The sequence below is a fragment of the Ylistrum balloti genome, unplaced genomic scaffold, assembly GCF_031769215.1.
Source record: "Ylistrum balloti isolate Yb309-2 unplaced genomic scaffold, AGI_CSIRO_Ybal_v1 Utg370580, whole genome shotgun sequence".
Taxonomy (NCBI): Eukaryota; Metazoa; Mollusca; class Bivalvia; order Pectinida; family Pectinidae; genus Ylistrum; species Ylistrum balloti.
In genome coordinates this window covers 301,586-373,674 of record NW_026782361.1, presented here as the reverse complement: position 1 = coordinate 373,674, position 72,089 = coordinate 301,586, and the positions used below count along the sequence as shown (strand labels likewise).

The 72,089-nt window shown below is 35.4% G+C and overlaps 3 protein-coding genes across 5 annotated transcripts in view; 2 read left to right on the top strand and 1 right to left on the bottom strand.

Annotated features, from left to right (window-relative positions):
• Nucleotides 1-15,158: 15,158 nt before the first annotated feature.
• On the top strand, nt 15,159-43,762 carry LOC132556640 (sodium-dependent proline transporter-like). Its single transcript, XM_060221076.1, has 17 exons — nt 15,159-15,170; nt 21,777-21,970; nt 24,870-25,068; nt 26,595-26,724; nt 29,392-29,523; nt 30,269-30,490; nt 31,489-31,648; nt 32,105-32,243; nt 33,249-33,383; nt 34,482-34,585; nt 34,849-34,973; nt 35,305-35,417; nt 35,674-35,805; nt 36,282-36,381; nt 39,504-39,613; nt 40,107-40,262; nt 43,112-43,762. Exons 1-17 carry the CDS (start codon nt 15,159-15,161, stop codon nt 43,304-43,306), a joined length of 2,358 nt encoding a protein of 785 aa, XP_060077059.1. The 3' UTR covers nt 43,307-43,762.
• A 1,500-nt stretch (nt 43,763-45,262) lies between these two features.
• LOC132556613 (uncharacterized) lies at nt 45,263-66,401 on the bottom strand. Of its 2 annotated transcripts, XM_060221044.1 has the most exons (12): nt 66,102-66,401; nt 61,741-62,040; nt 60,705-60,959; nt 59,588-59,830; nt 57,547-57,834; nt 55,448-55,780; nt 54,216-54,326; nt 49,568-49,610; nt 49,171-49,205; nt 48,191-48,227; nt 46,962-47,311; nt 45,263-46,834 (listed from the first exon to the last, which is right to left on the bottom strand). In XM_060221044.1, exons 1-12 carry the CDS (start codon nt 66,154-66,156, stop codon nt 46,794-46,796), a joined length of 2,091 nt encoding a protein of 696 aa, XP_060077027.1. In that variant the 5' UTR covers nt 66,157-66,401; the 3' UTR covers nt 45,263-46,793. The 2 variants fall into 2 exon arrangements, with proteins under 2 accessions (XP_060077027.1, XP_060077028.1); XM_060221045.1 differs by lacking the exon at nt 60,705-60,959.
• A 3,547-nt stretch (nt 66,402-69,948) lies between these two features.
• The window catches only part of LOC132556591 (protein mono-ADP-ribosyltransferase PARP3-like), an 18,065-nt gene continuing 15,924 nt past the window's right edge, over nt 69,949-72,089 (top strand). For both annotated transcript variants that reach the window (XR_009554476.1, XM_060221013.1), the window contains exons 1-2: nt 69,949-70,022; nt 71,252-71,428. Coding sequence is in view for 1 of the 2 variants with exons in the window: in XM_060221013.1 (XP_060076996.1) it covers nt 71,252-71,428 (177 nt within the window). In the remaining variant the exon portion in view is untranslated. The remainder of the gene's footprint in view (nt 70,023-71,251; nt 71,429-72,089) is intronic.

Below are 72,089 nucleotides of genomic sequence, written 5' to 3'. Positions count from 1 at the left end.
ACATGTCTACAAACAGTAAAACACAAAACATGTCTACAAACATTAAAACACAAAACATGTCTACAAACAGTAAACACAAAACATGTCTACAAACAGTAAAACACAAAACATGTCTACAAACAGTAAAACACAAAACATGTCTACAAACATTAAAACACAAAACATGTCTACAAACAGTAAAACATGTCTACAAACATTAAAACATGTCTACAAACAGTAAAACATGTCTACAAACAGTAAAACACAAAACATGTCTACAAACAGTAAAACACAAAACATGTCTACAAACAGTAAAACACAAAACATGTCTACAAACAGTAAAACACAAAACATGTCTACAAACAGTAAAACATGTCTACAAACAGTAAAACACAAAACATGTCTACAAACAGTAAAACACAAAACATGTCTACAAACAGTAAAACATGTCTACAAACATTAAAACATGTCTACAAACAGTAAAACATGTCTACAAACAGTAAAACACAAAACATGTCTACAAACAGTAAAACACAAAACATGTCTACAAACAGTAAAACACAAAACATGTCTACAAACAGTAAAACATGTCTACAAACAGTAAAACACAAAACATGTCTACTAACAGTAAAACACAAAACATGTCTACAAACAGTAAAACACAAATATGTCTACAAACATTAAAACACAAAACATGTCTACAAACAGTAAAACACAAAACATGTCTACAAACAGTAAAACACAAAACATGTCTACAAACAGTAAAACATGTCTACAAACAGTAAAACACAAAACATGTCTACAAACAGTAAACACAAAACATGTCTACAAACAGTAAAACACAAATATGTCTACAAACAGTAAAACATGTCTACAAACAGTAAAACACAAAACATGTCTACAAACAGTAAAACACAAAACATGTCTACAAACAGTAAAACATGTCTACAAACAGTAAAACACAAAACATGTCTACAAACAGTAAACACAAAACATGTCTACAAACAGTAAAACACAAAACATGTCTACAAACAGTAAAACACAAAACATGTCTACAAACAGTAAAACATGTCTACAAACAGTAAAACATGTCTACAAACAGTAAAACACAAAACATGTCTACAAACAGTAAAACATGTCTACAAACAGTAAAACACAAAACATGTCTACAAACAGTAAACACAAAACATGTCTACAAACAGTAAAACACAAATATGTCTACAAACATTAAAACACAAAACATGTCTACAAACAGTAAAACACAAAACATGTCTACAAACAGTAAAACACAAAACATGTCTACAAACAGTAAAACACAAAACATGTCTACAAACAGTAAAACACAAAACATGTCTACAAACAGTAAAACATGTCTACAAACAGTAAAACACAAAACATGTCTACAAACAGTAAAACACAAAACATGTCTACAAACAGTAAAACACAAAACATGTCTACAAACAGTAAAACACAAAACATGTCTACAGACAGTAAAACACAACACATGTCTACAAACAGTAAAACACAAAACATGTCTACAAACAGTAAAACACAATACATGTCTACAAACAGTAAAACACAAAACATGTCTACAAACAGTAAAACACAATACATGTCTACAAACAGTAAAACACAAAACATGTCTACAAACGGTAAAACACAATACATGTCTACAAACAGTAAAACACAAAACATGTCTACAAACAGTAAAACACAAAACATGTCTACAAACAGTAAAACACAAAACATGTCTACAAACAGTAAAACACAAAACATGTCTACAAACAGTAAAACACAAAACAAGTCTACAAACAGTAAAACACAAAACATGTCTACAAACAGTAAAACACAATACATGTCTACAAACAGTAAAACACAAAACATGTCTACAAACGGTAAAACACAATACATGTCTACAAACAGTAAAACACAAAACATGTCTACAAACAGTAAAACACAAAACATGTCTACAAACAGTAAAACACAAAACAAGTCTACAAACAGTAAAACACAAAACATGTCTACAAACAGTAAAACACAATACATGTCTACAAACAGTAAAACACAAAACATGTCTACAAACGGTAAAACACAATACATGTCTACAAACAGTAAAACACAAAACATGTCTACAAACAGTAAAACACAAAACATGTCTACAAACAGTAAAACACAAAACATGTCTACAAACAGTAAAACACAAAACATGTCTACAAACAGTAAAACACAAAACATGTCTACAAACAGTAAAACACAAAACATGTCTACAAACAGTAAAACATGTCTACAAACAGTAAAACACAAAACATGTCTACAAACAGTAAAACAAGTCTACAAACAGTAAAACATGTCTACAAACAGTAAAACACAAAACATGTCTACAAACAGTAAAACACAAAACATGTCTACAAACATTAAAACACAAAACATGTCTACAAACAGTAAAACACAAAACATGTCTACAAACAGTAAAACACAAAACATGTCTACAAACAGTAAAACACAAAACATGTCTACAAACAGTAAAACACAAAACATGTCTACAAACATTAAAACACAAAACATGTCTACAAACAGTAAAACACAAAACATGTCTACAAACATTAAAACACAAAACATGTCTACAAACAGTAAAACACAAAACATGTCTACAAACAGTAAAACACAAAACATGTCTACAAACAGTAAAACACAAAACATGTCTACAAACAGTAAAACACAAAACATGTCTACAAACATTAAAACACAAAACATGTCTACAAACAGTAAAACACAAAACATGTCTACAAACAGTAAAACACAAAACATGTCTACAAACAGTAAAACACAAAACATGTCTACAAACAGTAAAACACAAAACATGTCTACAAACAGTAAAACACAAAACATGTCTACAAACAGTAAAACACAAAACATGTCTACAAACAGTAAAACAAGTCTACAAACAGTAAAACACAAAACATGTCTACAAACAGTAAAACACAAAACATGTCTACAAACAGTACAACATGTCTACAAACAGTAAAACACAAAACATGTCTACAAACAGTAAAACACAAAACATGTCTACAAACAGTAAAACACAAAACATGTCTACAAACAGTAAAACAAGTCTACAAACGGTAAAACATGTCTACAAACAGTAAAACACAAAACATGTCTACAAACAGTAAAACACAAAACATGTCTACAAACAGTAAAACACAAAACATGTCTACAAACAGTAAAACACAAAACATGTCTACAAACAGTAAAACACAAAACATGTCTACAAACAGTAAAACACAAAACATGTCTACAAACAGTAAAACAAGTCTACAAACAGTAAAACACAAAACATGTCTACAAACAGTAATACATGTCTACAAACAGTAAAACACAAAACATGTCTACAAACAGTAAAACAAGTCTACAAACAGTAAAACACAAAACATGTCTACAAACAGTAAAACACAAAACATGTCTACAAACAGTAAAACACAAAACAAGTCTACAAACAGTAAAACACAAAATATGTCTACAAACAGTAAAACACAAAACATGTCTACAAACAGTAAAACACAAAACATGTCTACAAACAGTAAAACACAAAATATGTCTACAAACGGTAAAACACAAAATATGTCTACAAACAGTAAAACACAAAACATGTCTACAAACAGTAATACACAAAACATGTCTACAAACAGTAAAACACAAAACATGTCTACAAACAGTAAAACAAGTCTACAAACAGTAAAACACAAAACATGTCTACAAACAGTAAAACATGTCTACAAACAGTAAAACACAAAACATGTCTACAAACAGTAAAACAAGTCTACAAACAGTAAAACACAAAACATGTCTACAAACAGTAAAACACAAAACATGTCTACAAACATTAAAACACAAAACATGTCTACAAACAGTAAAACACAAAACAAGTCTACAAACAGTAAAACATGTCTACAAACAGTAAAACACAAAACATGTCTACAAACAGTAAAACATGTCTACAAACAGTAAAACACAAAACATGTCTACAAACAGTAAAACACAAAACAAGTCTACAAACAGTAAAACACAAAATATGTCTACAAACAGTAAAACACAAAACATGTCTACAAACAGTAAAACACAAAACATGTCTACAAACAGTAAAACACAAAACATGTCTACAAACAGTAAAACACAAAACATGTCTACAAACAGTAAAACAAGTCTACAAACAGTAAAACACAAAACATGTCTACAAACAGTAAAACACAAAACATGTCTACAAACAGTAAAACAAGTCTACAAACAGTAAAACACAAAACATGTCTACAAACAGTAAAACACAAAACATGTCTACAAACAGTAAAACACAAAACAAGTCTACAAACAGTAAAACACAAAACATGTCTACAAACAGTAAAACACAAAACATGTCTACAAACAGTAAAACACAAAACATGTCTACAAACAGTAAAACAAGTCTACAAACAGTAAAACACAAAACATGTCTACAAACAGTAAAACACAAAACATGTCTACAAACAGTAAAACAAGTCTACAAACAGTAAAACACAAAACATGTCTACAAACAGTAAAACACAAAACATGTCTACAAACAGTAAAACACAAAACATGTCTACAAACAGTAAAACAAGTCTACAAACAGTAAAACACAAAACATGTCTACAAACAGTAAAACACAAAACATGTCTACAAACAGTAAAACACAAAACATGTCTACAAACAGTAAAACACAAAACATGTCTACAAACAGTAAAACACAAAACAAGTCTACAAACAGTAAAACACAAAATATGTCTACAAACAGTAAAACACAAAACATGTCTACAAACAGTAAAACACATATATGTCTACAAACATTAAAACACAAAACATGTCTACAAACAGTAAAACAAGTCTACAAACAGTAAAACACAAAACATGTCTACAAACAGTAAAACACAAAACATGTCTACAAACAGTAAAACACAAAACATGTCTACAAACAGTAAAACACAAAACATGTCTACAAACAGTAAAACACAAAACATGTCTACAAACAGTAAAACACAAAACATGTCTACAAACATTAAAACACAAAACATGTCTACAAACAGTAAAACAAGTCTACAAACAGTAAAACACAAAACATGTCTACAAACAGTAAAACACAAAACATGTCTACAAACAGTAAAACACAAAACATGTCTACAAACATTAAAACACAAAACATGTCTACAAACAGTAAAACAAGTCTACAAACAGTAAAACACAAAACATGTCTACAAACAGTAAAACACAAAACATGTCTACAAACAGTAAAACACAAAACATGTCTACAAACAGTAAAACACAAAACATGTCTACAAACAGTAAAACACAAAACATGTCTACAAACAGTAAAACACAAAACATGTCTACAAACAGTAAAACACATATATGTCTACAAACATTAAAACACAAAACATGTCTACAAACAGTAAAACAAGTCTACAAACAGTAAAACACAAAACATGTCTACAAACAGTAAAACACAAAACATGTCTACAAACAGTAAAACACAAAACATGTCTACAAACAGTAAAACACAAAACATGTCTACAAACAGTAAAACACAAAACATGTCTACAAACAGTAAAACATGTCTACAAACAGTAAAACACAAAACATGTCTACAAACAGTAAAACACAAAACATGTCTACAAACAGTAAAACACAAAACATGTCTACAAACAGTAAAACACAAAACATGTCTACAAACAGTAAAACACAAAACATTTCTACAAACAGTAAAACACAAAACATGTCTACAAACAGTAAAACATGTCTACAAACAGTAAAACATGTCTACAAACAGTAAAACACAAAACATGTCTACAAACAGTAAAACACAAAACATGTCTACAAACAGTAAAACACAAAACATGTCTACAAACAGTAAAACACAAAACATGTCTACAAACAGTAAAACACAAAACATTTCTACAAACAGTAAAACACAAAACATGTCTACAAACAGTAAAACATGTCTACAAACAGTAAAACATGTCTACAAACAGTAAAACACAAAACATGTCTACAAACAGTAAAACACAAAACATGTCTACAAACAGTAAAACACAAAACATGTCTACAAACAGTAAAATACAAAACATGTCTACAAACGGTAAAATAAAAAATATGTCTACAAACGGTAAAACACAAAACATGTCTACAAACGGTAAAATACAAAACATGTCTACAAACAGTAAAACACAAAACATGTCTACAAACGGTAAAATACAAAACATGTCTACAAACAGTAAAATACAAAACATGTCTACAAACAGTAATACACAAAACATGTCTACAAACAGTAATACACAAAACATGTCTACAAACAGTAATACACAAAACATGTCTACAAACAGTAAAACATGTCTACAAACAGTAATACACAAAACATGTCTACAAACAGTAATACACAAAACTTGTCTACAAACGGTAAAATACAAAACATGTCTACAAACGGTAAAACACAAAACATGTCTACAAACAGTAAAACACAAAACATGTCTACAAACAGTAATACACAAAACATGTCTACAAACAGTAAAACACAAAACATGTCTACAAACAGTAAAACACAAAACATGTCTACAAACGGTAAAATACAAAACATGTCTACAAACAGTAAAACACAAAACATGTCTACAAACAGTAAAACATGTCTACAAACAGTAAAACACAAAACATGTCTACAAACAGTAAAACACAAAACATGTCTACAAACAGTAAAACACAAAACATGTCTACAAACAGTAATACACAAAACATGTCTACAAACAGTAAAACACAAAACATGTCTACAAACAGTAAAACACAAAACATATCTACAAACGGTAAAACACAAAACATGTCTACAAACGGTAAAATACAAAACATGTCTACAAACAGTAATACACAATACATGTCTACAAACGGTAAAACACAAAACATGTCTACAAACGGTAAAATACAAAACATGTCTACAAACAGTAAAACACAAAACATGTCTACAAACAGTAATACACAAAACATGTCTACAAACGGTAAAATACAAAACATGTCTACAAACGGTAAAACACAAAACATGTCTACAAACAGTAAAACACAAAATATGTCTACAAACGGTAAAACACAAAACATGTCTACAAACAGTAAAACACAATACATGTCTACAAACAGTAATACACAAAACATGTCTACAAACAGTAATACACAAAACATGTCTACAAACAGTAAAACACAAAACATGTCTACAAACAGTAAAACACAAAACATGTCTACAAACAGTAAAACACAAAACATGTCTACAAACAGTAAAACACAAAACATGTCTACAAACAGTAAAACACAAAACATGTCTACAAACAGTAAACACAAAACATGTCTACAAACAGTAAAACACAAAACATGTCTACAAACAGTAAAACACAAAACATGTCTACAAACAGTAAAACACAAAACATGTCTACAAACAGTAAAACACAAAACATGTCTACAAACAGTAATACACAAAACATGTCTACAAACAGTAAAACATGTCTACAAACAGTAAAACACAAAACATGTCTACAAACAGTAAAACATGTCTACAAACAGTAAAACACAAAACATGTCTACAAACAGTAAAACATGTCTACAAACAGTAAAACACAAAACATGTCTACAAACAGTAAAACACAAAACATGTCTACAAACAGTAAACACAAAACATGTCTACAAACAGTAAAACATGTCTACAAACAGTAAAACACAAAACATGTCTACAAACAGTAAAACATGTCTACAAACAGTAAAACACAAAACATGTCTACAAACAGTAAAACACAAAACATGTCTACAAACAGTAAACACAAAACATGTCTACAAACAGTAAAACACAAAACATGTCTACAAACAGTAAAACACAAAACATGTCTACAAACAGTAAAACACAAAACATGTCTACAAACAGTAAAACACAAAACATGTCTACAAACAGTAATACACAAAACATGTCTACAAACAGTAAAACATGTCTACAAACAGTAAAACACAAAACATGTCTACAAACAGTAAAACACAAAACATGTCTACAAACAGTAAAACACAAAACATGTCTACAAACAGTAAAACACAAAACATGTCTACAAACAGTAAAACACAAAATATGTCTACAAACAGTAAAACATGTCTACAAACAGTAAAACACAAAACATGTCTACAAACAGTAAAACACAAAATATGTCTACAAACAGTAAAACATGTCTACAAACGGTAAAACACAAAACATGTCTACAAACAGTAAAACACAATACATGTCTACAAACAGTAAAACATGTCTACAAACAGTAAAACACAAAACATGTCTACAAACAGTAAAACATGTCTACAAACAGTAAAACACAAAACATGTCTACAAACAGTAAAACACAAAATATGTCTACAAACAGTAAAACATGTCTACAAACGGTAAAACACAAAACATGTCTACAAACAGTAAAACACAATACATGTCTACAAACAGTAAAACATGTCTACAAACAGTAAAACACAAAACATGTCTACAAACAGTAAAACACAAAATATGTCTACAAACAGTAAAACATGTCTACAAACGGTAAAACACAAAACATGTCTACAAACAGTAAAACACAAAACATGTCTACAAACAGTAAAACACAAAACATGTCTACAAACAGTAAAACATGTCTACAAACAGTAAAACACAAAACATGTCTACAAACAGTAAAACACAAAACATGTCTACAAACAGTAAAACACAAAACATGTCTACAAACAGTAAAACACAAAATATGTCTACAAATAGTAAAACATGTCTACAAACGGTAAAACACAAAACATGTCTACAAACAGTAAAACACAAAACATGTCTACAAACAGTAAAACACAAAACATGTCTACAAACAGTAAAACACAATACATGTCTACAAACAGTAAAACACAAAACATGTCTACAAACAGTAAACACAATACATGTCTACAAACAGTAAAACACAAAATATGTCTACAAACAGTAAAACACAATACATGTCTACAAACAGTAAAACACAAAATATGTCTACAAACAGTAAAACATGTCTACAAACAGTAAACACAATACATGTCTACAAACAGTAAAACACAAAATATGTCTACAAACAGTTACATGAAAGGGTTGAAATCGTGCCGAAGATCGATGTATTGTGATAAAACGCGTCTTTACAAAATATTTAAATACACTTCACTTTAAAAAAAAAGGGATGAAGAAGAGCAATTTTTGAGTCCTCTGAATAGATTTAAACACAACTGTTTTCACCAAATGTCAAATAAAACATGTAATACACCACGCCCGATTAAATTCTATCGTTATAATGTTAACTCGTGATATGAATATTTCTGCATGACATACAGGTATATGCGTTAATGCTGCATGATACAAATATATAAGTTTAAAAAAAAGCAATAAAAGTATTTTTACCAAAACTTATAGAGCAGACAGATTCATAATGATAGTAAGCCTCTTCAGAACTGCAGTTCTAATGTCTATTAGTGAGTGTGTTTATAGACAAGTGTATCTATTTGTGTAACATATATCCTGACGCCAGTAGTGTCCACCTGGGCATACGGTCTCATATAACACTGCCTTAGTGTCTCCCTTACACATACGTTCTCATATCACCCTGGCTCTTCATGTCCCCCAGACGTCCGTCATCATCTCACCCTGGATGTCAGTGTCCCACAAACACCCGACATCATATCACCCTGGATGTTAGTGTCCCACAAACACCCTTCATCACATCACCCTGACTGTTAGTGTCCCCCAGACGTCCGTCATCACATCACCCTGACTGTTAGTGTCCCCAGACGTCCGTCATCACATCACCCTGACTGTTAGTGTCCCCCAGACGTCCGTCATCACCTCACCCTGGTTGTTAGTGTCCTTCAGACGTCCGTCATCACATCACCCTGACTGTTAGTGTCCCCCAGACGACCGTCATCACATCACCCTGACTGTTAGTGTCCCCAGACGTCCGTCATCACATCACCCTGACTGTTAGTGTCCCCCAGACGTCCGCCATCACCTCACCCTGGTTGTTAGTGTCCCCCAGACGTCCGTCATCACATCACCCTGACTGTTAGTGTCCCCCAGAGGACCGTCATCTCATCACCCTGACTGTTAGTGTCCCCAGACGTCCGTCATCACATCACCCTGACTGTTAGTGTCCCCCAGACGTCCGTCATCACATCCCCCTGACTGTTAGTGTCCCCCAGACGTCCGTCATCACCTCACCCTGGTTGTTAGTGTCCTCCAGACGTCCGTCATCACATCACTCTGACTGTTAGTGTCCCCCAGACGACCGTCATCACATCACCCTGACTGTTAGTGTCCCCAGACGTCAGTCATCACATCACCCTGACTGTTAGTGTCCCCCAGACGTCCGTCATCACATCACCCTGACTGTAAGTGTCCCCCAGACGTCCGTCATCACCTCACCCTGGTTGTTAGTGTCCTCCAGACGTCCGTCATCACATCACTCTGACTGTTAGTGTCCCCCAGACGACCGTCATCACATCACCCTGACTGTTAGTGTCCCCAGACGTCAGTCATCACATCACCCTGACTGTTAGTGTCCCCCAGACGTCCGTCATCACATCACCCTGACTGTTAGTGTCCCCCAGACGTCCGTCATCACCTCACCCTGGTTGTTAGTGTCCCCCAGACGTCCGTCATCACCTCACCCTGGTTGTTAGTGTCCTCCAGACGTCCGTCATCACATCACCCTGACTGTTAGTGTCCCCCAGACGACCGTCATCACATCCCCCTGACTGTTAGTGTCCCCAGACGTCCGTCATCACATCACCCTGACTGTTAGTGTCCCCCAGACGTCCGTCATCACATCACCCTGACTGTTAGTGTCCCCCAGACGTCCGTCATCACATCACCCTGACTGTTAGTGTCCCCCAGACGTCCGTCATCACATCACCCTGACTGTTACTTAAATTGAAAGCATCCATGCAAAACTGAGCATGTGTATACTATTTATGAAGAACTTTTACAAGTAAGATCACCTCCTATGTAACTTTAGGACGGGTCCCCGCCGTGTATATCTCTTTGAAATCAAACCCTTATGCTCCATGACGATCAGTTAGCCGTGTATTATGTATATTTTAATTGATTTTTTTCTTCTTCAGTGTATGGGAATGTTATTTCATTAACTGAAGTTCGGTGTGTTCAGAGCAGTGGCACCACAGGTAATAATTGATAGTGGTCTAGCTTTGATATATTTTAGGTTGCTTTTCTGACACATAGAGGATACATTTATAGTTTTTTTTTTCCTCAAAAATTTAAGGTAGGTGTATACTTATGACGTAATATATGTGAAGATGTTGGAATAGCCATAAAAGAAATTTAAATAAATTCCACTGTGATTTAGGTAGGGATCTTTCTAGGGAAGGTTTCGGCGTGAAAATCTTTCTAGGGAACGTTTCGGCGTGTAAATCTTTCTAGAGAACGTTTTGGCGTGTAATTTTTATTTTTTTAAATTTTGCCTGGGTTTGCAGTTGATGATTCTGTACACATGTTGGTATTTTCATGTTGCTTTAAAACCGGTGCTGACCAATTTACCATCAATTTTTATTTACCAATCACATTTGTGACCCAAGGGATATAGCGAAAACCCGTGTAAGGGTTATTTTTAGGCAGTCTATTTGGTAGCTGGTGAGTACCTTATTGAACAAGATACGGAAGATCCGTCGCATGTCATGTAAAGAAATTAGGGTCAAGTGTTTTACCAATGAACAGACCACACAAACGCAGACAAATCCGGATTTTTAAGGTTTATTGAGAGTCGAAAAACATACTTCGGATCTTCATAATGTAGGCTAATAATATACTACGACATAGCAAATCTAACTTAAATATTACACGTGTAACTCCGCTAATTAAACGACTGAGCTACCGTGGTCACAGTGAAACTCGACTTTGGACGGGTGAGAGCTTATTCATTATATACTTACAATAACGTAGTCACAAACAGGTGTGTTATTTAGTTTTCTATTACAGAAAATATTTTTTATTTGAAGAAAACATTCATTATTCCAACACATGCAACAAAACTGTTGTGCGTGACTTACAGCGACATATAACATAAGCATAGATAAGTAGAATCTTTTGAATTTATATTACAAATACAGGTAAACAGTAGGAGATAGTCAAATCAAATTAAACCGCTGTTCCACGTGGTTATGTGTCTATCCTCTATAATCTACGTGAAACGTCCTGAAAGCACAACACAATACTTAAATCCCTTACATAGAGCCAGGGTAAAACATTACGGCTGTTCATTTGACTTTATGGTTGTTTTATTTCTTTTTAATTTTGTTTGTAGTTTAAGAAAAGAAATTTGTGATCTAACACACTAACCGAATCGCTGTTCAGAGATTCTCGTCCTTCAGACAATGCTTATGACAACGTTTATACAGATGGCTACGTCAGCACTTCATGCTTGACCTTGGTGTTTCTGTAGCTAACTAATAAACTGACTCATACGGGTCATCGTTTTCTGGTTATATATATACCCGAACATTTAAGACGCGGATTATATCCTTTTCATCGCAAGTAACACTGATTAATCATAGGTAGAAGGAATCACTAGTACTTTGTATTAATTATGCTTATAGTAAATACCCACCTTAATAAGAAAACAAGGACGGAGCCTGAGGTTGGATCCCGGTTTCGTTTTTCTTAAACGTAACTAGAAACAAGGAAACAAATTCACGTCCCCCAGCAAGGACGTGGCATACACATCTGCGCCAGCCGTTAACCTCGATTTTTTTCTTACAACGAAATAATAGGGTCATATTTCCAACAAGCTGTATGATAAGCGAGAGTATTGAAATATCTCTATTGTAATTTTCCCATTTCTGGAGAGCAACACCCTGTACACCAAACCTATGGTGTTTACATATCAGTTGATTCGATACTTAACGGCTAGCTCTTAATATCACCATTTTCGTACAAGATGTCGGCAAATGACGAAGTCATAACACAGGGATTCGAGATAAGCGGTTGATGAAAATGATGGGGAAGTTTACGGTAGTCATAGTGATCTCGATAAGAATTATTTAATTTCTTTATTTGATATAAAGTTGGACGTTTTAAATGCTCTTCAGTATACTTGGTGGGTTCTTAGTAACTATTTCTTTTGTTCATATTTTGCCCTGTTGTTATTTTTTTTTCAACTTCTGTTTATGATTTTGTTAACATGTTGGTATTTTCTGTGTTTTTACATCGTCCAGCTTGAATCCTGGACGAGTCTAATTCTCGTATTTCTTTCCACGATTTAAAAAAAAATGAAGTCGAGTAGAGAGGTGACACATCCTGGTACAGGACTATCGTTACTCGTTATACTGTGAGTCGGTAAGATATTACTGCCCATTTTCCGTGACAGATAAGCTGTATAGACGATCAATTATGACTTTCACACAAAGTGTAGGTGGTACGAGCGAGAGAGGTTTTTTAAACCTGTAAGATGTGCTTTGCATATCTAGTACATCTGAAATCAAATTGCTGTTCTATGACGTCAAAATCGTTTCTGTTAAAAATCGGAAATACCTAAGTACATACAGTGTAATATCTAGAAAAAAAACATTTTTCTGAAACTCAAATTCTAGCTTGTCCTGTAGCTGATGTGACTGTTCTTATTCTGTAGTTTTGACATCAGCAGCTTAAATTGATCTTTAAGCAGAACGAAACCTACAGTGTACCTTTCTCCAAAAAGTGATAATATCGATTTCCCAGTAGTGAATTTTCCATTTCTTTATTACATCATATCTGCATTTCCGTGCATATATTAAGGAATGGCAGTTAAACTCACCACACAGCCTGACGAAGAAGGGTCTCCTTGTGTGATATGAAGATGGTATGCCTGATGGTTTCGTTGATTTGAGAACGCAACATTAACTTAAAATGACCTAGTTTTATATAGCTTTTGACCCATATATCCTATTTTTTGTTGTTTCTCGACATATCTTATATTACACCATCGTAATATAATATAAATTTTATTTATTTTACAACAATTGCGAAACAAGTCATGTTTACTTATACTAATCACTCTTGTTGGCCTGGATGTAAGCGTACGAGGGGTCTTATTGTTGAAGGAAACCGGAGTACCCGAGGAAAACCCACGTGGTCGGGCAGGTGACCCCTTACCTTTTCACGTCCGTGACGGGAATCGAACCCCGGTCGGCTAATAAGCATTCTATGCGCGAGAAAACGGATCAAGAACGATTATAGGGTTAGAGAAACAGCCAATTAATAAAAAGAAACTTTATACCGAAATGGGAAAACTTATTTTAATATTGATGTAATCCGCATACAGTACAGTGGATTTCGGTATACTGCATTAAGGTCGTGTTGGTATTTGTGGCATATAGACCTCTAAAATCCCAACATCCGGTGAAATACAGGATTTTTTTCCTTAAACCTCGCAAAATTCATCACTGCAGTTTGTATGAATGTCGGCCCGTGAGAGTGACAATTGGGATAGGTTTCAATGTTTATGACATGTGGAATTGATAAAAAAAAAAGGGGGGGGGGGGGGTTAACAAGAATGACTAAGGTTTAATTTGATCAATTTCGTTTGTGACGTTTCATCAATTAATACAAATACATTGTGACCACAAAACAAGGATATACCGTCCGAAATGTTATTGTTTACCTGTGATATCCGGATGACAAATGTTTGTGACGTCAATGAAACTTGCTGTACACGTCATGACGTCATGAAATGGACTCTCATCTATTTTAATGCATTTCTTTCACGGGGTCATAAGAAATTCTAATTTATGATTTCTGGTGATCGAGATATTTCACACACCATGAACTCACAACGATAAAGTACAGAATGTATGCACGCAGTGTAGGCATGATCCGAACGTCGTATAACCAAATGAAAGTTGTATTCACTGTATATAGAACCTCGAGCGTAATCATACCCGTTTAAAAGGCTTCTATTTTCGTTCGGTCTACCTTGGATGTGATCATGGTTACCTGTATTTTATGTGAGTGTCTCTCCACGCATTCAGAGCGAGTATATATACCCGGGATGAATAACAAAGTTCGTCTGTAACGTCAAGGAGGCCGCGGACAATTACTGTTTACAGGGATTTAAAACTCATATTCTACAAAAATGGCTCCCAAGGTAAGAATATTCTCAAATTTCATAAAATTCATCTTATAGTTCATAAGTTCTTGCATATGTACTTGTTTTATACACAAGCGGTACGTAGAAGAATAGTTTTAAAAAATAAATATTTTTATTTTTGGTAGGTATTTCAGATGTATAACATAGACCTGTAAATTTCTTCTACAGCGTCAAATCTTTGTTAAAAAATGTTCAGTTGATGTAAATAATTGTAAACTTTTAACCTAAACATTTAAGATAAAATCCGCGTTTCCTTTTATAAAATACAGACAGATTAATTGTATCATTATATTGCCCGCGGCAAGCGATTTGCTATAACAGTGATGCAATGTCTTTGTTTCTTTAACTGTAATTTCCATAACTGTCAATCTTAATGATGTATCAGACTAAAAAACGACTCATAGACAACTTATTGTCTAGTCAGAAACATGCATTAGATTTTTTGATAGTTAAGACATTATAGACGATGAAATAAAACTTAGGTGAAAACTCTCCACACAATCCTAACAGGCTAAATATTCTATTTACATTACTCGTTGTTTTTATTACACCATCCCAACAAAAATACCCCGAAACGAAAATGTTGATGAGGAAAATTCAGTGTCCAACAAAACCGGACGAGTAAAATATTTGACAAAAGAGTTTTCGCATTTATTGTTCGTTTATTTACGGACGAGCGGCTTTTATATCAATTTAATTCTCGAAGTTTATTTTCCTTTATAGATTAGGGCGTCTGTAAAAACATTAAGATGGGGTTTCAAAAACAAAATATAGCGTCTTGCTTGACTTACGCCTGTCCTCTTAGGAATGGCAGGTTGCTGGTTATATGGGATTGTACTGGTGGCGAGGATGACGGCCGGGCGAGGTCTACCTTACTCCCTAAATAAAATCGCTGTTATGCATGATTAACGCGCAACTTGTTCTTTCACTAAGTCGTAAATCTCTCTAGATGACGTCATGTTAGCACATTCCATTCAACACTTATCAGAGGCAACCGCAAATATCCCTTCCAATTAAAAAACTTAAGGGATTATTTTATATAGATAATGGAATCTGCCAAAAGGCATGATGTCTCCACTCAGTAATATATGTGTATATATTGTTTCTTTAATAGTTACATCCTTCCCTGCTCTTTATAGTTTAATAAGCTTCAAATGTTCGTGTTGTTTTTTCTATCACTTTTATCTAATCACTGCCTTTAATTTTATTCCTATTTTCTCCGTGTTACAAAACTTATGGGACTCTGGAACAGTCCTTAAAGAGTGAACACGTCGTTGGTAGATAATATTTCAGTTTTTTATTTTTTTTTTATTTCGCCTCCTAGGTTTCAACCCTTAAGATCCTATGTATCACAACGAAAACAGAAAATATAGATTAATTAACTGTATTATATAATAACTCTTGTTTATATCTAAAAAGAAATACGTACTGAATGAAATATGTTATTCACATATGTGTCTTTTATTTAATTCTGTCGATCTAAACACTCAACCTTTCACCTTTGACCTCGGCGATGCTGCTTCAGACAGATCATGTTTCGTATGATCTCCGGACGTTGATATATATTTTGTGTGTCCCCTATGATCTCTGGACGTTACTATAGATATTTTGTCTGTCCCCTGTGATCTCCGGACGTTGGTATATATATTTGGTCTGTCCCTAATGACCTCCGGACGTTAATATATATATTTTGTCTGTTCCCTATGATCTCCGGACGTAAGTATATATAGTTTGTCTGTCCCCTATGATGTCCGGACGTTGGTATATATAGTTTGTCTGTTCTCTATGATCTCTGGACATTGGTATAGACATTTTGTCTGTCTTCTTTGACTTCATATACATTGACACAGATATTTTCTGTCTCCAATGACAACGTGAACATGGACAGATATTTTCTGTCATCAATGAACTCGTCATCTTTCTTTTGATATTCTCTGTTTTCTACCTGACAATTCATCCGCGACCAAATACTATACTCCTTTCACACAGTACTGCCTATCATAGGGTGAAAATCGGACATAAACTATGTCAGATACACTATTGAAAGGAGCGGAGCCAAGGCCGGGTCATTCAACCTGTATGTTACCAGTAAGGTTCGTTTATCGATGGAAATGTCAACACCACATCACAATAGTCGATCGTGTGTGAATGTATCGCTCCTTTTCCACCCAGAGTCACCTGTCGTTAAACCATTAAATCTAATGTCCTTTGTTAACCAAGGGACATAGGTATATGTATATTTACTAAGTATATTTTGTCATGGTAACATCGAATTGTGGTGTATTTGTCCTGGTAACATGAATTGTGGTGTATTTTGTCCTGGTAACATGAACTGTGGTGTATTTTGTCCTGGTAACATGAACTGTGGTGTATTTTGTCCTGGTAACATGAACTGTGGTGTATTTTGACTAAGTGAAAATTGAGATTACAGATATTTTGTCATGGTGTAGAGAAATTGTCGCGAATGTTGGTAAACTAGAGATATTGAGATATTTTGTCCTGGTAACATGAACTGTGGTATATTTTGTCAGGGTAACATGGAACTGTGGTGTATTTTGTCCTGGTAACATGAACTGTGGTATATTTGTCCTGGTAACATGAACTGTGGTGTATTTTGTCCTGGTAACATGAACTGTGGTATATTTTGTCCTGGTAACATGAACTGTGGTGTATTTTGTCCTGGTAACATGAACTGTGGTATATTTTGTCCTGGTAACATGAACTGTGGTGTATTTTGTCCTGGTAACATGAACTGTGGTGTATTTTGTCCTGGTAACATGAACTGTGGTGTATTTTGTGCTGGTAACATGAACTGTGGTATATTTTGTCCTGGTAACATGAACTGTGGTATATTTTGTCCTGGTAACATGAACTGTGGTGTATTTTGTCCTGGTAACATGAACTGTGGTATATTTTGTCCTGGTAACATGACCTGTGGTGTATTTGTCCTAATAACATGAACTGTGGTGTATTTGTCCTAATAACATGAACTGTGGTGTATTTTGTCCTGGTAACATGAACTGTGGTGTATTTTGTCCTGGTAACATGAACTGTGGTATATTTGTCCTAATAACATGAACTGTGGTATATTTTGTCCTGGTAACATGAACTGTGGTGTATTTTGTCCTGGTAACATGAACTGTGGTGTATTTTGTCCTGGTAACATGAACTGTGGTGTATTTTGTCCTGGTAACATGAACTGTGGTGTATTTTGTCCTGGTAACATGAACTGTGGTGTATTTTGTCCTGGTAACATGAACTGTGGTGTATTTTGTCCTGGTAACATGAAACTGTGGTGTATTTTGTCCTGGTAACATGAACTGTGGTGTATTTTGTCCTGGTAACATGAACTGTGGTGTATTTTGTCCTGGTAACATGAACTGTGGTGTATTTTGTCCTGGTAACATGAACTGTTTTGTATTTTGTCCTGGTAACATGAACTGTGGTGTATTTTGTCCTGGTAACATGAACTGTGGTATATTTTGTCCTGGTAACATGAACTGTGGTATATTTTGTCCTAATAACATGAACTGTGGTATATTTTGTCCTGGTAACATGAACTGTGGTGTATTTTGTCCTGGTAACATGAACTGTGGTGTATTTTGTCCTGGTAACATGAACTGTGGTGTATTTTGTCCTGGTAGCATGAACTGTGGTGTATTTTGTCCTGGTAACATGAACTGTGGTATATTTTGTCCTGGTAACATGAACTGTGGTGTATTTTGTCCTGGTAACATGAACTGTGGTGTATTTTGTCCTGGTAACATGAACTGTGGTGTATTTTGTCCTGGTAACATGAACTGTGGTGTATTTTGTCCTGGTAACATGAACTGTGGCAATTTTGTCCTGGTAACATGAACTGTGGTATATTTTGTCCTGGTAACATGAACTGTGGTGTATTTTGTCCTGGTAACATGAACTGTGGTGTATTTTGTCCTGGTAACATGAACTGTGGTGTATTTTGTCCTGGTAACATGAACTGTGGTGTATTTTGTCCTGGTAACATGAACTGTGGTATATTTTGTCCTGGTAACATGAACTGTGGTGTATTTTGTCCTGGTAACATGAACTGTGGTGTATTTTGTCCTGGTAACATGAACTGTGGTGTATTTTGTGCTGGTAACATGAACTGTGGTGTATTTTGTCCTGGTAACATGAACTGTGGTATATTTTGTCCTGGTAACATGAACTGTGGTATATTTTGTCCTGGTAACATGAACTGTGGTGTATTTTGTCCTGGTAACATGAACTGTGGTATATTTTGTCCTGGTAACATGAACTGTGGTATATTTTGTCCTGGTAACATGAACTGTGGTATATTTTGTCCTGGTGATAGGGAGCTGTTGTGTATATTCATCATGGATTTATGACGCTTTATTTATTTATTTATTTATTTATTTATTTATTTATTTATTTATTTATTTGTTATTGTTTACTTATAGTTGCGCTTTTGAATATATTTTAATTGTGTCTTAACACGACGATATTTTAATATTTCAGTCTAATTATATCATTCGTTCGTGGGTCTTGACGATCAAACTTGTATAACCCCCTTGTATTTTCATGCTATGATTTTTTCAATGATAACGCTGTGATACTTGTTTACAGGATCACAATGCTGTTATATACATTTTCCATGTGTTGACGATTCAATTCACATTTAAAATGTGTTTTGTACGCGGCGATAGATTAATTCACTGTTTGATATGAGTTGTAATTTTAAGTATTATCACTTTTAAGATATGTTTTCTTCCTGAATAGGAACATCGACAAGTGTAAGTGAGCCTTGCCTTTTGATAAAAAATATTTCCAAAGCGACAACATTTCTCGTACAATAAACACGAATATATTACATATAAACGATAATAATGTCTCCCTGACTCTTGTATCATGTTTACTGCTGTCTCCCTGACTCTTGTATCATGTTTACTGCTGTCTCCCTGACTCTTGTATCATGTTTACTGCTGTCTCCCTGACTCTTGTATCATGTTTACTGCTGTCTCCCTGACTCTTGTATCATGTTTACTGCTGTCTCCCTGACTCTTGTATTATGTTTACTGCTGTCTCCCTGACCCTTGTATCATGTTTACTACTGTCTCCCTGACTCTTGTATCATGTTAACTAATGTCTCCCTGACTCTTGTATCATGTTTACTACTGTCTCCCTGACCCTTGTATCATGTTTACTGCTGTCTCCCTGACCCTTGTATCATGTTTACTGCTGTCTCCCTGACCCTTGTATCATGTTTACTGCTGTCTCCCTGACCCTTGTATCATGTTTACTGCTGTCTCCCTGACCCTTATATCATGTTTACTGCTGTCTCCCTGACCCTAATATAATGTTTACTACTGTCTCCCTGACCCTTATATTATGTTTACTGCTGTCTCCCTGACCCTTATATTATGTTTACTGCTGTCTCCCTGACTCTTGTATCATGTTTACTACTGTCTCCCTGACTCTTGTATCATGTTTACTACTGTCTCCCTGACCCTTGTATCATGTTAACTGCTGTCTCCCTGACCCTTATATTATGTTTACTGCTGTCTCCCTGACTCTTGTATCATGTTTACTACTGTCTCCCTGACTCTTGTATCATGTTAACTAATGTCTCCCTGACTCTTGTATCATGTTCACTAATGTTTCCCTGACTCTTGTATCATGTTAACTGCTGTCTCCCTGACTCTTGTATCATGTTTACTACTGTCTCCCTGACTCTTGTATCATGTTTACTGCTGTCTCCCTGATTCTTGTATCATGTTTACTACTATCTCCCAGACTCTTGTATCATGTTTACTGCTGTCTCCCTGATTCTTGTATTATGTGCATCATAATCCTGATCCAAGACAAAACAAACGAAAAATAACCTTACCCAGATATTACTGAAAATGAGAAAGGAGAACCCTGCAAATATTCTATGAGGTGATTTTGAAAGAGTAAAACAGGAATTTAATATTTATTATGTAACTACAAAAGTTTCTTTACCATACAAATTTTAAACGTTTTTTAATGTTCGTCGCGACTTTGAAAGTATTGACAATAAGGAACATACACCAAACCGGGAAAAAACTTTCAGTTTCGTACATATGGGCGATCCAGTGCTGTTTTCTGTAAAATCATTGTATCAGCAAACATTGTGCGAGGGGTTGTTCTTAAACTGGTATTGATAGAATTTAACTTCAGATAATAAAGAAATTCCTTGTCTATGTAAATATCTCTCCGATTCATTGAGAACCGGTTATTCAGCGAAGCAATGACCTAACAAAGCACACAGTGTTGATATTAAAAATGGTTACTGGATACTTTATTTTTTAAATATGGAATGTTTTAAAATTTGTCACATTCTTCGTGAATTGCAGCAGTGATCGTTTAATGTTGTCTACACTTGTAAAACTTTTTCACAATACCAGTGGAAATGAAGCTCAGACACAGCGTGAGGAGGTAGAGCTTAAAGGAGGAGTCTTGTCAGGCTGATTGGGGGGGGGGGGGTGGTATAGAGCGAGAATAGTGCAAAAGTGGAAACAGAAAAGGAGGAATCCAAAGGAGGAGGTCGGCGGCGATGGCGGCGACGAGAAAGATGACGACGAGAAGGATATGAACGAGTAGAAAGACGACGAGGAAAAGGAGGGGGATGTGGACTCGGAGGAGGACAACGAGGAGGAGGATGTGGACAAGGATAAGAAGGACAACAAGGAGGAGGATGTGGACAAGGATGAAGACGACGGCGGGGTTGAAGAAGACGAAATGACGACGTCGACGTTAACGTTGATGAAGAAGAGAAGACGACGAGGCAGAAATGAGCAATAATCGAAACTGTAGCAACCGATAAGGAGGAACCGGAAGTAAGGGGAGGCCATCCAAATATCTAACATTATTGTCTACACTCAAAGGCAACGTAAACATGACCCATGATTATGCTTCACGTGATTGTCACAAGAACCCCTTGTTTTTAATGACGCATACGTTGGCAAAACAAGCTCGTCTGGACGGAAATGTCTATACACATTAAAAACATCTCTTGGCCCAATACCTCTTCTGGTAAACATCCTAATTGCTACTCTATTATGATCTTACCTGTAACTCTACAGGGTTACACCTTTGTGTGTGACTTTTTCTGGTGATGATCTCGATACTTCCTTGTACTTAAAGTACATCAAGTTTGTTTATTGTTGATTTACGTCCTATTAATAGCCAGGGTCATTTAAGTTCGTGTTAGGTTTGGGTGGTGGCGGAAAGCCGAAGTTCCATGGGAAAAACCACCGATCTGCGGCCAGTATTCGACAACTCCACGTGAGCCTCGATCTCGCGAGCCCAGAGGTGGAGGGTCAATGATACAGACGATCATAACCACTTAACAATTTTTCAAAAGAATATCAAAGGGGTGTGAAAATGTATAAAGTATGACACAAATATTCTAACACTATTTTCAGGGTACCGTTCGTAAATGAATCTTATTCAGCGTTTAAACCCTTTTTACCATGTGACAACACCGCTTCAGTGTGACATATGTTTTTAATGTACAGCTTTTTAAAAGTTTTTTTCTTAAACCAGTTTTCGCCTCTACGTAATTAAAATTAACTACCATTGAAATATCTATCTTACGATCTCTTCTGTTCCTCCGTGAAGATTGTATATCCACTTATGTGCCGTGTCTACCATTCTAAAACTCCATGAACTTTCCAAAATAGATCTCTCCTGTAACTCAATCTGCTGTTCATATAGCCATTTTTGTAAGTTGATATGAAGAACACGACGAACACTAGTTTTTGATAATGCCTTTCTAACCTTGTTCAGACTATTTACGTCGAATTTCTCGTGATATATCTTTATAACTAAAATAAATTCCTATATAATTAAGCCGATTACCTGCATTGAGCTCTTTGAAATAGACGTATCAGTTTGAATTCCACTAAGTAATGAAATACATAAACTGCCTTGTCAAACAACTTTCCTGCTGTCTGTCTACTTATTATGCTGTATTTTTAGTATCACATTAAAACCAACATCGGTGTACCTGTATATACATTGTTTTATTTCCAGAGAGTAGATAATTTTATGGGAATGATTCATAGTTCAGTTTGTCAACGTCATTGAGTTTTATTTGTTTACTACTTTGTAAACAGAAAGTAGACTTAAATCTTGTTATTGTAACCTGACTACTGCGACAATGGCCTCAAGGACTGTAAACTGTATTGCAAGCAAGACGGAAGATGTATAATTACTGAATAAAGATACAGTTTTTTGCCCCAACAAGTTTAATATTTCAGATGTACATACTGATAATTGGTTCACAAATAAACCCTATATTACTAAGTATTTGTACACAAATAGTGTCCCCCAAAACACCCTCGGTTGACGTTTCAAACTGGGACATCTGAATACAGAACTAAATAATTTAGCCATAATTTCGAGTGCAGTATGATATTTACTCTAATGGTCTCAACCACCAAAATATTGTAAAAATAGGCCCTGGTATTTACATACAGCTGTGTTATTTTCCTTGATTTCATTTGTGAATGGAAATTGGATCGACAAGATGTATATGGCAGAGGCAGGTGAAGCAGAAGACGTTTAATTTTCCGGAGCACCTGGTCAAATTCTCCCTAATTTTGTATAAGTTTCTCTGCGTAGACCGTTTCTTCCAATGACGGGGCAGATGTCCGCGATGAAGTTAAAGACGCTTTCCGTTCCGGAACATCAGGTTTTATTGAATCTGTTTAGGATTATGTTTCTTAACTGTTCTTTTGTAGAATATGCTTAACCTCCAGAACAGCTGGTCTTATTCTCCTTAGACTTTTCCTGGAGTCTTCATGTGGATCATTCTTCTGTCTTTAATGAACCAGATGTTTACCGTTCTTTAACATTTGGTCTCGCTTTTCATTGGTATTTTCATAAATATTTCTTTTGTTTGTGTTTTACTCGCCTTTGGTTCTAATCAAGATAAAGATTCATGTTATTTCTGAATGAATTTGTTTTGTTTTGTTCTCATTTTATCTCCTGACTCATATAAAGTCCTCACTGATGGCTCTCAGAATCATTTTATTTCAAATTAATTTTCATTTTTCATAATCCATTTCGTTAAGATTCCTTCTTTTATTATTTTCTGTTATTATTATCCCTGATATTTGTCAACATCAACAGCGTACTGTTTGATCATTTGTTCTTTACAGAAAGCATTTATCTGTTTATCTAAGTTTTCCATTGTCATGAACCTATAATAGTTATCTTCAAAGTTTAAATTTTAGCGTTGAGCGTATTTTTTGCGCATACCGAGTAATCTTATACATCAACGAAATATATTTTAATTCCGCTTTAGCTGGCGAATGACAATAATCGCTGTATGACATCTGAGCTTACTAGCTAGAACTCTTTATCTCTTACATTTTCTTATGGATTCATTCATGCATAAATCCAGTGTTATACCTTCAGCAGGTGATAAAACAATTTCCGAGATAACATTTCATCTAAATTCTTCTTGCATTTCCATACGTCCGATAACAATGTTTACAAAACAACAAAAATACCCACATGCAAACATTACCGATGAAACAAAAACGCGATATGAACATGCGTAAGATTTACACACAAAATCCTGACCAAGAATAGGGATTTTGTCCAGGTGTTCCGGAAGTACAAGCGTCATCTGCTTCATTCGAAGATACTCACAATATTAATAAATCAATGTCATGTTATCAAAAGAGGACAAGATAAACAACACGGAAACAAACGGCGGTCATCGAGTAAAAAGTGGCCATTGAGTACAAACAGCGGTCATCGAGTACAAACAGTGGTCATCGAGTACAAACAGCGGCCATCGAGTACCAACAGCGGTCATCGAGTACAAACAGCGGTCATCGAGTACAAACAGTGGTCATCTAGTACAAACAGTGGTCATCGAGTACAAACAGTGGTCATCTAGTACAAACAGCGGTCATCGAGTACCCACAGTGGTCATCTAGTACAAACAGTGGTTATCGAGTACAAACAATCGAGTACAAACAGCGGTCATCGAGTACACACAGTGGTCATCGAGTACATACAGTGGTCATCGAGTACAAACAGCGGTCATCGAGTACACACAGTGGTCATCGAGTACACACAGTGGTCATCGAGTACACACAGTGGTAATCGAGTAAATACAGTGGTCATCTAGTACAAACAGCGGTCATCTAGTACAAACAATCGAGTACAAACAGCGGTCATCTAGTACAAACAATCGAGTACAAACAGCGGTCATCTAGTACAAACAGTACAAACAGCGGTCATTGAGTACAAACAGTACAAACAGCGGTCATTGAGTACAAACAGTACAAACAGCGGTCATTGAGTACAAACAGTACAAACAGCGGTCATTGAGTACAAACAGTACAAACAGCGGTCATTGAGTACAAACAGTACAAACAGCGGTCATTGAGTACAAACAGTGGCCATCGAGCACAGATTGCGCGTTCGACTTGATATATTGGAGATGTTGTTGAGAAGCTTGAAGGTCGTCATTATGACCTCCACAGTAATAGTGTATTTCGTGTGCGACATGTTTTGATGTCCGTTGGTCATCGAGTACAAACAGTGGTCATCGTTTGTTGGCATGAGATATTTGTGCAAAATTTACATGACGGACACCGTCGATGAAGTAGAAGACGCTTGACCTTCCGAGACACATGGTCTGATTCTCGCCATAATTGTGTGGATGTTAAGAGGGTGTTGAGAGTTTAACATAAAATTCTGTTGGCATATTAGATTTATTATTATCATTATTACTGAAGTACAAACTAACCGGTTACAAGTATTTATTTATTTATATCAATTAAAGTTTTAGAAGAAAAAAAATATAACACGAAAGCTGCGTTTTAGTGTGTATTTGTATCTGCAAAATATCGATACATTTTTTTTAATTAATAGAATTGAATAGTATTCACAATCTTTATAATATCTCTCCTACCACGGCGAAAGAGAATGGCTTTTTCATAACTGAGAATATCGGTATATTTGCATAATCATATCATTTATTTGATGTATCCGCCATTATTTTGTTTTGCTCTAATTGTTACTTTTAAAGTAGTTCGTGGAGAATACAATAATTTTGAAACCATCTTTGACAGAACAATGATATTCGGTATCATATTAGTGGTGATTAAGGTTGTCCAGTGTTGATGTCTATACTGTAATGCATGTTGCTCGTCGTTTTAGTTCTATATCTGACGTCTAGCGGTTTTACCCTGTAATGGTATTCCTGTGGATGTTAAACGAAAAGGAACGAATGCCCTGATCGTATTGATAGACACATTTAATGTATGGTGGGAAAATTACAAAAGGGGATGAAAAAGTGAATAAATGAGGTATATATTTTCATATGACATAGAAACCTGTTTTTCATTTTAAATAAAGCTGTTAAGTGTAAGTAATTGTCTTGTTGTCTTAAAGGATAAAGACGGGACTCCGGAGCGTGGGAATTGGACCGGGAAGCTGGACTTTCTGCTGTCCTGCATTGGATATGCCGTGGGTCTTGGAAATGTATGGAGATTTCCATATCTCTGTTACAGGAATGGAGGGGGTAAGTGAAGCGAGGGTGACAATAGAAAAAAAACACTCACAAAGGATCGAGGGGGTGGGGGAGAATAAGAAATCAATTATAATAACTGAAGAAAGAGGGGATTTAGAGAACATCTGATCACATTCATGACTGAATAAAGGATGTAATCACATTCACAATCACAGAGAGTGAAGACAAATACATGAATGAATGAAGTGGGAACTAGAAAAGTAACTGTGCTCATCAATGGGAGAGAACATATAACGTAATCACACTTAGACTGAACAGAGGGGGTAGGACATATAACGTAATCACACTGAGACTGAACAGAGGGGGTAGGACATATAACGTAATCACACTTAGACTGAACAGAGGGGGTAGGACATATAACGTAATCACACTGAGACTGAACAGAGGGGGTAGGACATATAACGTAATCACACTGAGACTGAACAGAGGGGGTAGGACATATAACGTAATCACACTTAGACTGAACAAAGGAGGTAGGACATATAACGTAATCACACTGAGACTTAACAGAGGGGGTAGGACATATAACGTAATCACACTTAGACTGAACAGAGGGGGTAGGACATATAACGTAATCACACTGAGACTGAACAGAGGGGGTAGAAAATATAACGTAATCATACTGAGACTTATCGGAGGGGGTAGGACATATGAAGTAATCACACTGAGACTGAACAGAGGGGTTAGGACATATGAAGTAATCACACTGAGACTGAACAGAGGGGTTAGGACATATGAAGTAATCACACTGAGACTGAACAGAGGGGTTAGGACATATAACGTAATCACACTTAGACTGAACAGAGGGGGTAGGACATATAACGTAATCACACTGAGACTGAACAGAGGGGGTAGGACATATAACGTAATCACACTGAGACTGAACAGAGGGGGTAGGACATATAACGTAATCACGCTGAGACTGAACAGAGGGGGTAGAAAATATAACGTAATCACGCTGAGACTGAACAGAGGGGGTAGAAAATATAACGTAATCACACTGAGACTGAACAGAGGGGGTAGGACATATAACGTAATCACACTGAGACTAAACAGAGGGGGTAGGACATATAACGTAATCACACTGAGACTGAACAGAGGGGGTAGGACATATAACGTAATCACACTGAGACTGAACAGAGGGGGTAGGACATATAACGTAATCACACTGAGACTGAACAGAGGGGGTAGGACGTATAACGTAATCACACTGAGACTGAACAGAGGGGGTAGGACATATAACGTAATCACACTGAGACTGAACAAAGGGTGTAGGACATATAAAGTAATCCCACTGAGACTTATCGGAGGGGTAGGACATATGAAGTAATCACACTGAGACTGAACAGAGGGGGTAGGACATATAACGTAGTTTCACTGATACTGTACAGAGGGTTTAGGACATATAACGTAATCATACTGAGACTGAAGCGAGGGGGTAGAAACTATAGCGTAATCACACTGAGACTAAACAGAGGGGGTAGGACATATAACGTAATCACACTGAGACTAAACAGAGGATGTAAGACATATAACGTAATCACACTGAGACTAATCGGAGGGGGTAGGACATATAAAGTAATCACACTGAGGCAGAACTGAGGAATGAGACCGTAAAACGTTGTTTCACTCTCAACTAAGCAAGGGAGGAGGTTAACATTCACTACATATCACTTTAATCACTATTGCATGTGAATATTAAAAAAACCACAAAACGCAATCAAATGCTGTAGAGAAAGGTGTGAAATTAAAACATAATCACACTCTTTCCTAAACGCAGGGAGTGAGTAAACATAAAATAATTGCTCTCACGAGACGGGGGACTGATTTCACATAAGTGATCACACAGTTGGTTGAGTTGAAAACTTATGAATACAATAATCAAAGGAAACTGGATTGCACTGTATTTTTATCCAACATCAAAGTGAGGGATACTTAAGCATGAATGTAAATCTCTGTATGAATACTTTTAAATTGCTTTTACGTGACCTGTCAAGGATGAATGTTTGTAGATAATGTATCTTATCTTCAACTCGTATGTTATCGTTGCCACAGAAGCAGAATCGTACTCGTTGATCGGTTTAATAATGACTGGGTGAATCATGCTTATCATCGAGTTATTCAAAATTATTCAAATTGTGACGTATGATGCTGAATGAAATATAAAAAGAATATATTTACAAAATTTAAAAAAAAAACATTTATGATCTTTTTCCTTTTATTATCCAATATCTCTACAATGCAGCACAATGTGTTATGAAAATCAGGTTACATTTAGATTTGATCGCCGTGTTGTCTAACCGACCGAATACACCGGGACGGTAATCAGTATTGGTTAAAAGTGATAATTATTAAAGTGGATTTTAACACCATCTATGAACAGAAGTTCAAATATAAAGGATATTCGGAAATATACATAAAAAGTCCAGTTTCATCGATTGAATATATTTGAGATATTTTAGCCTTTTTGAGATATTCAGTTAATCTGGTGGGGTTCAAAATAAATGTTATTGAATTTCGATTCAATAAAAACACGTTAACATATTCATTCTACTTTTTTTTTTCTTTGTGTTGTAATCAAGTGTACAAACGTAAACTTAGTTTGGAAGTCTCTCAGCGAATGTACCTTAGCTTAATTCTGTGTCTCTCCCTCAACAGGAGCTTTCCTCGTGCCGTACGCTATCATGTTGTTTGTGGCCGGATTGCCTTTATTTTTCATGGAGTTGGGACTCGGACAGTTCTGTTCACAGGGCCCGGTCACCGCTTGGGCGATAAGCCCATTTTTCATGGGTGAGTGATTTCATCAACAGCGTCATATAACCGGTTTCTGACGTTTAAAGTACTGTATCATGTGATAACATTGCTACCCTATTAATGTAGCCATTAAGCCATGACTAAGATATATATTTTTTATTTATGTGGTATTTACCCAAAAAAATATGTGTGTAGGTGTAAGCACAAAAGTAGACATTTTTCACAAGTTGTTTAGCTGTTGCTTGTGAAAACACACCCACACCATGAAGACGCTGTAACGTCACCTCATTCTGAATTAAACACCTGAGATTATGACGTAAAACACATTCTATTTTGATCGTTTTTATCTTATGGTAAAATTGTATTCTAAAAGTACATTTTTGATAACAAAAAACAAATAATATGAATTCAAATGTAGATACTCACATTTCGTTTAACCAGTTGGATATATACCAAAATGCTTTGAAATTACTTGATGTGTAAAAAGAGTTCTGATATCAACATCATACTCAGGGTGTTTATTATCGACAATAATACATGATCATTCGAGGTATAACACGCACTGAATTATCGTCATATATTTTTTTAGACTTTTGTGACGTAATCATGTAGATAATAAAATGACGTAATAAATTAAATATGTTTTTACATATTGTGTTACTATGATAAAAATTATATATTGAACAGAAGGAGGATTGTTTGTACGTAAATAACAAAATCGAGTTTTGATTAACAGAAACTGATTGCAGATAATTGCTGACAATATGATACATATCTACAGGTATCGGTTGGGCCATGATTATGATCAGTGCCATGGTCTGCACTTACTACAACGTCATCATTACGTACTCCGTCTACTACATGTTTGTATCCTTTGTCAACCTTGACGACGAGTTACCATGGCAAAGCTGTGGGAAAGCGTGGAATACCGAGAAATGCCGAGATGAGCCCTACCCATCCATGGACGGTATGAACGAGACCAGCAAGTTTGAAGCTCTGCTAGGTGAGATGTATTCTGCTCATACCCGACATCTGTGATTGGCATTGTGATTATAAACACAGACTTTTTTGTTCATTGTCGAAATAATACACCACTGTTATGTGTTATAGTGTGGGGACACCTCATACTTTTGATTATTATTTACACCTCATACATCTCGAAAATTAAAGGGTGTTTGTTTTGTGGACAATGGGGGTGTCAATTACATTCATCGCCAACGAACGCCTGTCTCCTTTCGCGACAACACGAATCAGCATATTTTTAGTTTATGCAGTCTTTCATAAAACCTATTAAAAATACATGTGGTAAATCTTTCATGTAAGATCGTTTTTAGATAATTTTCTATCCTCTCCGTATCTCGTAATTTATTGTGTGAAGTCAGTGAACCACAAACTGTCAATGACTCTCATTCCTACAAAATTCTCATATCATATTATCTGTCAGTGGATAATATTCTTGCATAATGCCCGACCGTAATTTTGAATCTAGATTGTGTGTATTCTTTCACTCATGAAATGCGTGATAACTTCAATACACCAATTATGAAGTTTCCATTTGTGGAGGACAACAAGCCTACATCCCCAAACTAGTATTGGTATTTGAGAATATGATATTACTGTCTTGGATTAAACAAAGATTTGCATTCCTGGTGTCGTCGATGAAGCAAGAGACGCTTACTCTTCTGGAACACTTGATCTTATCATTTTTTTATATCTTGATATCTCCCTCTTCTGATGTTATTGAATTCGCCTTTTATTAAAATTCTGGTCACTTATTGGAAATATTTTTATTGTTTTAATAGATATTATGCTATATAGACGTCTATGTTGCAAGATAACAATCGATTTTTGTTAACAATCAATGGTTGTTTTACATACCACGGGCAACATGACCCTTCTTCTGCTGTACTAGAAATAACTATAACAATATTTATGTTGTCTGAAGTCATTGTTGTTGACACTTTTCGTCCAACCATGTCATATTACTATGCCTCATTCCAGGACTTAAGGAATCAGGATGTGTAACTGGATTGCTTGCAAACATCAGCGCCATGATGAACTACACATACAATGTCGTAGGAGACCTGAATTCTTCCCTTTTGACTGACTACACGGAGAGCTGTGATATCAAGTTCACTACCCCTAGTGCCGAGTTTTGGAAGTAAGATCCTCATGCTACATAGACTGCTGGCGTTCCTTTCATTTACTTACTTCTCATTAAGCTATGTTCTTTTCCAGACAAACTCTGCTGTACTTCTAAATTGTTCCGGTTAACTTCAGACATTTTACTTTATTCTTCTTTGAAAACAAATATTTCAAATGTCATGTTGGATGTAAAATATCAACGTAGACATTATCCACAAAATATAGCGTTGAATTTACAACATTATGTACCAACCTGAATGTCTTTACAGACTTTCATATGAACGAAAGGTTTATTATTAACAATTATAATTTTAATGAAAAAGCTATTATTTAAATTAGGATTTTTAAAAGTCAACGGCAAATCGAAATTCCGTTATTTTTCATAACCATAACCAGCACAGTAACCAACGACATTTTTCCAGCATTATAAACATATCATCAGGCATGACATTTTACTTTTCTCACATTTTAGCCGCTATGTCCTACGTTCACATGAATCAGGCGGTCTGGAAGACATAAGCGGTGTCAGTTTGAAGATTGTTCTTTGCCTACTTTTATGTTGGGTATTCATCTTCTTTTGTCTCATGAATGGAGTCAAATCTTCAGGAAAGGTAAGTTTTCATTAGTCTTTAATTCATTCGAATAGTGGCACGGTTCAGGATATACACATGTACTTGGCGAAATTTGTGTAATTATGGGACTGCTGCACCTCCCCGTCCAGATTATGACTTTATCGCGATCCCTGGCTTTTCTTTAGTCGTCTTCAAGGCTTCAAAATTTAGGCCTTTAGCATCACTGACGAGTCCTAAATGGACGACACAGTTGTATGATGTAGCATCACTGACGAATCCTAAAAAGACGAAACAGCTGTATGATGTAGCATCACTGACGATTCTAGAAAGACAAAACAGCTGTATGATGTAGTATCACTGACGAATCCTAGAAAGACGAAACAGCTGTATTATGTAGCATCACTGACGAATCATAGAAGGACGAAACAGCTGTATTATGTAGTTTAATTCTACAGTATCTAAAATTGTATTAAAAGGTGCTGTTCACTTGTGTCTTCAATCTTCAATAATCATGATGAGTCAGGTTATAACTCGGATATTACTGCATGTGATATGCAATGTTTCCGACTTTTGTCAAGAATATTGAATGTTTAAAATCAAAACTGAAGATTCATCTGACTCTAAGATATATAAGATTGTATCACATTACAAATGCCATTGATTTTGTTCTCCGTGTACGTTTCTAGGGTCTCCGTGATAATCTTTCTTCTGTATATACTGTCCTTATTGTGTTTGTTTGAATTAAAATCCTGTTGACATGTCAGTCTTTCTTCCTGTTCTCTTTTATGATATTCAAAAATTAAATAATTAACTATCATAATTCTTATTTTCAGCCATGTACCAATACCAAGTTATACAGACAAGATTTTGACCTCATTTAAATTTTTACCTTCTTTTTTAATGCTTGTTACATAAAGCAGCCCCCAGAAAATGTTATAACCCCAAGTCTGATTTCGGATATTGACACCTCGTTCTAAATATTCCATTTCAGAGCGACATTGGAAGCGAACGATGTGTAAAAAGTTTTTTTTCTGTCTTCCATAGGTTGTGTATTTCACGGCTACATTTCCTTACGTCATTCTGATCATTCTGTTGATTCGAGGTGTCACATTGCCTGGGTATTACAAGGGGATTGAGTTCTATATCATTCCGAAATGGGAGCTTCTCAAGAATCCCAAGGTAGGAACTCGACCCCGGATGTCATTTTATATCACAAGGACCACAATATTTTTACGGATGGATGAATTCAAATATCGCAAGTAGAAACCCTGGAACGAGTTCGGTTACAACTTACGTTCAAAAATGCATTTTTGCTTGAAGTTTGTTTTTAAAATTCCAATTTTGAAAAAAAAAGCATAGCGTATGCGTAATGTTACATTTTTACAGAAACTTTAGAATAACACTGATTTGTTGAATACTTCACTACAGTGGTATTACATAGATGATGGATGCATTTTTATAATTCTCTAGCGTTTGCATATATATATATATATATTAGAATAACTTAAAACAACACGTCGAATTAAGCATAAGCACTTTCGTGTCTGAATCTTCATGATGCTTAATAAATTGCCTAGATACTACGTTATTATGTCACGGACATTGTATCTAGGCAATTTATTAAGCATCATGAAGATTCAGAGTGAAAGCGCTAATGCTTACTTCGACGTGTTGTTATAAGTTATAATAATATATTTCACCGGAAACTGAGAATTCAACTTTTATATTTGAATATATATATATGTGTGTGTGTGTGTGTGTGTGTGTGTGTGTGTGTGTGTGTGTGAGTTACCTTTCGCAAATCACTAAAACAGATTGCCGCTGTCTGATGTCTATTATCCATCGTCATTTTCGATATCCGAAACCAGGCATTGTGATCAGTCTGCCTTGGCAGTAATATAGCATAAGAAAAGTTCGAATAAAAAACGATTGTCATGAGAAAGAGGGTCTCTAGAGTAAGTTGGAGAATCATTAGGAGCTGGTGGTATCTTCATCAATGATAGCTGAAACAAATTAGATTGTACAGTCAGAAATGACCAAGACCTTGTTTAAATAAGATAAGAAGTCATAAGTCTAGTCTTAAATTTGTAACTCAACGTGATATCAAGTTAAACTCAAATTTACATTCTAGTTATCGACTCCTCTTCAGTATACGTCAAAATGCCATTAGTAAACCTCTGTCCTCGTGTTATGGCATCACCTTCTTATGTTATAAGAAATCCATCTCTTGCCGGATTTTGGGTTCATTGACAGCTAGTAGTGTACACTATGTTGCAGGTATGGGGAGACGCTGCCACCCAGATCTTTTACTCCCTAGGTCCAGCATGGGGAGGTTTATTGACTATGGCCAGTTACAACAAGTTTAATAACAACTGCATGAGGTACCAAAATAATAAATATTCTTGAAAGTAAATAATATTCCTAATCATTTAATTGTTAAATTAGCCTGCACAGCGTTATATATATATATATATATACTTTTTAACGATTTCGGAAAGAACATGTTATGTATTTCGTTACATTAATTCAAGCTTGAGCTATGTTTAATTCTAATCCACAAGAAGTAAATTTTCCAAAGAAGTCCTTGCATATTTCTAAAATTATCCAATGGAAGCATTATTCCAGTGTTTTATTTTATCTTCAGGGATGCTTTCATTGTTTCAATAATCAACTGTGGAACCAGTGTGTTTGCCGGGTTCGCCATCTTCTCGTTGTTAGGCTACATGTCCTATGTCACGAACGTCCCCGTAGACAAAGTTGCTGATAGCGGTAAGCCTTTGATGTTCGCTTGTTCGTCTAGAAAATAAGAAAGCTCCTTTACCTCCGATTTTATTCCGTGTTTTCCTGTAAGTATACCGATAAAGAGGGTGTATTACTCGTCACTAAACTCACAGAAACAAAGGCACAGGTAACAAAATGATGCCTGAATGTCTTATAAATAACACTTAACGTTCGACAGTTATGTTGTTTGTGATTGACTGTATTCGGATATAGAAGTAAGTCTTGCATCAAGTCGTGTACCTAGAAAAGTGAATATTCTTTATTTTTGCGTTTCTTCTATTATATGTTGTACTTAATCCAATCCATTGTCCCTACATAGGTCCCGGTCTGGCATTCGTAGCATATCCTGAGGGCATTGCCAAGCTACCAAGTCCTCCAATCTGGGCATTCTTGTTCTTCTTCATGTTGTTCACACTTGGATGCGACTCGCAGGTATGAATCACATGACTAGAATTATCACGTGACAAGCAAGTTCCTGAATTTTGCTTCACAAAAAACACACAGAAAGTAATATGTTCTTACTAGTGAGAATGTGTCATTCTGTGACGCTTATCATACACATGACAATACGTTTATACGAAGCATTAGAACAGTGCTGGAATCGGTATTATAATTCGGGGCCGGTCAGCATCACTAAATCGCTACAAGACGACTTCATATAAGGGTTATATCATATTGTATTTAACAGTTTGTGATGATGGAAACTGTCCTGAGTGGGATATCAGATGTCTTCCCTAAACAACTCCGGAGCAGGAAAGTGCTCTTCACATTCGTCGGCTGCATGATTGGATTTTTACTTGGAATTCCACAGGCTACTAAGGTATGTATGCAATGTCCTTTGACCATCAATATCACTTTTCATTCATGAATGGTGGATCTTGATTAAGATTTGATTTAATTCCGTTAATCTTTACATTGAATCTCCGATACAACATAATTTCCTTGTCATTATATTATAAGACAATTTCTGGACCCGCCCCAATTCTTTACTTTATAGTAAATGGTAAAGGCTTGATACAATGACAAAGTATCCCCACACAATATGTTCTTGATATTGATCATCAATACAAACCTGATAAAAACAAAAATAATAATTATAGTTGTATTTTATAAAAGGGGCTGACCTACTTACGTTTCTAACCAAACAGTCGTGACATTTGTTTATGCATTTACAGGGCAAAATACATTTACAAAATAAACCGGAACACGTCTATTGTTATATATCTACAAAGAAGGATCTAACTCAGTGTGGACTGGTATTGCGTACATTAATGATGTCGGGTTATATATTTACAGGGAGGCATATACCTACTTACTCTTGTGGACTGGTATTCCGGCAGTTACAACCTTATGATTGTCAGTTTTTGCGAAATCGTATGCATTTGCTACGTGTACGGTAAGGATGATTCATCCATTAATACTGGTTTTTGCGGTTCGAAATTTTCGCTATTTCCTTTTAAAACTACGGAACTTAATATCAATGAATTAAAAGTATCGGTATTTGTATTTAAACAGTCATCGAGTATACACATGCAATATCATTTTACGGATTAAATTTTCGCGATCACCTTAATGTGCTGGATAATAGCGAAAATATCATTCCTGCGAATAAAACCAGTTATACTGGATGTGAATCTTTGTTTGTTTATAAAGTCTATCTTCTTTATTTTTTAATCCATTAATCGGCATTTAACATAAAATTACTTCTAAATGATTGTTTAGATAAATGCTTACTCAACTTTGAAATACATGAAATGAGAAAATATATTAAAACAATTGATATATCAACGACAAGATAGATTCTTCCATATCAGCCGCTTCGGTCTTTTCTTACCACGAAAAAAACATGGACAGCTTTCAGCCATGATAACAGTGATGATTTCAATTTCCCTATTGTGCATTTTCCATTTCTAGATAGCAACATACCTTCATGCCAAACCTATGGTGTTTACATGTCAAAGTTAATTTCCAATAATCACGATTTTCGTGCGAAAAACGTCAACTAAGGGACAAACTCGTAACAGGGGGTTTCAAAAGACACCTGGTGGTGAAAATTAGACGGGGAAGTTCAGGGTCGCCATAGCAACCTCATTAATATTGATATTTTTCCCCATATGAAGCTGGACGTGTTTGATGCTCGTTCGTTTAGGGATTTGTTCCGTTGTTGTATACCTTGTTCTCATTTGAGAACGTGAATTACTTTCTCACGACTATCCTTGTTTTATCTTTCTTTTCTGTATGTTTTTATTTATTGGTTTTGTTTAATTTGCGAGTGGAATTGCTAAGGATGTTGACAGGCTAGTATTTCTTTTCTTTTTTCTATTCTAACGACCGAGATTCTCAGGATTTAAAAAAAAAATCTCCAATTAATCATTATTATAGGTTAAAAGAAATCAAAATAGAAAAGTAAAATGTCTACAGATTCTATCCCTTTCTGTAAAATTTTCTTTAAGTGGCATGCAGTCTCTTACTCCGAAAGACATTAACGAGGTTAGTGATAATAGATAATATCTTGTTATATTAACAGATTTCTGGAAATGAAAGCATGGTAAAAATGATTTCAAGTTACAAATGATCGTTAAAGACTGATAAGGAAAATCAAGGATTTAATTAGATTTGGTAGTTCCGCTTTTGTGTCACATAATATCTATAGAAACTAACGTTAACAGATACAAATGCCCACATTTTTCGCACTTTAATTTGGTCGCTTTAATTATGACTGTTGCTGTTAGTTTACAGGATACAATGCATATACTTGATATAGTTACGTTTGTAGGGATTTTTTATCAACAACAGGCGATTTCAAAGGATCAGTTTTCTTTGTAAAATTCATTTCAATGTTAAACCACAGTTTTTATTGATAATAAATTCGAAATCGTCGAATATGCATAATTACGCACACGAAAAGATATAAATAGAAGATTGAGCTATTAAGTTACTGTGAATTATATTGTGATCATAGGCCATATTAAATTATCATAATTAAATGTATCGGATGACAAACAATAGTGTGCCACGTGGTTGTGTTACTGGCGAGCACTGAGAGTCCAAAGGGAGGTAACTCGTAAATGTATCATTTTATACGAGTGGTGTGAAAGATGGATATTTCCGTTATTAAAAAATTCAGCCAAATTGAGCTATAAGATTGTACATAAAACACACAAGTGAAAGGCATTTTTTCATGATTTAGAGCGATATACAATAGAGTAAAACAATGAATTAAAGTGCATCATACACCTGTTCCGTCCTTCTAGGACTCGTCAATGACGCTAAGTGCCTAAATTTTGAAGCCTAAGGCGATTAAGGAAACCCAAAGTGATAAAAAAAAATCTGAATCTAGACGGGGAGGTGCAGCTACCCCAAAATTAAAATATAATACGAGAAAACTACGGGAAAACATCAGGTACGGAACAGCAAACACGTCCGGAATACTATTATTTAAAATATGATTTTAATTTTTATCTGGAGCATGTAAGATATGCCGTAGTTTTGATAGAGGAAGCTTCCTTCCATGATGCAATATTTACTTTAACAGATGCACTATTGTACAGAAAAAAAATTACGAGAAAATATGAACATGTGAACATAATAATCCTAATCCAAACTCAAATTCAATATAACGAGGTTTAGATATAAACAAAAAATACACTGAGACAATGAAGTACAATGAGAAAAAGACGTGTAGATTACACCACTTCTGGTTCATCGATTACACCCGATACATCGATCCAAGGAAGTAATGTCAAATTCTCAAATGATAACAACGAAACTAACAGGTACGGAACATCAAACACGTCCGGATTACTATCGCAAACATAACTAGAATACTTCTCAATTCTTTATTTTGTTGAGGCTTTGTCCGTTTACAATGATATATAATTAAAACTGCCACACTACTGGTATCTTAATACAATAATTTATTGAAGTTCGATATTTCAGAAAAGTGATTTTTTTTAAAACTTTGTTTTAGGAAAATAATACATTTTTTTAAAATGTAAGGTAGAATTTCAACTCTGATTCCTTTACATTAAACCGATTATGTAATGATGGTACTCCCCGCCAAATAGGATCATATTTTTGTTTAAAATAATTGACTTCGCCTGTTTAAACAGTGCACAATATTATCAAAATCTTATACAAGATAACATTTCTGCATGAATAGAGACGGTTTTTTAAAATCAATTTCTTTTAATGTTAGTTAAGGGTAAATTGTATTGTTTGTGTTATCGTTTTAAATTAGACACATCGATACTTTGGAATCAGTCCCGCAAACCAGTGAGGTTATATTAGATTAGCAAGATCTGTAATTGAAGAAACTTAATAACGTATACTTGATTTTAATGAAGGAACGTTATGATAGTTATAATAAGCAATAATCGTCGCACTAACCCTATTTTAAGACTGGTGGTTCCTGGATATTTTCTCTTTATTTGTGTATAATCTGTATTTCACGCTGTAAATGTCATATATCCAGTGTTTTTTTATAAACACTAGCCATTGAATGTTTTATCTCACCAGGTATAAACCGATTCCGCAGGGATGTGGAGATGATGTTGGGGAAAACAAGCCCTATCTTGTGGGCGTATTTTTACGTCACGTGGTGTTGTATCACACCCATTGCTATTGCTGTAAGTATCTCTTATATATTTTACGTGATTTCAGTATCTCCAATTCTTATCATGTTATTTAGTTTCAATTTTGTTGTCTTATTTACGAGTCTCGGAAACGGGTCTTAGCCCCTAACGCAGCCCCTAGCAAGGAAAGAAAAGTCGTGCAGATATTCATAAATTATATATGAAGCGGCAACGAATATCAGATCATGATCATCACATTACTTGCATTCTTTTTACCAGATTGATAAAAAAAAAAACTTAACTGGCGTTATTCTCTTTCTTTATCTCTTTCTTTAGTGACGTCATAATGTATATGACGAATTGAAAGTATGACGTCACAATCGAAGCAATAAGAATATTCAGTCGCCAACAGCTCCGTTAGGTCACATTACATTTATGTCCATACAAAATGCCAGGCGTGTTATAACATTGATGAAAGGATATAGTGCTTATTTGAAAGATAAAGAAAAATATTGTTAAATCAAATGTCTACGATTTTTTCTTCCAGTTCATCGTTATAATGATGGCCATCAACTATGTACCCGCTTACTTGGGGGATTACACCTTCCCGTCCTTCGCTGAGGTGCTCGGATGGCTCATGGCACTGTCTCCTGTTTTGCTTATCATCATTGGCTTTGTTGTGCAGTCCATTAGGAAAGGAGGGGTAAGTTTCGAGTAACATTAGATTCATATGCATTTCCGATCTACTTGTTGTAGGTCAGTTCGTCCATATGGGATCATGTGATACGTTTGTGGTGTTATCCAGTACATCAGGAAGGATACGATAAACTTCTAGTAATTCAGTCCGTAATGATTCTGGAAATGGGAAATAAGAAAAAATTCATGTTCTATTGAAATTTTATTGTTAATTTCCTGTGCGTCTGGCTAGCCTTAACAAGAATACAGAGGGGAAATTTCCGGTAACATCTGATGACAGGATGGTGATTCATTGTGACCAATGTTTCCTCGTTAGCAATGTTAGAAATATCTTATAACATCACACAAATCTGTCCCATTGGTTCAATACAAAAAAAACCCGTTCAATTTCCTTTTACATAAATTTTCGGGGTTAAAAACGAAGAGCTTATTATCATTACTGAATCAATGAAACGTAAGAATGTACTTTTTTCAGGGATTAAGAGTATATGGTAGGGTTGTAGCTACAGCTAATGAAAAGTCATTCCTCTCACTCTTTCAGGGATTGAGAGTATATGGTAGGGTTGTAGCTACAGCTAATGACAAGTCATTCCTCTCACTCTTTCAGGGATTGAGAGTATATGATAGGGTTGTAGCTACAGCTAGTGACAAGTCATTCCTCTCACTCTTTCAGGGATTGAGAGTATATGGTAGGGTTGTAGCTACAGCTAGTGACAAGTCATTCCTCTCACTCTTTCAGGGATTGAGAGTATATGGTAGGGTTGTAGCTACAGCTAATGACAAGTCATTCCTCTCACTCAAAGTGGTTTTGTTTGTTGGATATATTTTTCCGCGCAAGCAGAACACGTGTAAACGAGCAGTTCACCAAATGTGTGTTGTTTCTATGGCGTCCTTAACGAAGTAAAATGTCCAAACGACCTACATGGACATTCTTTGATGAAATATTCCTCTTTATTACGACCGATTTTTAATTTTGATTTTTTCTTTTTTTTTTTTTTTCTCCTTTTTTTTTACATATATTGTACAAGACAATTAAGAAAATAACGACTTGTCAAATGAATCTATATGCCATCAGAAAGTCGATGAAACTAGGGCAAAGTAGGCACAAAAGAAAGATTTAGACATCTTAGTCACTATAAGTAAGTTATGTCAGTTCTAAAGTAAGAACAAGCTAACGAACAACGGAACTAACTGATACAAACGAGCACCAAACATCCAGATATCATAAAAAGAAATGAAATATTTCTCGGTGATTTCATTATAACGACCATTAACTTAATCAACCTGCAGTCCTCGAAACTCCGTGTTGTGAGTTTGGCAGTAGCCGGCAAGAGAAAACAACTATACTGAGAGGAAAAAGAAACGCAATTAGGAATTTCCAGGTCAACTACGGGAAATAGAAAAGGGTTTTAAAATGTAACTATGGTGTAACTGGTATATAGTTGACTACTCTGTCATCTACGAGAATTTCATTCGTGTACGTTAAGTAAACCCTTCAAATTTGACGTTGATTCAAGAGTACACCACTCAAAATGAAGTGCGTTCAGGACCCATCAATATCGTGTGTGCTCCCGCGAGCTGCAGTAACTGCACGAACTCTTTTGTGCATTGAATTGATCGGGGTATTAACCCTCCTCATTGGTATACGATTCCATTCCTCATCCAGCGCCAACGCCAACTGAGCGACGTTGATTGGAGAATTCGGCCTACGTCTTATCCTTCTGTCCAACTCGTCCCATAAATGTTCTATTGGGGAGAGGTCAGGGCTGTATGGGGGTCAGTCTAGGGTGGGGACATTGTTTGTTGCGAGATAACCACGGCAAACCCTCGCTTCATGCGGCCGGGCGTTGTCCTGCTCAAACGTCAGTTGACGCTGCTGTACTAGGGGAACAACATGCGGCGCTAGGACTTGATATCTATAGCGGACGGCCGTGAATAACGACCAGAGGAGTCCTGATAGCATACGCAATCCCTCCCCATACTATGACCGATCCTCCTCCAAAGCGGTCATTCTCTATTACGCAAGCATCTACATAGCGCTCGTTGGTATGTCTATAGACGCGACGTCGGCCGTCTGCCCGGTAAAGCGAAAACCTGGACTCATCTGAGAACAGGACCCTTCTCCAACGTTGCATTGGGAAGCGTCTTACGGAATGTGCGTTCAGCCATTGCATTCGTCTAGCATTGCCCTATCCTGCCGACTCGTCGTCACACGAGGGCGACTGCTTCGGGGACGGTCTGCAACCCTTCCGGTGGCATGTAGTCTTTGGATGAGACGGCAAATGTTCGATGGATAGACTCCAAATTGATTAGCGACCTGATTTTGCGGGGTACCTTGCATAAGAAGTGCAATGGCACGACCCCTGCCAACTTCGGACAGTCGTTGCATTTTTTACGGTAAACTGTTTATGCTTAAAATGTGAGAAATCAAGACGGATATGTCTGAAGATTCGCACACACAGATTTTGAGCCAATCCTTTATACTGGGTTCGAGATATCGTGCTTTTGTCTCTTATTCTTTTGTACAAGCAGCGTACACAGTTTAGTTATGCATCAGTGATTTTAAGTCGGTACCATAGGGACCTAACTCAAATGCACACATTTGTCAAGATTCAAGGGTGTACGTCAAGGAATTAATTTACAATATTAACTTTCTGCTAATTGCGTTTCTTTTTCCTCTCAGTAAATATGTTTTATAGAAGAATATTAGAAACGAAGGAAACATCTAGAAGAATATTAATATACAATAAGTGGAGTTCTGTGAATGAGGAAACGTTAGCAAAACTGTATGTACAGTGGTACGGAGTACTTTAGAATGTTTTGGTTTAGTTGCACTTATGTGTTGTCGTGTTTCAGGTTCGCAAGGCACTGAGAAGCGAACCCCATTGGGGTCCTGCTGCAGATGAGGATCGTACGGGAGTTTATTCTCCTCTTCATGGCAATTTTTCTTCAATCAACGGAGATTTCCCTGAGAAAGTCGGCTACAAAAACGGTAATGAGAATCTCACGGTTGGTATGGACAACAAGGCTTACCAAGGGGAGAAAATGTAACATTCTAAGGACAGGGAACAGCAGTCGTCAGTGTAACCATAGTACAATGATGTGATGTAAAAATATGGATGACTCAGGAAAACTAGATTAGTCGGGAATACCAAAGGATGCTATGAGAGCGACTATTTTTAAGGAAACAACTGTGTCTTTTTACCGGTTATCACAGAGTTGTCTAGACTACTAACACTATAGTAAACAAAAATGCTAAGAATGTATAAATGATTATGTTAATCAGAAAATACGTTTAAATGACGATGCCTTTTCCTGGAACATCCTTGATCAATACATAATTTTCAGGAAAGCATCATTCATTCTTCATCCAGACGATGAAGCTGAATCCTGTAAACGCCAGGTTCTATAATCAACTCATTAAACAGAAAATTATCGTCTCTCCATCATTCACAGGAATAACTATTCAGTGATCTTTAATGTCTGAAGTTGTGAATTTCAACAATACTGTAGTTAAATGATAAAGATTACATGCTAATTTTCCTTGTGTCCGCATGTACAAACTCAATTTTCCAAAAGGAAACTTTTGAATTAAAATATTGAAGGAAGAAATATAAACTCCATGCATTGAGAGAGGTTGACCACGTCAGCAATCCAAGACGTCATGATTCAGACAATGTCGAAAATCAACATTTTAAAACTTTTTCTACGGGTGTTTTATTTATTTGATATGTCCATCAGTATGATAAAAACTCGTTATTCACCATGTTAAGAGTTTGCGATCAGTTGTGATAAACGTACTGTGCGGCTGAAAACAATGGTTATACTCTGCATCGGAATACGGAGGTGGTTACGAATGGATATCGGAAATGCTTAACACAATTATACGAATGGCAGACAGGGTTCCGAATCATGATATTGGGGAAAAAAATTCAAATACAATACATCAGACAATAAAAACACCAGAAGAACAGTATTGTTGTGTTAATGGAAAAAGTTTCAATGGGTCTGAATTATAATATTTAATCAAAGAAGACATTTGGAAGATTATAGAACAAGTTGTTGTAACTGGCATTACAAAATTGATTGCGAAGTTAGTAATTCTGTGTACTGTAAAGCGACGAAAATAGGAAACCAATTTCGATATTTTGAAAAAGAAATTGTATAATTACGGGTGAAAATATTTTGTCTCAAAGTAAGTTAGAGGTGTTAACATCTCCAGTGCTACTGTATGTGCAGCGTTATCATGGAGCGTTGTGGCAAAGATACCAATGGAGGCCATAACAATGGTGAAACTTGACAGTGATACGACTGGAATAAGCATGGTAGATTCGGGTAGAAATCCTACATTACTAAAATATCAAAGGCGATCAACCTGATTGTGAACATGATTGTCACCGGATCATCAGTCTATGGTATATACTAAAATAAAATCCAATATGCATATTATAGAGTTTGGGTTGGACATTGGACTAGCGCGTATTTCTATTAGAAATCACTGACTGAACTATATCTTCCAACTAAAGATACAAATTCAAATAAGCTTCAATTGCCAATTTTAGGACAGAATTAAATTAGATGATAGGAATTCTTGTACACGATTTTTATTTGCACAATATGTCATAAATAACAGAGAAGTATATTCTATTCACAAATATATTTATACTTTATTTTTATTTTTTTTTCTAACGTATTTACGTTGGATGTTTAGCAAACATTTAAGTTGAACGTACATATTTCAGTGTGTTACAATGCAATATTCTTGTTTGATAATGTCGTTGTCTATTACTCCAGATTCATATATATACATGGTTAAGACTTATAAAAATTCACGAAACACTAATAACGTATGAATGTAAAGAAAAATATTCTATCATCAAATTCATTATTTCTATTTTTGTCAACATGTTATTTGATTTCAAATACGATAATTAAAGAAAACATTTATTTCTTAAATATATCTTATTTTATATGACTTTTATGTATAACACAAACTCGTCTCTTGAATAAGTGATATTTTTACATGAAAACGAATATTTGAACCGTAATTATTAATTACATTGTCAAATCTAGAATAACGCCTATTGATTAAAGGGGAGATAATGATTATTATCTGTTTATAATACACGTATTCCGTAAATTTACTTCTTCTGGCACAATACATTTTATTGCAATATCAATTTTGAACAAATAAGCGCAATGATGAATTCCCGCATACAAAACAATTTCATACAACATACAAAACTTGTATTAGAGCGATTCTATCTTAGCAATACATTAAGCGCTATAAAAAGATGACCACTAAATGTACGTTGACAATGAATATATATATCATATATTATTTTTCATATTCATGTAGTGTTTTTAACTGAGTTTGTAGACGATATTTGTTGGACATCATGTCAAAGCTGAAATGATTTGTTTTAAAAAATGTTGTAATTAAATGTATTGCTCACCAGTTTTTGAAATTACTGAAAAACTCCCTGGAAACACAATGTGGTAACAGCTTGGCATAAACGTATGAAATACATTTCATTTTTAATAATTTTTAATTTTGTTTTGAAAGGCATTATATACATATGGTATAATAATATTGACCCATGCTTATAAAACATCTAAAATACCACATGTTTTTATCTTATTTATCATTGTTGATATTGAGCTGTTTTAAAGGGTAATAAAATAAATCATAAATGATCAATAACATGCAACATATACACGAGACATAAGACAGGGACAGAACATGTTAATCCTGGACTTGACCAATGCAGTGACAGGTGCCCAGTGGAAAGAAAATAATCAAAATTGTGATACTTCATAATTTCTTTTGAAAACATCAACGGTATTACAAAAACAAAATATGTTTAATTATCAAAATACCTTATTTGTCTATTTATATTCAGCATGTCTTTCGAAAAAGGTTAACATAATCTCATCTTCGGTTACCTAGACGACGGGGCATTTGTGTCATTATGACAATTCCAAACTCTGGAATGGACATACTAAGTCATTCAAGTTTCCTTACTAGACAAGCCCACTTACACATTCACACTATCTTTGAGTATATTGACAACATAGAGTAACTGAGAACTCAAGTCATAAGGCATTCAGACATTCGAATTCCTAATCCAGACGATGTCAGCAAAATATTCAATTTCAGGGACGATACAAGTCATCAATATAATACTGAGTCTTCGAAACAATCACAATTCCATATATTCCACATATGATATTCCATTTTATGTAACAGACAGATTCACTTTCGGTCGTTATGACTACAACATTTCCTCGACTAGGTCTGGATAATAAGATCTCCATTGTGGAGTCACACATCCTTTCATGATACAGGGATAATTGAAATCTTCACTTTCCGTTAGCTGAGATATATCTCCATCGTATTCTGTAATTGTGGCAGTCAACAGTCGCTGTGTCATTAACAGCTCGTGTCTTCTCAGTTTATTATTATTTAAATCATGTAACTTTTCGGGATTTTTTTCTGTCACATGCTATGAAACATAACATTCCATCCTAAACTCCGTCATATTTCTTTGGTTTCTGAAAAAGCCCCATTTGTATGAACTGAAAATAAAATGAAATTACAAGAGTAATGATTGAAACGTCAGCAAATCATTCATAAAATTTAACCACATTTAATAACACAACTGTCATACCTTAAATAGTTTGTAAACAATAGTTCAATACTCACCTTCTTTCTTTCTGCGCTTCTTCGGCTTTCCTGATCGTGGCTCTTTTGGCGCAGGTTTTGGAGCAGGTTTTGGCGCAGGTTTTGGTGGCTTTCGTTTTTCTTTGTTATATGCATTGTGAATGCTCCCCTTTGCAATATTTACATTTTGGTAGAGACAAGAAGCTTCCGCTGCGGTAGAGGCTGCTTCTAGTCCTGTTTGCGAACTTTGAAAGTCTGCACCCGTATCTGTTGCTTGCTCATCAATGGTTTTTGCTTTTAAAAATTCGTAGGTCTGGTCCGGTTGGTTTTGAAGGTTTCCATAGGGATTTTCGGGTGCCACCGGCTGCCTTATTTGAAGAGGTGTGTACACACTATCAAAAAGTAAACAACTGAAAGTAAAACTCAGCCCCTCTAGCTCCGTAGAATGAGGGAACATATTTCGTAACTTCCATATGAATTGGAAACTTTTTATAAAATTCAGTTTTCGTGGAATTTCATGGCCGTTTTTGTGTGTTTAATTACTATTTCAGAACAATTTTCACAATATCTCAGACATAGATAAAACAGATTGACAACCAACAAGTAAATGGTCATAAGATTTGTAATCCTATAATGCAAAAGTAATAATATAAATGAACATTGAATATGAAAAGGTAAAATGTCATTCATTTTAACGTGGATTCAACTGGCAAAATTAAGGAGGTGTAGCGTGTACACTAAAGACTGTATAATTGTCTGACTCCCTAAAGGAATTAACTTACTATTAAAACTACAAAACATGAAAGACAACTTCATTGCAAACATTTTCATTTAACTCTCACAAACTTTTTATTACATATGTTGTCAAATTTGACCTTTCTATTTTCTATGGTTGTCAGAACAAGACATCGATTCGGACCAGGACCACACGGCTATAGTTAATATTGTGTGCCTCTTACGATGAAATGTCGGAGAGATGAAAGCACAACTACTGTGCTACTTAAATTTTAAGATATACAATCTTGATATCAGAAACTTAGCATGAAGGGTTCCAACTACCTATCTGTGATTGTAGTTTGTCTCTGGCTGATCACAGTTACTTGTCAGCAACCCCTCTCCCCTTCCTCATATAAAAAAACGTCAAATTATGCGAGCTCAGCAAGGGTCGGCAATGCTTTAAATTATTAAAAACAGATAGAAATACTGTTTGTCCTTGTAAACCTACCATTGCCACCAATCTCGCGTGATTACACTCGTTTTCATAAACCTACCTTGGGTCATAAGACATCCCATCAATCGTCTGAGTATCTACAAGACGGGTGAGAAGACAACATCATCATAATGATTGTGATATGCATTGCATTTCGAAAATAAAAAGAGAATGGAAAAGGCATTGTTTGTACAAAGGAAATAGTTTCCAAGTATTTTGTATATATCTATACGAATATATCACTAATTCTTAACGAGGACATAGTCATCAAGATGCCCCGCCCATGTTCATTTGTAACATATATACATTTAAAGCTAGCAAGATGTAAAACTGGAAAAGATATCAGCCAATCAGTTCACAGCAGCCTCATTAAATATGCACAGAATTTGCCGATCATCAAATTTGAACAAGGAATTAAGGTAACAAATCTACCAAGCAAATTTCGTATTTTGTTCATTTGTTCCTTCAAACGATAACGTGCGAAAAGCATTCAGTTAGAGTGCTGAAAGATATCAGTCAATCAGGTCACAGCAGTCTCATAAAATATTCATAGAATTTGCCGAAAATTGAACCTGAACAAGGAATTAAGTTTCATCAAAACCTGACTAGTCCTTCACACGAAATTGTGTAGAAAAATTCCGTAGATTAAAGAAAAATCAGTCAATTAGGTCACAGCAGCCTAGTTAAATATGAGCAGAATTTGCCGTGGATCGAACTTGGGCAAGGGATTACGGTTACAAGGGTACCAACCAAGTTTCATCAAAATCTGACCAGTCCTTCAAAAGATATCACGTCGAAAGCTGTATCCAGATGTACGGAAGGACCGACGGTCGGAAGATATTTGAATATTCCCGCCAACTTTGTTAGGCGGAGGATAACAAAACATGACCGCAGTAAACCTCAACTTTCTGTCCAAACAAGGCTATATCTACCAGTAGGTAGACACATGGTTTGCACAACATGGTAACTCCGCCAACATATGACCTTTATTGGTCAGTGGGCAGAGGAAATGACATGTGATCAATGCAATACGCTACTTACCACTGTAGTTTTCAACATCATTGTCCCCTGTGTCACTGAAACATGAATATATTAAGTGTTAAAACGCTTTTCTTTGAAGTATGAATAGCATTAAAATTCATCATTAATTTCCATTTCATTCTTTTCTCATTAAGCCTTGATAGGCTGAAGTTGTATTGTTTGTCTTTCATCCTGATAACAGTAATTTAGATATATTCTTTGTAAATGTTATGATAACCACCTGATATAAAGAATACTTTAAGCTTTGAAATAAAATCAGTGGTGTATTCGTTTATAAAATTCCAATTCTAGCAAGCATTTACTACCCTTTATATTTTTGCATTAGCGTACTGATCAAACACTGTGCCAATATAGAAGAACCAGAGAGCCACTCAAAACATGTTTCTTAAACAATTACCTTGGTTTTTCTTTTTCTTTTTGTAAACATTTTGGCAGCCCGTCTGATAAAAAAAGGATGGGATATGTGATGTTGACATGTATAATCATGATACATACAGGTAACCAAGCTTAAATATACAGAGAGGGAGAGACAGAGAGAGACAGAGAGTGCGTTAAGGTGACCAATTCAATGTAGCAGAATGCTACAAACACCGAAAAGCTATGTCGTTCTATTTGAAACCTAAATAACTTAATTCACCGACCGATGTTTTCAATGGACAATATTATGTATAAGATGAATGGAACATTGTGAATTTTCTCATCTGTTACAGTAACGATTCTGTCATAACTGAGGCTTTTTCGTATATCCTGGCGTAAACATTATTGTGTGCATTAATTCAGATATTAATTCAATCTTCGTGTGTTCTATATCTCACTGTTACATGGATTTAAATATATTCAGGACATATGGTCACCAATGCGCGCATGGATATGCGTACAGTGAGCGTGCGAGCGTGCGAATGATAGGTTTATCCTTTATTCCCGCTACCTGTGTGAGGCTTACTCGCACAGGTGTCACTCCTGTGATACCTCCTATGCGCGGTTCCCAGGTAAGTAACCTATGTCACTCCTTGTACAGTCTATCTAATTGATTTTGAAAGTTAAGGTGATAGATTGAGTATGTAAGGGTGTGAGAACAAAGATTTATTTTAAGAACATGCAATTTGATTTGTAGGTTCTTGAATCTATATAAATTCAAAGAATAAAGAGCCTGTGAAGTATTTTGTAATTACCCGGCTGCATCAGGTCGCACCGGTATCTGTTTCAATAATTAATTGTTCTTGCGCATGCGTATTGATTCCGATATTTCAAATACAGTTAGCAAATGAAAACGGATCGCGTCGAACAGAAACGGAAAACGAACCTAAACGTAAACGCAAACGGACGTAAAAGCAAACGGTAAAAGATTCAGAACGGAAACGATCTTTACGCATTAAGGGTGAACGGAATGCTTTCTGTGGGACTGCTAAACGGTTTGGGACTTGTACAAGCTAGATATCAAACTGATAGGGCTTTCGGTTGAATAGTTTAATAAATTTTACTTCCAGGGACATTTCATTTCGCAAACTTTGAAGGGATTCATCAGCTTTCAGCTTAAGATCATGATTCAAGGCAATTTGGGTATTTGAAAGAACAAATTTTGTTCCTCTTACCTGAAACATGAGTGAAAGTTATTTCGTTTCCCTAAAAATATTGGGCGCCACACAGGGAACCAAAGTTTAATGTCTTTGTACTAAAGTAACAATACAGTGTTTGATAAAGAAAACCCCAATTTACTTCTACTATGAATATATATATATATATATATATATATATATATATATATATGTGTGTGTACGTACTTATGGATATAAGGATACATCTGAGTTCGTGATAAATAAAATGTCATACTTATATGACGTATTTACTAATCACGAGTCTAAACAGATACTGGGACCACATTCATAATTAGATCTTTAAAAATAAATCCCATTGATTTTCACATACATTACGCATCATGACTTTTTTTTTTATTTTTGTAATTTTCATTTAGTTGTATTTTCGTTTAATGTTTAAGCACTATATTTAAATAGATATATGTCAGGTATTTACACGGGATAGGTCTCAACGCGTATCACTAATTAAATATCATGTCTTTATTGGCAATTTCAAAATGAAATATTTAACGATGTGTACGCTATATAAGCCTTATTAGATCGGGGCACAAGATGTACGTCTATCATAGTCAGAGAAATACAGGTACAGCTAGGACTCCTCTTCACCACAAGGTGTCCCAAACCATCGACGACCCCAAGCAGCAACCGGCTTTAACGTGCCACACTCAGATAACACCTAAAACGTATCAAGTAGCAAGTGCACCTGTCGGCATAGAAAGATCACCAACAGGTAACACACTGGCTTCCGAGTTACATTTTGTTGACATTAGATTTAGTTTCGAAAATTGTTTTTTCATTACATAATTTATTATTTTTATCTTATTTCAAATCGGTTTTTTTTCTGACGATGACTCTCCTACATTTCATTAATCAGTTAATTAATTAAAAGCATTTTGAGATATATATATTTACGAGATTTTAAGACACGAGTCTTTCGAGTTTTTATTTTTGTGAGCCTTGGTGAGCGGAAATTAAAACTTCGAAACAAGTTTCATAAAATCACACAGAAAGATCACATACTTTCTGTTTCAATCCTGTAACTCAGAGAAGTGACATTTTAACAAATTTTAAAGTAAATATATGGTGACATAAATGATCAAAGGCAGTAAGTTTGTTGCACCATCTTCAACCCATATCATGTCATCACATTCGGTTTCTGACTATCATACTAGCGACATACATGCCAAATTAGAGGTGGATGAGGTGCTAGGAGGATTCAAGCAGCTAACATAGATTTTAACATTATGTAGTAAATACAGGTGTCCAATATACAATACAAACATATATGATAGTGATGATAAAGAATCGTGTGGTCGAAAGTGATATCCCAAAGAAACGGTGAGGTTTGTTCGTGGTACGGCTTCAGTTATAAAGACTTCACCAAAACTTAATACATATTATCTTCAAACTATTATGACGTGTTTCGATTATTAAATGACCATTGAAGTCTCCGTTACCTTTTTTCAAACATTCGGATTAAATTACATTTTTACGAGTACTTGAAAAAAGTACGAAAATTTGGATGTTGATATAGGCATGAAACACTCAGAGATATTCAGACATCTTCGTTGACCGTCATTTTGTGTGTTCTTGGTAATATCATTTTCGAATGGGTCCGCCCGTCTTTATGACTAGCCTCCACCTCTTGGGTTCGAGGCAGTCGCCATGAATGGACCGCACATAGGCGGTTTTTCTCCGGGAACTCAGTCTTTCCTTCACCACCAAACCTAACAGTTCTTAAATGACCCTGGCTGTTGATAGGACGTAAAGCAACAATTAACCTAACATCACTTTCGATGTACAGTGATGATCTGTAAATGATAGGTCACTCATGAAAAAAGTGCTTAAGGTTTATTGATCAGTCGGATTATTTTCGTCATTTCCCTATGTGCTTTTTTCCACGTGATATTCCTCAAGGCTTAGTCCAGCAATGTTATTTATACATATGCTTAAAGAGGTTTAATTGTCTAAGATTAATAATTACTTTGCCATGAAAAAGGTAAGCGATTTTAGTATGTTTTATCTTACTTCTAGCCGAGCTATGCCTTCATTAGGGTACTACAGAATGTTGTCATGGAAACATGCCATCTGTCCCTCGTGCAATCAATGCATGTGTTTGCAGATGTATTGTAAATTGTATGAAAGAACTAATGTGACAAATACTCTGTGTCACTTCAAAAACTGATATTGACTAGAAAGATTTTCAAAGCGAAAAAAAATCGCAGAGAATCATTATTGACTGAAAATATCTAATGATGTTGTTGAAGAGTTTCCTAACTATTGTTTCTATCTTTTTTAGAACTTACGATGAGGTACATTTGCTGTAGTAAACGAAGGTCTTCTGTATTTTTGAATGTGACAAACAGACGCAAGGTTGTTCGGTCCATTCTGCTGACGTTGTGTTTGTCCGGGACTATTTTTCTCATATACTATTTCCTATCTGCAGATTTGATCTTGACAATCCCTAGCTGTGACAACTGTTATGAACTTGCATCTGTTAGCAACCTATCTAATAAGATATGCACTTCAAACCAAACTTTGTCCGCCATTTCTCCTGAGCTTCTTATAATGGTTACATCTACCAATCATGACTATACATCGCGCGAAATTATACGGCAGACTTGGGGAAGCATAGAAGAACAACGGGCAGGGAATTTCAAGGTAGTGTTTGTGGTAGGGAATGATCAGTCGAGGCAGCCGGCCAAACTGACATCGGAACTTTCTACATACGGGGATATCTTGCAAGTAGATGTCACGGAGAATTACAGAAAACTCACAGAAAAGTTGACACCAGCATTTCTCTGGTTTTACCATGAATGTCAAGATATTAAGTATGTATTTAAAGCAGATAGTGATGTTTTCCTAAATGTTCCTTACATATTTAGAATTATCCGAAGATATTATTCAAAGAACACAATCGTTGGGCATTGTTATGAATCGTATGTGAAATCAACCAGGAGACAGAAAAGTAAGTATTATGTTTCTGCGAAGGAGTATTCTGGATCATTGTATCCGCCATATTGTAGTGGAGCTGGGTATCTAATGGACAAATCAACGGTCGCCAAACTGTCGAAGGTATTCCAGGACACACCTGTGTTTCCTATTGGCGATGCATATATTGGGGTTTGTGCGTATAAAACTGATGTCAATGTTGTGAATTTTCCAGGATTCGAAATGTATTGGGTTGATTATGATGAATTCCGGTACTGTCATTGTTTAGGCCTGGTTCACTTATTTAACTCTGATAACATACGAAAGATCTGGAGGCGACATGAACGCTATTGTGGATCTAGATGGAGCCAATGGTCCAGATGGAGCCGTATATATTTCAAGATGGTAAATGTCATTGGTGCCACCTGTAACGTTCTGTACTGAAAAAAATATCGGCTATGCTATCACAAACTAATTTTCACAAAATATATAGTTAACATGTGTAACAAGTCAATATACCTCGTCTTAAGATCCACGCACCCCCGATAAGGAAGAGAACCACCATCACCACCAGCAGAATTACAGTCGACACCATCCATCCATTTGCCTTTCCAGTTGTAGAAACGGAAACTTTCGAAAAGAATAAAAAGAAATCAATTGTATTCAAATATTTCTTTCTTGATTAAAGTCTCATTTTGAGAACTCATTAAAGCGTTATTTTGAAAATTCATTAAAATGTCATTTTGAGTACACATTTAAGTGTCATTTTGAAAATTCATTTAAGTGTCATTTTGAGTACACATTAAAATGTCATTCTGAGTACTCGTTAAAGTGTCGTTTTTAGTAATCATCACAGTGTCATTTTGAGTACACATTAAAGTGCCATTTCGAGTACTCATTAAATTTTCATTCTGAGTACTCGTTAAAGTGTCGTTTTTAGTAATCATCTAAGTGTCATTTTGAAAATTCAATAAAGCGTCATTTTGAGTACTCATTAAAATGTCATTTTCAGTTTTAAGTGTCATTTTAAGTGTCATTTTGAAAACTCATTAAAGTGTAATTTTCTTACTCGTTAAAGTGTCGTTTTGAGTACTTATATAAGAGTCATTTTGAGTACACATTAAAGTGCCATTTTGAGTAATCGTTAAAGTGTCATTTTGAGTTTTAATTTAAGTGTCATTTTGAAAACTCATTTAAATGTTATTTTTAGAACTCATTATAGTGTCATTTTAAGTTATCATGTCTCAGCTGTATAACAATTTGAAATGATGAAGTTGGCCACAAGGAGGATTATAAAACATAGTGTCGCTTGTGATCAAATCTCTGTCATTTAATTTCTTTGTTTAATGTCGATAGTAGTTACCCAAGAGTTTCGAGTGCAACCACAATGTCGGGCAGATTTCTTTTATCAATCGAGGACGCTATAGAAATTATTCTACCAAATAAAATTGTTTTAAAAGTAAAAGTTATCAGAATCAGCAAGGACAAACTTAAAAAACGGTTGGAAACTAAAACAGACAATAGTAGAATTTGTAACATCATAACCAGTGGATTTGGGCGGTAATCTGCTCGGATTTTAGTATGACCATAGAACGTCTGTTTTTCAATAACTTCAGCATTCAGGGAATACTCAACATATATCCTTGTCTTCCCAAAGCACGGATAATAGATACAGTATTGCCCATCATCCTGTCAATCTTTAGTTCTGTCATAGTTGTGAAAATTGTGTAAGCAATTGGAAATAGACTTACCCCGGTCAATTCTGAGATGAAACACCCTTTTCTGCTCTGAACTCTCCAAATGTACGATGTAGTAGCCGAAATCCCAAGACGTCACTTCCGCTATTGTCGCCTTGATACGATGAGCTTCTATTGTGACGTCGGTTGAGAAGAACTTCGTGTGAAAATCGGTTACTTCCAAAGTGATGTTGCCCCGGTCTGGTGTAACCAACTCTCCCGAAGTCATGTTGTACAACATGACAGTTATTTGTCCGCTTGAAAACTGAACGAAATCCACAAGGAACGTGATTCCCGCACCCACGTCTCCCGTCTTGGTATAGAGGGCTTTGAGATCGTGGGGTGGGCCTGAAACCATAGTAACGATGTTTATAATGAAGTTCAATATTCATGTTATCTTTCATTTTCATTCTGATTTCTATCAAAAACATATTTTGATCAGTTCTATATTAAGTTGTTTGGGGGAAGTAAACGCCTTTTATCGCGACAAAATCCTATTAACTCAGCATTCACGTGAGTCGCCATTCCTTACGGATTCCTACTTCGGACTAAATAACCTATGGTGTGGTCTCTGCTTGTGGCTGCCTATTCTGTCTATGTATTCTGTAGCAGTCGCAAAACAGACTTATTTCTGAAGTTAGTGTCTTCAGTACCGACTGTAGTTTACTCTTACTTTTGAAGCAGATGACTGTAACTTCAAGTTACTTCTGAAGAAAACATCAATTATGTCGGTCGTTGTCCATTCTTACGCCTGAAGATAATGTCCTTCCAAGCCCACTATTACCTCTGAAATACCGTTTAGTTGGTTAACTTTGCGGATCTTAAATTTCGCGGTTGTTCCAATTTTGACAGGTTTTACATTTCTTTGAATAAAATACCCTGAACACAGACATAACAGCTATTTCATTCACTTAAAAACCGTTCGGTGTCGTCTATATTTATCGACCGCCAACAAAGCAAAACGAATTTCCCGTGCCGATATTAAGAATAATGTCTAATTATAGTTTTTTTTGTTATCATATGACATAGAGAAATACTCATAATACATTATAATGTACTGTTATTATCGTGCAGCTGAATATTCGTGATCTTTCAATAAACTTACTATTTCGTTGATATTTGATTTTGTATATAAATCTAACTCAATAAATCGACTTAGGCTAACTCAACAGTTTGTGGAAATTCCACTTAATTGATTAAGAGTACCTATTGGATGAACGAAAATAAATACCCAAAATTAAGGATTTCACATCATGTTGAAAAATTATATAATGTTGATATGTTACCGTTAATTATTAAATATTAAGTTTCAACAGATCGGTATGTTAGCCTGCAATTGGAACTGCCAGTTCGGGATAACCTTCCACATACTGCCAGATTCTATGAATTGAACTTCGATAATTCGAATTTCTCGATGTATCGAAGTTTTTGTCCGGTCCCAAATGTAAATTCTATATACTACTACTGACTTACCCCCTTATGAATCGAAGTTTTATCAATCGAACTTTTCGATGTATTGAAAAAGAACACAGATTGATCTGTCAACCATGCGTTCTCCATGCGTTGACTCAGACTAGCCGTTTTCAGAGCATGTTAACGTAAACACGCATTTTCGATTTCTCGTTGACTTCTAATTAAAGTTATGGTTTTTTTAATTTTTTCATGAATGAAAATATTTTGTTTTTTAAAAGATAAAAATGCACCGTTTAATTTTCACTTGTGTTTTGATATTTGTTGTATTCGCTCAGGTAGGATATTGTGTCTTTAACTGCAACTATAGCCATGAACTTATAAACATCGACATAACCCACCATGAATGATTCGAAGTCTCAATGTCTCGAAGTATATTTGGTAGTCCCCTGAACATCGATGTTTGACTATCTTCGACGGTGGCGGAAACCAGCTTATGTTCTTAACTTCTTTCTTATTTTCAACGGATAAGTCTTAAAAGCTGCATTTACCATAATTGATATTCGTAACTATCTCAGGTTGCCCTTCGTTCAGTCTAATGTATAAAGTATCTTATTAAAATCCAACAATATTTACCATGTTTAATATGACCATAATTTTTTCTAACTTTAGTTGTAATTACCGTAGTCACTATATTTACTTACCGTTGACCCTAAGGGTCGTCATTTTACCGGTGATGATAGTCTCTCTTTCGCGGTTCCACACACCATTGGACACGGAACAATAATATAAACCATTATGCATGTAAGACAGACGAGGTATATGCATGATTCCATTGCTGCTGATGTTTCCTGTCTGAATCCTTTCTCCTTTGATTTCTTGGTACCATTCATAAAAGGTGTAATTGGCGGGAACTCCGTTAACTCTACATCTTAACCATGCTTCCTTCCCCTCCTCAATTTGTCTTGTGGTGGCAAATATATCAGGGTGGTCTAGTGACAGTAGAAAAGAAAATTGGTTTGAACGGCCAATAATTGTCCTTTCATGCTAAGACATAAAAACATTTTTTTATGATATATGGGTATTATAAATTACCACAGCATCAACTGATCAGTACAATTGTTCTTAAACAAAACATTCAACGTGTTTTGGTTGGTTGACATAGTGAACTTTGACTGGGACTAAAACTCGTCGTACAAGTCATCATGACGAACTCTCAAAGTGAGGACATGTCAGCACTTAAGGATTGTACAAAAGACACACAAGTGAATAGAACTTTCTCTGATAGAGTACAGATACATTAAGTCCGAACAATGAAGTAAACTGCATCATAAAGTTGTTTCGTCCTTCTAGGACTCGTCAGTGATATTACATCATACAGCTTTTAAGTCCTTTTAGGTCTCATAAGTGATGCTACATCGTACAGTTGTTTCGTCCTTCTAGGTCTCGTCAGTGATGCTACATCATACAGTTGTTTCGTCGTTCTAGGACTCGTCAGTGATGCTACATCATACAGTTGTTTCGTCCTCCTAGGACTCGTCAGTGATGCTACATCATACAGTTGTTTAGTCCTACTAGGTCTCGTCAGTGATGCTACATCATACAGTTGTTTCGTCCTTCTAGGTCTCGTCAGCGATGCTACATCATACAGTTCTTTCGTCCTTCTAGGTCTCGTCAGTGATGCTACATCATACAGTTGCTTAGTCCTTCTACGTCTCGTTAGTGATGCTACATAATACAGTTGTTTCGTCCTTCTAGGTCTCGTCAGCGATGCTACATCATACAGTTGTTTCGTCCTTCTAGGTCTCGTCAGTGATGCTACATCATACAGTTGCTTAGTCCTTCTACGTCTCGTTAGTGATGCTACATCATACAGTTGTTTCGTCCTTCTAGGTCTCGTCAGTGATGCTACATCATACAGTTGTTTCGTACTTCTAGGCTCGGTAGAGATGCTACATCATACAGCTCTTTCGACATTCTAGGTCTCTTCATTGATGCTACATCATACAACTGTTTCGTCCATTTAGGACTTGTCAGTGATGTTACATCATATAGTTGTTTCGTCCTACTAGGACGCTGTAGAGATGCTACATCATACAGCGTTTCGTCGTTCTAGGACTCGTCAGTGATGGTACATCATACAGTTGTTTCGTCCTTCTAGGACTCGTCAGTGATGCTACATCATACAGTTGTTTCATCCTTCTAGGACTCGTCGGTGATGCTACATTATACAGCTGTTTCGTCCTTCTAGGACTCGTCAGTGATGGTATGGGACTCAGTTTTAGGAATGATCGATTAGTAAACAAGGTACATGTGTACATTCTGAACCGCGCCACTTCTTGAATGAAGTAAAACGTGACATGCAGGTTATTTCCTTATGGAAGTGGTTAGTAATTACAACAACTTGTACCTTATTATCGAACTATCAAGGACATTATCTCTAAAAAAATTTCCTCCAGAATGACAATGTAAATTAGATAGTTGTTCCTATGTATCACAACCACATTTTAACAGGTTTTGATATATAAACATGTCTTCTATAACATTTTCTAGGGGTTTCAAAAGATTATTAAAAGGAAGGTATTCACTAAGATAATGTAAACACGTGACAGGCCACTAAAATGGTATGTAACAATGAAACAGATCCTTTCAGTCCTTTTATAGTTATCTCATATAAATCACCAATTCGAAAATATCAACAATCTTCATCTAAATGTCTACAACAAAACCTGTATCCACACTTACATTTGACTGTAATACTGATGGACTTGACAGCTCTGCCTATAACATTTTCGGCAGAACATGTATAGCCGCCTGTATACTGCCTGTTAGCAATTCCCAACATTAAAACCGGCAGACTATTGTTCCATTTGTAAGTACAGTTCGGTTTGCAATCGGCACTACAACTGATATTGGGCATCTCATCAAGGCCTTCTATAGGTTCATAATGGAGATTCTTGGGCGACAAAGATACGGAACCCGGACCATCTGTCAAATAAACACGGTTCATTTTAAATTTTAATCGTTTTACAGTTGATCGTAGTTGATCTTGTTGATTACAGAAACGCACATGTGGGCAGAATGTAAACTATCTAGGAAAAACACATATGTCATAATACCCTCTTATCATTTCCACTCTCTAATAGAGCCAAGGATGTCATAGCAAAAGGTGGGTTGTTCCAATTGTAATCGTGATCCGATAGTCACCATGCCTTTTTGTCACTGATTTGTCTTCACACGAAAATTACAAAATTCTGAAATATACGCAATTAGACGCGATTTTCGTTGATGAATTACCCGAATATACCTTCTATAGTGAGTGTTCTATAGCAAGTTGATTTGAACGGCAGGAAACGTTCGTGGGGCATTTAATTGATTGCAAAATAATAAGACATGTGTAAATCCGCAATATAAAACTTTTACTAAATTGTTACCATTTCCCATCTTCGATTGTCCCAGAGTATTTCGAAAAATACAACTGTTCCGAACGGACGACACGATAAGTGATACAGACTATCTGTTACATAGATGAATGTGTTTGTATAACGTCGGCAATCAGGAATGTAAAAGTTGACAATGGGAGCGAAATTCCCGGAAATCATTTATCCTCTTTTGTACCGACCACGAAATTTTAATTCGTTAATTTTTTTTATATTTTCTTTTTTTTTCGCTTTAAATGCAAATACTTATGGAAATGTCTTTGTTGTTATACCGTTCATTACAGTATGATTTACAACTTTCAATCAAAACTATTGATACCTTCACAGGAATATTTGCTTAATAAGTATTAGGTTTTACAACTAAATTTACAAAAATTATATACATTGTAGCATCATAACATAAACAAACGTGGTATACTTACAATTTACTATGAGCTGAATTTCAGCACTAGTATTTCCTAAATCATTACCAACAGTACACTTAAAGACACCGGTATCTTCTCTATTTGCCCGAAACTTGAACGATGAGGTAGATGACACTATAAATCCCTGGCTCTTAGTCCAAACGTAGAACAACGGTGGCGGGTTACTTCTACCAATACAATTTAACCTTACGGAGGCTCGTTCGCTAACTGTATATGGGGAAATCGCTGGTGATAAGTCGATGGTAGGCTTATCTGCAAGACCACAGGTTTAAAGCTGACGTGTTTGTACTGGTTGATATCATAGAAATTTTGAGAGCAAATGAGTAGAACAAGCAGAATATGAAATCTCTATCACATAGTACAAGGTTTGCCAAACTTTAGAACAATGGAATCGGACTTCCTATGCGTAGTGCGTTCTCGCTATCTATATAAATAAAGGGATATTGTTCTATTTAATTAACGTTGCCATGTTACGGGGTGGCCTGTTTTGTTTGTTTGTTTTTAAGGCTGGATATCGATTTAACTTCGACAACTGAGACAAAAATTGAAAGCATGAATATTAAATGTAATTTAAAAAAGTAAAAAAAAAACATTCAAATATCGTAAATTTTTGTTAAATACAAAAAGCACAATTTCTCGCTATTTACAAGTATAAATTCGTGTGACATCCTGAACATACAATGAATGGAGGGACCGCAGACATGGAGAAATATCTTTTCGTATTCACGCTTGAGATAAAACCGCGAAAAAATTTACCTCAAAATGTTCGTGCTACCTTATTGAGAGATTTGCAATTTTCATAATTTTATCCTGAACCCGGAAGTATTGCTATTTCATATTTAGATACAGTGATCTTGAAATGCGAAGTGGTATCATAACAAAAGACAACAAGAAAATACCGACATGTCAGCACAATCAAAATCTAAATTCAATCAAACTGTAGCAAAATATAAACGGGAAAAGGAGGTTGACACGGAATACATTCCAAATGTTCCGGAAGAGTAAGCGGCTTTTGTAAATTAGCAATACTTACATGTGATATTTAGCCTGTTTGAGACTGTTTTTGCAGCAGAAGATTGGCATTCTACTAAGCCTCCTTGATCGTTCCTATTCGCGGTGAAAGCCAGGGTACTCCGAGTAGTGGTAGAAGATGCTTTAGTAGTAACACCTCTGGTTATTTTGATGCCACTCTTCACCCACGTGACAGTATGAGGGTAAGTCCCAGTGTAGTTAACACATTGAGAAATGGTACATATTAAATTAACCATGGTACCTTCTGGATACGGGTTGAAGGCATTCAAAGCTGCGGTACATGTTCCGCTGACGAGGATTGCTGAAAAATAAAAACTGGAGTCTTAAAGATATATAACTTATATACATTTTACTTTGAATGGTATTCGTTTGAATAATTCAAATTAAATTGAAGACTATGTAAAACAAATTATGTACGTCCTCTTCATAGAGAGAACCATGATAAAACACATACGCAGTAGCATTTCGTAGTTTAAGAGAATTTCATATTTAATAGAAATATATAGGAAGTTATGTAGAATGAAACCAGTTTCAGTAATTTTTTCTTTTGAGTTTAAAGCTTCAGCGGTAAAGGTTTTCTGTATATCTTTATATGTGTTTCTTTATTCTTAATTTGAATCTATTCATTTTCAAAACCCACTACATGGTATAGAATAAACTTTATCGATTTTACAATTGCGAAACAAGCTAGACGTTGGTATTGCTCGGAGAAAACCCACGCGGTCGGGCAAGTCTCCCCTATACTTTTTCCTTTTCCTCGGGACAATGAAAAACAACAAGAAAATATCAACAGAATCATAATTCAAACTCAAATCCAATAAAACTAGGGCAAGATATGAACGAAAGAAAGGTTTACATGGAGAGTCCTTCAAAAAATACAAAGAGACTAAGACCATATTTTCCAAAATTAATGTTGTTTAGATGTATTCTTGTGAAGGTTAGAATTCCACTATCAACGAGGAAAGTCCGTATCCTTATCATTGATAGGCAATGTAAATAGTTGTAAAACTGAAACATGAAAGATTGTGTAATATGTAGATGGGGTTTCTCTCGTCATCAAGCCAGTATAATTCTTTTGTACACAGGCAATGTAATAATGTCTGCAGGCAAGGAACAAGTTATTGGACGCTTTATCTACAGGCACAATAACATACCAGACATGTAAATCTTGAAGCGAACCTTGGTGGAAGGCATGTGAGTTACAACTGCGCCACCCGAGCACAGGAAATGCTATCATGTGTACACAATTGACTGCCTGAACACGCCGGCACAAATCCTCAACATGTAACATTGTTACATAATTTTAACAGACCGGTCCGAGTGTGAAGTGATCAACGATAAACGAAAACACCGGAAATTAATTGTTTTTGAGTTGCTAATTTAGGTATTGATGAGAAATGGTGTTTTGTATATTGAGCTGTAACCTCTATAAACAACATTATTTTGTATTCAATAGAAATTGAGAACTAAATAAAGGTTTGCTTAAAATGTATTGCTGTCTCGTCCATTTTGTACTCTTCAGTATATGCTTGCGTGTGAAAACTTCCTAGGTAGCAGAGAAAAATTATAACTGGCCGAAAGAAAGGCTAAATATACATACAGTGGGAGAGGATGCAATAACCACACAATGAAATAAATTGCGTTTTGTTTGTTTCTTTTTTTTACTCAAAATACGTCTGTAAGTATAATGATGATACAACATAGACGGATTCGTATGACAAAAGTTACTTACTGTATATCAGAACAGTTTATTGTTTCAGATTTACAATGTAATTTTACAAAAGTATCATTAAAGCCACAAAAATATTGTGTTCCTCAGTCGCATCCAAGGTTTCAACATTTAGGTCCCTTGCATCACTACAAATTCCCAGACGGACGAATCAGTTGGACTCTACTGTATGCAGTTACATGGTGAGGAAGTCATTTTCAGCTGTATTTTGATAATTCTATATTTGGACCATATCTTAAAAAAAAGAGTAATTTTTATATCAAAATGAAATAATATATATAGAAAATGTGACGTTTGAGTGCGCGTCCGCTCTTAAAACGGAAGTCAGGTCTTCTCAGAACACTTACTTTCACTTCTGGTCAAACACGTCTTATCTGAGGAGGACATTCATTGAGGAAGTAAACAGATACACAACAGGGAATGTGAAATAGCGAGGAAAGCACCCTTTATATAAGATAGTTTAGAATTTAATACAATTTCAATTGCCCCTCTTCAAAACATAAACGATAAAAATGTGCGTTATAGATCCAGACGAAAATTCTAAAACAAGAGGCCACTCAAAGAAACTGAAAAAGAAATCATGTAATCTGGACATTCGGAAATACTCATTTGGACTAAGAACTATGGACCTATGGAACAGTCTACCAGAAAAAGTAATCCAATCATCAACAATCAGAGACTTTGAAATTAATTTGGACAATCATTGGAAAAATCTCGAACTGAAATTTAACCATCTGGCTCATTGCAATTCACTAATTGGAAGTGACTATATAATTTAATTGTATGATTATTATTGATATGGATATAGAGGCACTGTGTGCCTGCGTCCATTAAATATCCTTATAAATCCTAATAAAACATAATTAAAAATATTACTTTCTTAATGCTAATATCTTATAAGTTGGTTGGATTATACTTCAGATAAATTTTCAATACTATTAAATATAGATGGACCGGATCTTGATATAGTGTTAATACATTTTTACTTTAAAATCATAATTTTCGTGGAGATTTATTTTCGTTGATTTCATCGTACTCGTAATCCACAATGTCTTATTTCCACCAACTGTTATAATCATTATAAGAATTATTGAGTTATATTTATCTACAGAATCAAATATTAAATATGAAAGTAATATTGTGAAAAATCACGCAAATTAATCTCCACATAAATATATGATTTTTCAGTATTCTGATTAATTTTTTTTAAATGTAAGCTATGTCATATGAATTTCATGTGCTTCGTTACAGAAAGTTAACGTTCGTCATTTTAAGTAGATTGTAAATAAACTTTAGCATTTGAAGGATAATGTATAAGTTTATATGTGTAAAAGTTGAATATGACGAATGGGTTTGAAATTGGAAAAAATAAACATGACACTCAATTTTTTATTGTGCGGACTAAAAAACTGCAGTAAAAACTATTTTTTTTTTACCTACCTAAAAATTAAGTTTCAACGATTACTCAGATTGTACTACAGAATACACGGCATAGAGAGTTTCCGATGAAATATCATAAACTAAAGATTCACCAAAAAGCAATAGCTCGAACCTCGTTATCTCGACTCCGTTTAATTCGCAGCATTTCGTGGGTTCCTGCTAAACTTTACACAAAACATTCGAATTCTCTTTAATCGAATACCCGGACATCTCAAAGTTTTCCCAAAATCCCTCCGAGTTCGAGATAACGAGGTTCGAGTGCATTATTAAATGGATTGATAAGTACCGGTTATATCATTGCTGCCAGCATATTTGCATTTAGACATGGAATTAAACATCGATTTCAATTTGACATAAGTAAACAAGATAACACATTTAAGACACCAAGAGATAAAACGGAAACTTGAGGGCTTTATTCCCTAACACCCCCCCCACACACACACACATTATGTAATGTTTGTGTCTTGATAAAAGGGCAGGTTGCCTCGGAAATTTGACAATTCACTTGTCCGTACTGTCGTTATTACCTCATTGATCATATATGAGTAAACAAATACATATCTTTGTTGTTCTGATAGTGTTTTGTGTTAATTCAATTAAGATTTACATTTTTACTATTCTTTTATTTTTTTAATTGATTTTTTTATTGACCATTCCGTATTCGCGTTCAAAAAAGGAAGTTAAAAGTAGTTGCTGCCAATACAAAATATTTATTGATCGGTTTTGTCTCTTCAGCGGTAAATTATCATCATTCTCTGCTCTACATAAAATGAATGAAATATATTAAAAATATTTTGATATAAAGGCACTATTCTCAGGCATGTCTGAGTAATTTTCCCCTGAGAAATAGGGTCATATGACAATAGACACAGTCATTTAACACTTGACAGATACAGTATACATCCTGGACTGAGAAACACTTCATACTTACATATATATATCCATTATTTTCGTGATACTCATCACAAAACACGCGCAAGTTTCTGAACCGTTACAATAGATTTTTGTTTTTGTAAATATTGAATCGGTTACAAAAACAAATCAATAGTAACCGTAAATTGGAACTCGTCCTTATTTATAACTAAAACTGGATGCCTTTAACCTGCATTTCCTTTTTCACAATTTCTTTCGTAATCCCTTCCAGTGTTATGCCTTTCCCTTAGTCCCTCCCAAGACGTCATGCCCCTTCTTACCTTGCGTAAAAACGAACAGAAGTAAAGTCCACATTATCTGTTTTCTGCTTCCCATCGCGTCTGAGGAACACCCGGAAGTACTGTATCTTATAACGTGTTATAAACCTCACTTTCAGTACGACTACACAATAGTGGTGGATACACTTTCCGGACAAGCCTACTCCACATTTCCCTTATTAAGTATAGGCATGTCCTCAATTAACGTAATGCTCATAACTTTTTAAAAAGTCCATATTCTGTTTATTGAAATTCGCTGATAACACCGATCCGCGCACTGTAACAAGGTTTTTGTTCCGGAGTCAAAGTGGTCAGTGAAATATAAAGTTACTTCCTTGTCGATGGTTTCACAGAACCGATAATAAGTGTGTTCCTGTGCACAGGATCAAAGGTTACCACTTAACGATTGTTTACAAATACCAACATTTAAACTGGCGTTTCAGTTAGGCACATCATTTACCTGTACACAAAAGTGTCATAATGGGGACGAGAGCAATGTGTGTTTGTGCCATAACACACCGGTATGTGTCAATAAACACGTGGGCATAAGTATGATAAACTTTCTTAGGTGAATACCGTCCATTAAAACTGATAAGTAAAAAATTAAAGCTGATTGTAAGCAATACTTATTATTTGGTATATAATCAAACATTATCCTTTGAGTATAAGGTCATCTGCTACCATATTTCAAACATTTCTTAGTGTACATAAAATACAACCCTTTCTACATCATTTATTCTTGGCGAATTTACATCAAAATTTAATATTTACATTGTTCTGTTAAAACATGCTTGTTTGCGACAAATATAAAACTTGTATGTTATAAGTTTTACAGCAGTATAACAAAATAAGGTTATATCTTAAGAATAAAACTTCGGACAGTTACATGAATCTATGCTTCTTCAAAAGTAGTAAGCTCAACAGAAATGGAGAAAACGCAGTAAGGAAGGATAAATGTTGTACATACATTAGGCTGATGTTTCTGTGATAATCATTAGGTTTACACCCGATCTGTCCACCCGATTACATAATACTGAACATCTGATTATCATAGCGAATTGATGAGGAGTGTGACTTCAGTGTTATCGTTATTCTAATCACACTGAAGCAACATTGCTCGGATAGATAACAACAAACCAACAAACTAAAACACAAACATTGAAGTATATGATGTGATTCTAACATGATACATAAACAACACAAACTAAAGAAATTAAAAGAAATTGAAAAAAAAATAAAACAAAAAGTAAAACAAAAAAGAGTATTATTAAAATTGGTGTATGCTCTCACAAAACGGTTTATTGGACACAAAATTTTAACAAGGGACAATAACTTTTCAATTTAAAGGTTGCGGGTCCGTAATTTGGTATACTGCAGATACTGTCAATGTGGCTGATTTCTAAACAAAGTTTCATTTTGCTAGTTTGAACTTTGATTACAAGATATGCGACACATTTTTTTTAATAAAGAGCAATAACTCTGTAATTTACGGGTCATGACATCGGTGCACCGCAAACTGTCTTTGTATGAACAACATTTACATAAGATTTTACTAACGTAGTTTACATGCAGGCCAAGTTCCGCTCTGGACACAGAATGTTAACAAAGGGAAATAACTCTGAAATTAAAGGGTTGTGGGCCTTAACATTGTTACACTGCATATTGTCTTCATATGGTCAATGTATACACCAAGTTTCATTATCAATTCAATCAGTTTAAATGCAAGCAATTTAAAGTTGTGCTCTGGACAGGATATTTCAACAAAGGACAATACCTTTGTATTTGAAGGGTATACCGCACATACCCTTAAATGTGATCAAAGTCATACTCTGGACACGGCACGTTGTGAACCGTCAACATACCCCCACCTGACCGAAAAAATACTCGATGGTAGAAATCGTAAGAATTTATCGAATTCAGGCTGGGTAAAAATATTTTCGTCGAGTTTTATGTTCAGAACTCCGAACAGACTATTGGCATACTTGCCGGAACAAACTGTGCTAAATTATCACCTGAGAAAAGGTGACGCCTGAATGCTCGACACCAAAAAAGGAAATTTTGGTATAATTTAGAAGGAATGGACCATAAAATATATTCGACACAAACGATGTATTCGACTCAACAGTGTTCGAATCATCCTTGTTTAATTTACTAAGATAAAGAAAAGAAAACTGCGACCGACCAAAACATTCGACTTATCCGATTTAAGCGTGTTCGACACAATTGCATTTTACCGTATATTGAATATGTCTCGTCTCTCAAGAAAAGTATTAGTCATTCTTGTCCGTGGATTGTACCTACCAAATTTAGTAGTATAAGGTCATCGGCTGCTTATCGATCTCATCTAGGAACGAAGCCAACAGTGGCAATTTTGCAACAAATAAGGAAGTTTTGTGGTCGTCAATCGGAAAAAAATCTACGTATCTGTCAGTATAAATCTCTCGTTCAATCGATGTTAAGTCGGAGTCAACGTTTTGATAAACCTAGGCACCAAATTCTTTATTTCGGTCACGTTTAGACTTGAGTAGGGCGTCAGCTGAAATTTTCAATAATTTACAACTTCTATATAATGAACACATCCTCTTTGACAGACAGTGGGCTGTAGGAGTCAACATTTCTTCCTTTTCTGTGCAATATGGAACACTCAAATCTAAGAGATTAATTCTTCTAACTATAGTTTTTTTCAAACATAGTCAAATAGCTTCAAAAACGTATTCCTATTTTTTGGAATTATCTGTACTCATGGCGATTTAAAAACACAAAAACAGTATTTAGAAAATGATCTCTTAGTAATAAAAATCGATAGATATTGACAAACGAGAACAAACAATAATTGAAAGATAGTGGCCTTCTGCTTCATCGACGACACTCGTAATGTAAACAACTTTAGTAATGTCACGTTCTCAAAATAAGAGCAAGGGAAAAACGACGAATTCACCGAGAAAAGTATCCAGTATCATATGCATCAGATAATAATGACAAAAAAAAAACAACAAAAAAACAAAAAAACAAAAAACAAAAGATCCCCAACGTCTTCATCTCTCCACAATCTCTCAAAATCCAATGCCGTAAAATAACTACGGTATGCCAGCACTATATGCATGGCTGTTACTATCTAGAAAAAGTAAAATTAGGGGCACTCATATAACCATTGGAAAACTCAACTGCGCGGCACGTTGAAACAAGTAGGAGTTATCTATCATAATGTCACTTTAATGTATATCTTATTGTGATCAATGATATTGTATTGTATAATCACGCTTACTATACCGTTAATAGTAAATGGAACATGTCCTTGTTGGTTGTGGTTTTTTTACAATTGGATCGCAAAAAGGTAGAAAATTTCGGCTTGTTATAATGTCCTATTAATAAACATTAAATAGGCATTAAAAGTTATTATATAAAGAACGAAAAAACACTATTATATAGAAAGATATATACATATATAATAATGAATTTGAGGGAAGAAGAGGAGAAAAAAGATTTTAGTCTCAGACGTCGAAAACGTAGATTTGCCCCACCACACATTTTTGTCATTGACAACTAAACTATTGTCAAAAACAGGAAAAAAGATTAAAGCTTGATGCAAGTTTTCTCTACGAAAATTCAAATATAATAAAACTTCTTGTCTATACCACAAATGAGGGATGGTGTCTTAAAATACATCTGGTTTCTGTTTTAAACCTGATGTATCTAGTCGTATGTAATTATCAACGCAGTATTTCTATTTGGGTAAAGTGCGTGTACTTTTGACGTTATTTGACAGGAATCAACTCGCTGTAGTCCGTCAGTATGGCAGCTACTGATTGGCTGGAATTATGTGGGTGTCAGCATTATTACAACATTTATAGTTCATAGTACGCGTTTAGTCTGCAAACATCGTTCTGTAGAGTTGTTGAGCTTGGGCTGTCAAGTGTAGTAAGGGTGAGTAACACAATTGTTAAACGCGTGCACGTGACATGCTACTTATCTTTGTCCAATGTTTTAATAAGATGACAGGATGTCGGTTGTTTACATGTGGACTGAAGGTCTACACTCAACTGTCAGTTACCAGGAAGTAGCCGGGCAGTATTGTCAACACGACCAGTTCGTTGTTGAAAAGCGGTGACGACAATCTAAACTACATGATGTAATGTTTTTAACATGTAAATCTAATAATATCGTTTACATTTTGCAAATCTATCCAGATTGCATTACGGTTACAATACATTGTAGACGTACATGCATATTGACTAATAGTATCTTACATGGGTCTTTTCCATAAACAGGAAAATCTCAGCTGGTCAGCAAAAATCTTATACATCTGTCCATGGAACAGATTCATATTTGTTATCTTTAACACAAGAGGCCCATAAGGCCAGTGTCGTTCATCTGGCTTAGTTTGCTAAAATTGAATGATTTGAACTTGAAAGCTTTCGTGTCTATTTTCCCTATTAGGGATCTACCATGTATACAAAATTGATTCCCCTTCATGCAAAAATGCTTCAGTCCAAGAACCAATATTTATACGAGCTTGCTCCCACTTCTACCAAGGATGCTGCAGACCAAATTCGGTTAAAATCTGTGCAGTTATTCATGACAAGAGATTATTTTTTGTAAAAAAGTTGACAGACAGACAACAGATGCTGCCCCTATGGCATAAACCCATCAGTCCTTTGAACCAGGTGAGCAAAAAGCCAGTAACAAATTGTAAGTTGTTATGAAACCTATTCATCTCAGTATCATAAATTTGCAACATCGTTATGCTAAATAACATGTGAGTAGTATCATAACACATGCAGCATATCATTCCCTACCCCACCTGTGTGTGAGATAGAGTTGTCCCATCCCTGGCAACCAGTGGATCCCTTGGTGATGTGAGAAAATATTGTATGTACATTCTTAGTATTTGCAAGGTACCTTTGCACAGTCAGTGGCAACAAAGTTTAGTGAAAGCTTTGTCATTTATAGCATTGGCCTAGCCTGCATTACTTCAAGTGAAGATCCGAGGGGCAGGGTTCCATGCTCCCTACCTGTCACGGTCGGTGTCTCTCAGGAAGCAGAGGAATGGTCCAGTTATTGCTTTGTCCTTGGGCAAGCTTGTTATTTTTCTGTTCGTGTTAAGTGTATCAACTACTTGATTTTTATAACCAAAAATTCTGGATTTATAACAGATGCCACCCAAGAGGAAAGCAGCTGGGGCAACCAAAGCTGGTGGGAAAAAGGCAAAGGCTGACCCTACACCTGGACCATCCACTGTACAAGATGCAATCGCCTCTCTGAAGACTGCTGATGCTGGGAAAGCAAAGAAATTTAAACCTGATAGTTACTTTCCTATCACAGGATGTTCAGTATGTTGAACTACATGAAATGTTTTAATAATATTTCATCAAGTAAAGATCATTTATATATTGTGTGGTAATTTATCAAGTGAGCAAGTATATAGGTAGCATTGATTGACAAGTGGCATCACAATAACATTGATTGACAAGTGGCATTACAACATTAATTGACAAGTGGCATCACAATAACATAGATTGACAAGTGGCATCACAATAACAGATTGACAAGTGGCATCACAAGAACAGATTGACAAGTGACATCACAATAACATTCATTGACAAGTGGCATCACAAGAACAGATTGACAAGTGACATCACAATAACATTGATTGACAAGTGGCATCACAAGAACAGATTGACAAGTGGCATCACAATAACAGATTGACAAGTGGCATCACAATAACATAGATTGACAAGTGGCATCACAATAACAGATTGACAAGTGGCATCACAATAACATCGATTGACAAGTGGCATCACAAGAACAGATTGACAAGTGGCATCACAAGAACAGATTGACAAGTGACATCACAATAACATTGATTGACAAGTGGCATCACAATAACATTGATTGACAAGTGGCATCACAATAACATTGATTGACAAGTGGCATCACAACATTGATGGACAAGTGGCATCACAATAACAGTGATTGACAAGTGGCATCACA

Bases quoted from the DNA above. Each gene is read 5' to 3' on its own strand.
- LOC132556613 (XM_060221044.1), bottom strand. From the start codon at position 66,156: ATGGGAAGCAGAAAACAGATAATGTGGACTTTACTTCTGTTCGTTTTT. The intron at 48,228-49,170 runs GTAAGTAGCGTA...CCCGTCTTGTAG, and splicing joins TGATGTTGAAAACTACAGTG to ATACTCAGACGATTGATGGG. The intron at 47,312-48,190 runs GTAGGTTTATGA...ACTTTTTGATAG, and splicing joins GGGATGTCTTATGACCCAAG to TGTGTACACACCTCTTCAAA.
- LOC132556640 (XM_060221076.1), top strand. The intron at 36,382-39,503 runs GTAAGGATGATT...TTATCTCACCAG, and splicing joins ATGCATTTGCTACGTGTACG to GTATAAACCGATTCCGCAGG. The intron at 39,614-40,106 runs GTAAGTATCTCT...TTTTTCTTCCAG, and splicing joins TCACACCCATTGCTATTGCT to TTCATCGTTATAATGATGGC.